The sequence below is a fragment of the Salvelinus namaycush genome, unplaced genomic scaffold (assembly GCF_016432855.1).
Source record: "Salvelinus namaycush isolate Seneca unplaced genomic scaffold, SaNama_1.0 Scaffold20, whole genome shotgun sequence".
NCBI lineage: Eukaryota > Metazoa > Chordata > Actinopteri > Salmoniformes > Salmonidae > Salvelinus > Salvelinus namaycush.
Genome location: NW_024058786.1, coordinates 258,600 through 330,688, shown reverse-complemented (window position 1 = coordinate 330,688; position 72,089 = coordinate 258,600). Strand labels below are relative to the sequence as shown.

General features: G+C 42.9%; 2 protein-coding genes across 3 annotated transcripts; one reads left to right on the top strand and one right to left on the bottom strand.

The window, feature by feature from the left end:
- Positions 1–12,979: 12,979 nt before the first annotated feature.
- wu:fb55g09 (coiled-coil domain-containing glutamate-rich protein 1) lies at positions 12,980–14,425 on the bottom strand. The gene has a single exon (XM_038983917.1). It carries the CDS (start codon positions 13,987–13,989, stop codon positions 13,291–13,293), a length of 699 nt encoding a protein of 232 aa, XP_038839845.1. The 5' UTR covers positions 13,990–14,425; the 3' UTR covers positions 12,980–13,290.
- A 1,842-nt stretch (positions 14,426–16,267) lies between these two features.
- On the top strand, positions 16,268–59,438 carry nisch (nischarin). Of its 2 annotated transcripts, XM_038983922.1 has the most exons (21): positions 16,268–16,463; positions 17,370–17,453; positions 17,641–17,823; positions 18,480–18,528; positions 22,876–23,039; positions 23,175–23,270; positions 24,830–24,925; positions 25,353–25,505; positions 25,652–25,720; positions 26,087–26,272; positions 26,550–26,678; positions 40,348–40,464; positions 43,106–43,229; positions 45,218–45,342; positions 47,188–47,270; positions 48,199–49,779; positions 50,347–50,530; positions 54,130–54,280; positions 54,857–54,985; positions 57,922–58,083; positions 58,293–59,438. In XM_038983922.1, exons 1-21 carry the CDS (start codon positions 16,383–16,385, stop codon positions 59,144–59,146), a joined length of 4,800 nt encoding a protein of 1,599 aa, XP_038839850.1. In that variant the 5' UTR covers positions 16,268–16,382; the 3' UTR covers positions 59,147–59,438. The 2 variants fall into 2 exon arrangements, with proteins under 2 accessions (XP_038839850.1, XP_038839851.1); XM_038983923.1 differs by lacking the exons at positions 43,106–43,229; positions 47,188–47,270; positions 48,199–49,779; ... (3 more) ...; positions 57,922–58,083; positions 58,293–59,438 and having other exon boundaries at positions 45,218–45,330.
- The last annotated feature ends 12,651 nt before the right edge of the window (positions 59,439–72,089 follow it).

Below are 72,089 nucleotides of genomic sequence, written 5' to 3'. Positions count from 1 at the left end.
AGCCCCGCCTTATCTCAGCTCACTGGTCACCATAGTAGCACCCACCCATAGCACGTGCTCCAGTAGGTATATTTCACTGGTCACCCCCAAAGCCAATTCCTCGTTTGGCCACCTTTCCTTCCAGTTCTCTGCTGCCAATGACTGGAACGAATTGCAAAAATCTCTGAAGCTGGAGACTTATATCTCCCTCACTAACTTTAAGCATCAGCTGTCAGAGCAGCTTACCGATCGCTGCATCTGTAAATAGCCCATCCAACTACCTCATCCCCATATTGTTATTTATTATTATGTATTTTTTTGCTCCTTTGCCCCCCAGTATCTCTACTTTTTGGTAACTCATTATAGGTTCAAGTATAGATTGGTAACTCATTATAGGCTAAGTATAGATCTGGTAACTCATTATAGGTTCGGAAAGTATAGATCTGGTAACTCATTATAGGTTCAAGTATAGATCTGGTAACTCATTATAGGTTCAAGTATAGATCTGGTAACTCATTATAGGTTCAAGTATAGATCTGGTAACTCATTATAGGCTTCAAGTATAGATCTGGTAACTCATTATAGGCTGAAGTATAGATCTGGTAACTCATTATAGGCTGAAGTATAGATCTGGTAACTCATTATAGGCTGAAGTATAGATCTGGTAACTCATTATAGGCTGAAGTATAGATCTGGTAACTCATTATAGGCTGAAGTATAGATCTGGTAACTCATTATAGGCTGAAGTATAGATCTGGTAACTCATTATAGGCTGAAGTATAGATCTGGTAACTCATTATAGGCTCAAGTATAGATCTGGTAACTCATTATAGGCTGAAGTATAGATCTGGTAACTCAGTATAGGCTGAAGTAAAGATCTGGTAACTCATTATAGGTTCAAGTATAGATCTGGTAACTCATTATAGGCTGAAGTATAGATCTGGTAACTCATTATAGGTTCAAGTATAGATCTGGTAACTCATTATAGGCTGAAGTATAGATCTGGTAACTCATTATAGGCTGAAGTATAGATCTGGTAACTCATTATAGGCTGAAGTATAGATCTGGTAACTCATTATAGGCTGAAGTATAGATCTGGTAACTCATTATAGCTGAAGTATAGATCTGGTAACTCATTATAGGCTGAAGTATAGATCTGGTAACTCATTATAGGCTGAAGTATAGATCTGGTAACTCATTATAGGCTCAAGTAAAGATCTGGTAACTCAGTATAGGCTCAAGTATAGATCTGGTAACTCATTATAGGCTGAAGTATAGATCTGGTAACTCATTATAGGCTGAAGTATAGATCTGGTAACTCAATATAGGCTCAAAGTATAGATCTGGTAACTCAGTATAGGCTGAAGTATAGATCTGGTAACTCATTATAGGCTGAAGTATAGATCTGGTAACTCATTATAGGCTGAAGTAAAGATCTGGTAACTCATTATAGGCTGAAGTATAGATCTGGTAACTCATTATAGGCTCAAGTAAAGATCTGGTAACTCATTATAGGCTGAAGTATAGATCTGGTAACTCATTATAGGCTGAAGTATAGATCTGGTAACTCATTATAGGCTGAAGTATAGATCTGGTAACTCATTATAGGTTCAAGTATAGATCTGGTAACTCATTATAGGTTCAAGTATAGATCTGGTAACTCATTATAGGTTCAAGTATAGATCTGGTAACTCATTATAGGTTCAAGTATAGATCTGGTAACTCATTATAGGTTCAAGTATAGATCTGGTAACTCATTATAGGCTGAAGTATAGATCTGGTAACTCATTATAGGCTGAAGTATAGATCTGGTAACTCATTATAGGCTGAAGTATAGATCTGGTAACTCATTATAGGCTGAAGTATAGATCTGGTAACTCATTATAGGCTGAAGTATAGATCTGGTAACTCATTATAGGCTGAAGTATAGATCTGGTAACTCATTATAGGCTGAAGTATAGACCTGGTAACTCATTATAGGCTGAAGTATAGATCTGGTAACTCATTATAGGCTCAAGTATAGATCTGGTAACTCATTATAGGCTCAAGTATAGATCTGGTAACTCAGTATAGGCTGAAGTATAGATCTGGTAACTCATTATAGGCTGAAGTATAGATCTGGTAACTCATTATAGGCTCAAGTATAGATCTGGTAACTCATTATAGGCTCAAGTATAGATCTGGTAACTCATTATAGGCTGAAGTATAGATCTGGTAACTCATTATAGGCTGAAGTATAGATCTGGTAACTCATTATAGGTTCAAGTATAGATCTGGTAACTCATTATAGGCTCAAGTATAGATCTGGTAACTCATTATAGGCTGAAGTATAGATCTGGTAACTCATTATAGGCTGAAGTATAGATCTGGTAACTCATTATAGGCTCAAGTAAAGATCTGGTAACTCATTATAGGCTGAAGTATAGATCTGGTAACTCATTATAGGCTGAAGTATAGATCTGGTAACTCATTATAGGCTCGAGTAAAGATCTGGTAACTCAGTATAGGCTCAAGTATAGATCTGGTAACTCATTATAGGCTGAAGTATAGATCTGGTAACTCAGTATAGGCTGAAGTAAAGATCTGGTAACTCATTATAGGCTGAAGTATAGATCTGGTAACTCATTATAGGCTCAAGTAAAGATCTGGTAACTCAGTATAGGCTCAAGTATAGATCTGGTAACTCATTATAGGCTGAAGTATAGATCTGGTAACTCATTATAGGCTGAAGTAAAGATCTGGTAACTCATTATAGGCTCAAGTAAAGATATGGTAACTCATTATAGGCTGAAGTATAGATCTGGTAACTCATTATAGGCTGAAGTATAGATCTGGTAACTCATTATAGGCTGAAGTAAACATCTGGTAACTCATTATAGGCTCAAGTAAAGATCTGGTAACTCATTATAGGCTCAAGTAAAGATCTGGTAACTCATTATAGGCTGAAGTAAAGATCTGGTAACTCAGTATAGGCTCAAGTATAGATCTGGTAACTCATTATAGGCTGAAGTATAGATCTGGTAACTCATTATAGGCTGAAGTATAGATCTGGTAACTCAGTATAGGCTCAAGTATAGATCTGGTAACTCAATATAGGCTGAAGTATAGATCTGGTAACTCATTATAGGCTGAAGTAAAGATCTGGTAACTCATTATAGGCTCAAGTAAAGATCTGGTAACTCATTATAGGCTGAAGTATAGATCTGGTAACTCATTATAGGCTGAAGTAAAGATCTGGTAACTCATTATAGGCTCAAGTAAAGATCTGGTAACTCATTATAGGCTCAAGTAAAGATCTGGTAACTCATTATAGGCTCAGGTAAAGATCTGGTAACTCATTATAGGCTGAAGTATAGATCTGGTAACTCATTATAGGCTGAAGTAAAGATCTGGTAACTCATTATAGGCTCAAGTAAAGATCTGGTAACTCATTATAGGCTCAAGTAAAGATCTGGTAACTCATTATAGGCTGAAGTATAGATCTGGTAACTCATTATAGGCTGAAGTATAGATCTGGTAACTCATTATAGGCTCAAGTAAAGATCTGGTAACTCAGTATAGGCTCAAGTATAGATCTGGTAACTCATTATAGGCTGAAGTATAGATCTGGTAACTCATTATGGGCTGAAGTATAGATCTGGTAACTCAGTATAGGCTCAAGTATAGATCTGGTAACTCATTATAGGCTGAAGTATAGATCTGGTAACTCATTATAGGCTGACGTATAGATCTGGTAACTCATTATAGGCTGAAGTATATATCTGGTAACTCATTATAGGCTCAAGTATAGATCTGGTAACTCATTATAGGCTGAAGTATAGATCTGGTAACTCATTATAGGCTGAAGTATAGATCTGGTAACTCAGTATAGGCTGAAGTAAAGATCTGGTAACTCATTATAGGCTGAAGTATAGATCTGGTAACTCATTATAGGCTCAAGTAAAGATCTGGTAACTCAGTATAGGCTCAAGTATAGATCTGGTAACTCATTATAGGCTGAAGTATAGATCTGGTAACTCATTATAGGCTGAAGTATAGATCTGGTAACTCAGTATAGGCTCAAGTATAGATCTGGTAACTCAGTATAGGCTCAAGTATAGATCTGGTAACTCATTATAGGCTGAAGTATAGATCTGGTAACTCATTATAGGCTGAAGTATAGATCTGGTAACTCAGTATAGGCTCAAGTATAGATCTGGTAACTCAATATAGGCTGAAGTATAGATCTGGTAACTCATTATAGGCTGAAGTAAAGATCTGGTAACTCATTATAGGCTCAAGTAAAGATCTGGTAACTCATTATAGGCTGAAGTATAGATCTGGTAACTCATTATAGGCTGAAGTAAAGATCTGGTAACTCATTATAGGCTCAAGTAAAGATCTGGTAACTCATTATAGGCTCAAGTAAAGATCTGGTAACTCATTATAGGCTCAAGTAAAGATCTGGTAACTCATTATAGGCTGAAGTATAGATCTGGTAACTCATTATAGGCTGAAGTATAGATCTGGTAACTCATTATAGGCTCAAGTAAAGATCTGGTAACTCATTATAGGCTGAAGTATAGATCTGGTAACTCATTATAGGCTCAAGTATAGATCTGGTAACTCAGTATAGGCTCAAGTATAGATCTGGTAACTCATTATAGGCTGAAGTATAGATCTGGTAACTCATTATAGGCTGAAGTATAGATCTGGTAACTCAGTATAGGCTCAAGTATAGATCTGGTAACTCATTATAGGCTGAAGTATAGATCTGGTAACTCATTATAGGCTGACGTATAGATCTGGTAACTCATTATAGGCTGAAGTATATATCTGGTAACTCATTATAGGCTCAAGTATAGATCTGGTAACTCATTATAGGCTGAAGTATAGATCTGGTAACTCATTATAGGCTGAAGTATAGATCTGGTAACTCAGTATAGGCTGAAGTAAAGATCTGGTAACTCATTATAGGCTGAAGTATAGATCTGGTAACTCATTATAGGCTCAAGTAAAGATCTGGTAACTCAGTATAGGCTCAAGTATAGATCTGGTAACTCATTATAGGCTGAAGTATAGATCTGGTAACTCATTATAGGCTGAAGTAAAGATCTGGTAACTCATTATAGGCTCAAGTAAAGATATGGTAACTCATTATAGGCTGAAGTATAGATCTGGTAACTCATTATAGGCTGAAGTATAGATCTGGTAACTCATTATAGGCTGAAGTAAAGATCTGGTAACTCATTATAGGCTCAAGTAAAGATCTGGTAACTCATTATAGGCTCAAGTAAAGATCTGGTAACTCATTATAGGCTGAAGTAAAGATCTGGTAACTCAGTATAGGCTCAAGTATAGATCTGGTAACTCATTATAGGCTGAAGTATAGATCTGGTAACTCATTATAGGCTGAAGTATAGATCTGGTAACTCAGTATAGGCTCAAGTATAGATCTGGTAACTCAATATAGGCTGAAGTATAGATCTGGTAACTCATTATAGGCTGAAGTAAAGATCTGGTAACTCATTATAGGCTCAAGTAAAGATCTGGTAACTCATTATAGGCTGAAGTATAGATCTGGTAACTCATTATAGGCTGAAGTAAAGATCTGGTAACTCATTATAGGCTCAAGTAAAGATCTGGTAACTCATTATAGGCTCAAGTAAAGATCTGGTAACTCATTATAGGCTGAAGTATAGATTTGGTAACTCATTATAGGTTCAAGTATAGATCTGGTAACTCATTATAGGCTGAAGTATAGATCTGGTAACTCATTATAGGTTCAAGTATAGATCTGGTAACTCATTATAGGTTCAAGTATAGATCTGGTAACTCATTATAGGTTCAAGTATAGATCTGGTAACTCATTATAGGTTCAAGTATAGATCTGGTAACTCATTATAGGTTCAAGTATAGATCTGGTAACTCATTATAGGCTGAAGTATAGATCTGGTAACTCATTATAGGCTGAAGTATAGATCTGGTAACTCATTATAGGCTGAAGTATAGATCTGGTAACTCATTATAGGCTGAAGTATAGATCTGGTAACTCATTATAGGCTGAAGTATAGATCTGGTAACTCATTATAGGCTGAAGTATAGATCTGGTAACTCATTATAGGCTGAAGTATAGATCTGGTAACTCATTATAGGCTCAAGTATAGATCTGGTAACTCATTATAGGCTGAAGTATAGATCTGGTAACTCAGTATAGGCTGAAGTAAAGATCTGGTAACTCATTATAGGCTGAAGTATAGATCTGGTAACTCATTATAGGCTGAAGTATAGATCTGGTAACTCATTATAGGCTGAAGTATAGATCTGGTAACTCATTATAGGCTGAAGTATAGATCTGGTAACTCATTATAGGCTCAAGTAAAGATCTGGTAACTCAGTATAGGCTCAAGTATAGATCTGGTAACTCATTATAGGCTGAAGTATAGATCTGGTAACTCATTATAGGCTGAAGTATAGATCTGGTAACTCAATATAGGCTCAAGTATAGATCTGGTAACTCAGTATAGGCTGAAGTATAGATCTGGTAACTCATTATAGGCTGAAGTATAGATCTGGTAACTCATTATAGGCTGAAGTAAAGATCTGGTAACTCATTATAGGCTGAAGTATAGATCTGGTAACTCATTATAGGCTCAAGTAAAGATCTGGTAACTCATTATAGGCTGAAGTATAGATCTGGTAACTCATTATAGGCTGAAGTATAGATCTGGTAACTCATTATAGGCTGAAGTATAGATCTGGTAACTCATTATAGGTTCAAGTATAGATCTGGTAACTCATTATAGGTTCAAGTATAGATCTGGTAACTCATTATAGGTTCAAGTATAGATCTGGTAACTCATTATAGGTTCAAGTATAGATCTGGTAACTCATTATAGGTTCAAGTATAGATCTGGTAACTCATTATAGGCTGAAGTATAGATCTGGTAACTCATTATAGGCTGAAGTATAGATCTGGTAACTCATTATAGGCTGAAGTATAGATCTGGTAACTCATTATAGGCTGAAGTATAGATCTGGTAACTCATTATAGGCTGAAGTATAGATCTGGTAACTCATTATAGGCTGAAGTATAGATCTGGTAACTCATTATAGGCTGAAGTATAGACCTGGTAACTCATTATAGGCTGAAGTATAGATCTGGTAACTCATTATAGGCTCAAGTATAGATCTGGTAACTCATTATAGGCTCAAGTATAGATCTGGTAACTCAGTATAGGCTGAAGTATAGATCTGGTAACTCATTATAGGCTGAAGTATAGATCTGGTAACTCATTATAGGCTCAAGTATAGATCTGGTAACTCATTATAGGCTCAAGTATAGATCTGGTAACTCATTATAGGCTGAAGTATAGATCTGGTAACTCATTATAGGCTGAAGTATAGATCTGGTAACTCATTATAGGTTCAAGTATAGATCTGGTAACTCATTATAGGCTCAAGTATAGATCTGGTAACTCATTATAGGCTGAAGTATAGATCTGGTAACTCATTATAGGCTGAAGTATAGATCTGGTAACTCATTATAGGCTGAAGTATAGATCTGGTAACTCATTATAGGCTGAAGTATAGATCTGGTAACTCATTATAGGCTGAAGTATAGATCTGGTAACTCATTATAGGCTCAAGTATAGATCTGGTAACTCATTATAGGCTGAAGTATAGATCTGGTAACTCATTATAGGCTGAAGTAAAGATCTGGTACTCCTTATAGGCTGAAGTATAGATCTGGTAACTCATTATAGGCTGAAGTATAGATCTGGTAACTTATTATAGGCTGAAGTATAGATCTGGTAACTCATTATAGGCTGAAGTAAAGTCAGTGATTGCATCTGAAATGGCATCCTATTCCCTATTTAGTTCACTACTTTTGAGAAGAGGCCTATAATGTCATTTTGGACGCAGTCAGTCTTGTTGACCCATCTCCCACTGTGCTATAGCTAGCTCCATGCCTCTCCTGTTCCCCTCCCTCCCTCCCTCCCTCCCTCCCTCCCTCCCTCCCTCCCTCCCTCCCTCCCTCCCTCCCTCCATGCCTCTTCCCTCTCCTGTTCCCCTGCCTCCCTCCCTCCCTCCCTCCCTCCCTCCCTCCCTCCCTCCCTCCCTCCCTCCCTACCTTCATGTTGCTGCTTGCCTCCATGTTATCACAAAGAGAAGTTAGTTAGCTAACATTAGTCATATTAAGGTAAAGTACATTCTTTAAGGAGAAGTTAGCTAGCTAGTCATATTAAGTTAAAGTACAGTCTTTAAGAAGTTAGTTAGCTAGCTAGTCATATTAAGATAAAGTACAGTCTTTAAGAAGTTAGCTAGCTAGTCATATTAAGGTAAAGTACACTCTTAAAGGAGAAGTTAGCTAGCTAGCGTTAGTCATATTAAGGTAATGTACACTCTTAAAGGAGAAGTTAGCTAGCTAGTCATATTAAGGTAATGTACACTCTTAAAGGAGAAGTTAGCTAGCTAGTCATATTAAGGTAATGTACACTCTTAAAGGAGAAGTTAGCTAGCTAGTCATATTAAGGTAAAGTACATGCTAAGGATAAGTTAGCTAGCTAGCGTTAGTCATATTAAGGTAATGTACACTCTTAAAGGAGAAGTTAGCTAGCTAGACATATTGAGGTAAAGTACACTCTTAAAGAAGTTAGCTAGCTAGTCATATTAAGGTAATGTACACTCTTAAAGGAGAAGTTAGCTAGCTAGTCATATTAAGGTAAAGTACAGTCTTAAAGGAGAAGTTAGCTAGCTAGTCATATTAAGGTAATGTACACTCTTAAAGGAGAAGTTAGCTAGCTAGTCATATTAAGATAATGTACACTCTTAAAGGAGAAGTTAGCTAGCTAGTCATATTAAGGTAATGTACACTCTTAAAGGAGAAGTTAGCTAGCTAGTCATATTAAGGTAAAGTACAGTCTTTATCTCTCCACACTGACGGACTTGTTGTGAGCCAAGTATTGTGTGCTGGCCAGCGGGACGAATAGTTGTAACTGTACAATATTTGTTACATTGTACTTGCAAGAATAGTTACAGTGTATTAAGAGTATACTCAAACAAAATAACACAACATTTCCCCATATACCCCATAGAAACTGTTATCAGTTTATCTCTTAGTGTCACATGACAATAGGCCATACAGGAACTCATATGGCAACTTGATCATCAGAGACTTTTGTGAGAAAAATCAATCAGGTCATTATGCAACAGACGGAGCCATTGAATTGGTGAGACTGAAATGCTGCTCTGGGGTTTTCATCCTGGATTGTCAAGATGGCTGCTTCTCTCTCTCTCTCTGTCTCTCTCTCTCCTCTCTCTCGCTCTCGCTCTCGCTCTCTGTCTCTCTCTCGCTTCCTCTCTCTGTCTCTCTCTCTCTCTCTCTCGCTCCTTCTCTCTCTCTCTCTCTGTCTCTGTCTTTCTCTCTCTCTCTCTCTCTCTCTCATTCTCTCTCTCTCTCTCTCTCTCTCTCTCTCTCTCTCTCTGCCAGGAAGAAACCTGTTTGTAGTTCTCCTGGAATTTGGCAGTGGATTGAAATGGAAAAGATATTCATTGAATTGATTTATAAGGTATGAGCTACACGTACAGCCAATAAAATGTTATGTCGCTAGTTGAACATGGAATATACTCTGAGCGGACAAAACATTAGGAACACCTGCTCTTTCCATGACATCGACTGACCAAGTGAAAGCTATGATCCCTTATTGATGTCACGTGTTAAATCCACAACAAACTCAATATTAGGAAGGTGTTCCTAATGTTTTGTACACTCAGTGTATTGTTTCACATGTACATCTTTCTGGTAAGATGGTCGACTTAAAAAGAAAAGCTATAGTCAACTGAATCCCCTGACCATGACGTCGAGTAAATGACTAAAATAAAAAGAAATGAACCAGTCTAATCATATCACTTGGAAAGCAATAGATTAAGACTTTTAGGGAATTAAGGATATCCTCATTGCAAACAAACATGAACGGAACGTGTCAACAACGTGTATTTAATTTTGAGACCGTGTGTGTGTGTGTGTGTGTGTGTGTGTGTGTGTGTGTGTGTGTGTGTGTGTGTGTGTGTGTGTGTGTGTAACAGTAGGTTATCAAGCTATGAAGCCAGTCACAGTAAAGTGAACCACCTCCCTGTGCAGATACAGATAAGCCTTCACTGCTCACATACTCCAGCTTTCAGCGTTGCTGTTGAGTTGTCGGGGCAGTGGGACTAGTCTGAGTCCCAAATTCCACCCTACACTCTATATAGTGCACTACTACCACAGAGCCCTGGTCAAAAGTAGTGACAAATAAAGGGAATAGGGTGCCATTTGGAACGCAACCCTATGATCACAATAAATCTTTCAGTTCAGTTGGCTACACCTGTAAACTCAGCCCTTCATGTGTCTAACAGCAACATTCTCCAGGCTGAGGATTGGAGTGAGCCCCCACTCCACGCCGTCCCCTCTACTCAATTCAAGGGCCTTTATTGGCATGCAAGTGAAGTAGATAATAAACAATAAAAATGAACAGTAAACATTACACTCACAAAAGTTCCAAAAGAATAAAGACATTTCAAATGTCATATTATGTCTATGTACGGTAGTGTAACGATGTGCAAAGAGTTAAAGTACAAAAGAGGAAATAAATAAACATTACTCTCCTCCTCCTCCCCCCTCTACTTCTCTCTACGTTCCTCTCCTCCTCCTCTCCTAGGCTCTTCTCTCACCTCCCCCTCCTCCTGCCCCCCCCTCTCTCTACTCATTCAATTCAAAGGCTTTATAGGCATGGGAAACATGTGTTTACATTGCCAAAGCAAGTGCAATAGGTCACAAAATCTTGCTGCTGTGATGGCACACTGGTATTTCATCCAATAAATATGGGAGTTTATCAAAATTGGATTTGTTTTTTTGAATTATTTGTAGGTATGTGTAATCTGAGGGAAATGTGTCTAATATGGTCATACATACTCTCAATCTCCTCCCCCCTCACCTCATTCTCCCACATACTCCTCCCTCCTTGTCTCTCCTCTTTCCTCCTCCCTCCTTCCTCCCCTCCCCTCCCCCTCTCTGTCCTAATACTCCAGGCCAGCTCCAGGGCCAGGCAGGGAGGCCAGTACAATGCTCCTTTCAGCTGTCTGTTTACTAAGTCTAGCCCACTGAGGGTCACTGGGCCTGAATACATTTATAACTTAGCTACAATAGTGAAGCCAGTGCCGTGTCTGTGTCACTGCAGTCACTTATCAAGGTGGAGTAGATAATAACTTTAACTCAGGAACGGGCATAGGTTACATTCCTGGCACACCTCACTCTAAAAACAGCTAGGCGGCTAACGTTAACTAGCTGGCTAACGTTAGCTAGGCGAGGGGTTAGGGCTCCCGAGTGGCGCAGCATTCTAAGGCACTGCATCTCAGTGCTAGAGGTGTCACTACAGACCCTGGTTTGATTCCAGGCTGTATCACAACCTGGCGGTGCACAATTGGCCCGGCGTCTTCCGGGCCAGGGTACGCCGTCATTTTAAATAAGAATTTGTTCTTAATATTCTTAACTGACTTGCCTAGTTAAATAAAGGTTAAATAAAATAAATCAAAAACTAAGGTTACGTTTAGGAGTTAGGTTAAAGGGTTAAGGTTAGGGGAAAGGTTAGCTAACATGCTAAGTTGTTGAAAAGTCACTAAAAAGTAGTAAGTAGTTGAAAAGTTGCTAATTAGCTCAAATACTAAGTTGTCCATGATGAGATTCAAACTCGCCCGAACCATGAAAAACAGCCCCAGACCATTATTCCTCCTCCACCAAACTTTACAGTTGGCACTATGCATTCAGGCAGGTAGCGTTCTCCTGGCATTCACCAAACCCAGATTCATCCATTGGACTGCCAGATGGTGAAGCGTGATTCATCACTCCAGAGAATGTGTTTCCACTGCTCCAGAGTCTAATGGCAGGGAGCTTTACACTACTCCAGCCGACGCTTGGCATTGCACATGGTGATCTTAGGCTTGTGTGAGGCTGCTCGGCCATGGAAACCCATTTCATGAAGCTCCCGATGAACAGTTCTTGTGCTGACGTTGCTTCCAGAGGCAGTTTGGAACTCGGTAGTGAGTGTTGCAACCAAGGACAGACGATTTTTACGCGCTTCAGCACTCGGCGGTCCTGTTCTGTGAGCTTGTGTTGTCTACCACTTTGCGGCTGAGCCGTTGTTGCTCCTAGACGTTTCCATTTAACAAAAACAGCACTTACAGTTGACCGGGGCAACTCTAGTAGGGCAGAAATCTTACGACCTGACTTGTTGGAAAGGTGGCATCTTATGTTGAAAGTCACTGAGCTATTCGGTATCGGCCATTCTACTGCCAATGTTTCCTATGGAGATTGCATGGCGGTGTGCTCGATTTAATACACCTGTCAGCAACGGGTGTGGCTGATATAGCCGAATTCACTAATTTGAAGGGGTGTCCACATACTTTTGGCCATGTAGTGTATTTACCAACCTCTGTGGTCCTCTTACTATGCGGTTAGTTCTACCAACACATAGACTTATATTTACCAACCTCTGTGGTTCTATTTGTTACAGTTTCTATCTTTCTCGAGTGCTTATTACACTGTACTGGATTTGAACAATGTAGTAGTCTCACACACACAAGAGAACCATGACAAACACATTAAATATAGTACTTAGCTATGATGATATACTTATGAGCGTGATCCTATTCCAGTATCATGTTGTTCTATACAGTCTATCGGAATAATCTGTCGTCTACATTTCAATGGCTTCCGCCCACCCACCTCCTTTGTTGCTGCATTTACATTCTACAACACATCAATCCAGTTTTATTTTATTTAGTGATTAAACAATACTACCATCCTAACAAAATGTTCAGTTCTAACCTAAAATGTAGCCTACTTACAACATACTGACATATATTCTTCTACTGGCAATAAATTGTAAGAAATATATTTCAAAATAAATATTATCCTAACGATACTGTTGCTTATTTGACTATACAACAGTGTAATTATCAAAACAAAAGTAGATTGAAACAGATTTTTAATAAGAAGCAGTTATTTATTGTTCGAAGCGTTTTTCAATAATGCAATGACAGCATCAAGCAATGGTGTAGAATAATCCAACGAGCACGGATGTGATTGGTTCGTAGGTCTCACTCCTACCCATTTAACCACTCCCCCAACACAGCATTGTCAATAACACCATAAACAGACAGTATCAGAAAACAATCATATATTGTAACAGTAACCAATATCTGTTGAATTGAGGTATGTTTTCTCTCCTACATCTAATGTAAACATACATTTAATGTAAACAGAAATACATTACATTTAGATACCAGGTTCTTTTACATGTCTATCGGTGGTTCGGTCCCACTGAATGTGTCACAAAAGTCATTGAAGTCTTTCTGCATGAAATCTTCACTCTGCATCACGTCGTTATCTGACGGGAAATACTGCATACTGTTACTCTCCTGCTCCTCTTGGTACAAATCCCCTAAATTGAAGAAGGGGAACTGCTGGCACTTGGCCAGTTGTCGGGGGAAGAACCGTGCTGGCGTTGTTGTGAGATCTGGACTGTCGAGGAGAGCGCCCCTTGCGTTCTCTAGCACGCCTAGATACGAGTCCATATCTGTGAAATCAGTTTCGCAGTCAGACCCACTGTCTGTGCCGATGGAGTCCGAACGCATATGCATCATCTGGTATTTTTCGTGCATCAGGAACTGGTTGGTGTTCCTCGGAGCTCTCATTCCTGGCGCTCTGTTGCCTTTGATGTTGACAGGACGCAGTGACGTCATCATACGAGGTGGTCGGTTCTGTTTGTAGAACTGGCTGGGGTGGTGAGGATGATGATGCCCATGCACCCTTCCTCTCTTCCCCCGATACCCTTGCTGCCTCCTCCCGTTCTTGGACCAACTAAGCTTGCTGTTGTCCCCTCTCCTTGCCTGCTGCCCATCCTTCTGTTGGTCTTTGCAAGCAGGTCGGTCACTGTAGACCCGCCACTGGCACATCATTGCCTTCCCATACATCTCTTGTTCGAAAAGCATCAGAAACGCAGTTTAAGTGCTTCCCTGAGCTTCACATTCTCTTTTCCGCTGCTGTCAGCGGCTAGGTAACAAAGAAATTGTAATTTCTCTGTATGGGGTTTCGTATACTTTCGTGGATCACCACACGAAAACCCCTAAAAGTCTACCTTTTTACAATCTTCTTCGTTTTTTTCTTGACCACTGGCTTTAGAGAGTACATAGCCTGGTAGCACGCCTCTGGTACAAGCAGCTTGACCTGCTCGGGGCTACAGCTGCGCTATCTAGCCTGTCACACCCCTTTTCTCTCGTCAAATAGTACAATTTAAAAAAAATACGACTATAGAAGATAGTCAAATAAGTTTCGAGTTTCAGGTGAATTTCTTGCTTATTTTTAATTGATAGCTAACTAGTGACCCTGTTGTTGTTGTGTATATCTTATCCAACTGAAGTGACAGTTGCAAATGGTACTGGAAAGTGGGCTCGAGCGTTTTATATAGAAATGGAACATTCGACTGTTGGCTGGATACGCGGGGGTGTTCCACGTTTCACTATCCAAAACATTAAATACATCTAACAAATAGATATCCAGAAACCTGTGTATTTATGATAATGTATTTATTTTATGTGCAAATAGAAAACAAATATTTCACAACAATCAAAACGACTGGCTAATCTAGCTGGAATTATGAAAACACCAAACCTTTCAGACAGTAATAGACTAGTCCAATTCTTTTTATGACGTTTAGGGTGCATCGTTACATTGGACTTAATCCCGTTGCACACGTACTGCACGAAAAAGTTTGGTGTTGACACCAATATTGCCAGTTTACAGAATAAAGAAACCCTCTCCATTGACTGTTACATTTTCTTCTGTCAAATGGACACTGATACAGTCTTATATGCTCGTAACTTGCTTAGTTAAAGGTTAAATAAAAAGACAATAAATAATAGCAGAGCAATTGTTCTGAAAACAACAGGCATGCCCACCAAACCACAAAAAGTGTCAACACACTAAATGTGAATTGTAGCCTATGTTTCTCAAATATTGTTGTTTACAATACCAATGTTGCTAGTGATATTCATAAAAACATTGACATAAAAACAATATTTGTTCCACTTTTTTATAGAGATATTTTCACGGACCCCGGATTCAATACCCCTGTAAACTATGGGGCTATGCCATAGAGAATGATACAGAAAGCATCTCTATATAGTTCCTATTATGGTGTCTGTGAGAGCATGGGCAGCGACATTGAGGCAATCTCCATTTTGAAGTAGTCAATTTTCTTCTTCACGATTGGCTGATCCCTCTTAAATGACCCGGTTGGACATGACTCCAACAAGGTCACCAGGAGGGATCAGCCAATGATGTTGGAAGTCCCACCCAGTTGCCCAAATTAAAATGGTGGAAGCCCTCAAAGGCGCTGCCCATGCTAATACAGCCTTTTGGCCACTAGAGGCCTCTATCATTCTCTATGGGCTATATAGCGTACACAAACAAACTGAAAACATACATCATAAGACAAGGCACCCCCCTTGTCACATGCGCGGAATACAACTGGTGTTGACTTTACCGTGAAATGCTTGGTTAAGTAAGCCCTTCCCTACAATGCAGTTTAAAAATAAAATAATAATTAGATAAGTAAAATAAAAAGTACACAAGAATGGAGCTATATACAGGGAGTACCAGTATCAGATCAATGTGGAGCTATATACAGGGAGTACCAGTATCAGATCAATGTGGAGCTATATACAGGGTGTACCAATACCATATCAATGTGCAGAGGTACGAGGTATTTGAGCTAGATATGTACATGAAGGCAGGGTAAAGTGACTAGGCATCGGTATAGATAATAATGAGAGTAAAATAAAGAAACCACATGGACAGACAGCTATTAATCAATTATCTCCGATTAATCAGAGATAATGTAGTGGTGCGCACAGACACATGTCAGCATTGTGTCATGCGGTGTCTATCATCAAGTTAAATTATTATATTAAACCCTTGTCCATTTTGGTGATTACTGTCACTGGTCGAGAGTCTCGACGATCCACAGACAGAGTTATTTTTAGATTCAGATAAACCTATTGCTGGAGAAGTAGGTTAATCTATTCTTTATGCAGCATTGGGCTGTCTACTAGATCATGCACTGATACCAAGACAGTCAGTCAGGTCAAATATTTAGAACTAGGCTATTGGGGAAAGGACAACGCCTCTAGATCTGTTTAGCAAACGGTCACTCCTTTGGCTGTGAATCGTTTTCCGGGATTTAACCAGACCGCAGCTGTCTGTCACAACAAAGATGGAGGAGAAAGCTAGCTAGCTAGCACTGTACATCACCGAGGACCTTAAGCTAAAAACAAAATTGACCAGTTTCTCTACTTATTGTATTTTTGATATCGAGATTTTCAAGATGGATACTGCCGTATTTCCCGAGGATGTCGTTGTAAAAAAGGTTTCCATCGTTGGATCGGAGCTCGTGGAGAATTACACTGTACGTTCACGTAGCTAGCTATTAGCAATCTAGTTAATTAGCGTTATCAATCTAGTTAGCTAGCGTTAGCAATCTAGTTAGCTAGCTAGTAAGTACGTATAGTTTCCTGTTTTAATGTAACGTAGAAGCAATCATATAACGCAAGCAATCACAGTAACGCAGCTAGATAAATTAATCCCAAGCTTTTATAACTGCATGCGTGCTACAGTTTAAAATCCTGATGCTAATTGACATGTATGTGTACATATGAAAATTAAATGACAAATCGTTTTCAATCGTGACGTCTCTCGAAGGTAGCTAGCTAGCTAGCTATAGCTACCAAGCTAATTTAGGTTTTATCGTGAAACACAGCAATATTTTCATACAGACAGTCAACTAGCTAACTACTAAATGTTCTTAGTAAGCTCTTAGAAGCTAGCTAGTTAACTGTGCTGTCATGATGGATCCTGAGATGTGCGTAAAATTATTTAGCTATTTCGCTAGGTACCACAAAGCTCACGCTAGCTAGCTACACTGTCAGTCAATCAGGACAACTGACTGTCACTGATACAGTTCTCTCAGTTTACTGTGCTAGTTTCTGGGGCCTATAGTGTGTGTATATGTGTATGTATATATATATATATATATATTAGTATCGTGTTAAAGAAAGCTCAATCAATTCTTAATGATTCATGCTGTGTTTAACTGATGACAGGTCCCGTTCATTGATATCCACATCACAAGTTAGCTAATAATAGTCGTTATTGTTTACCTCTCAGTAATTTGTGGGGTAATATTCAATACACAGAGAAAACATAAAGCACTGTGATTGACCCTGTGTCTAACATGATCTGAGTTTAATTTTCACGTCTCGTCTAGGAAAAGAGCATGACCATATTCTGTTATTAATATTCATTTATTTTCCAGGTGTACGTCATTGAGGTGACAGTCAGGGATCACAGATGGACCATCAAGCATCGCTACAGTGATTTCCATGATTTGCATGAGAAAGTGAGTGACTTGAAAAATGCGTAATGTTGTGAACCATGACACATTGTAAAATGTAGATACTATATGACACTGACTGCCATGTAACAGATATGTAATAACTGTCATATTCTGCTAGTTCAGTTTACACAACCGATACTATTTATTGTGACATTTTATTGTGAGATTCATACAATTATTTTCACCCAAGCTGACAGCTGAGAAGAAGATAGAGAAACATTTACTGCCGCCTAAGAAGATGATTGGTAAAAACTCCAAAAGCCTGGTAGAGAAACGTCAGAAGGAGCTGGAAGTCTACCTACAAACACTGCTTGTCAGATTCCCTACAGCTGCCCCTAAAGTCCTCTCCTACTTTCTGCACTTCCACCAATATGTAAGGACACACCCACACATATGTTGGTCTTGTAAAATGTCAGATTTGTTTTTCACTTGTGTGGGTGCACTTTGGTCCACCGTGCACAGGTCAGGTCAGGCGTGTGTAATCTCATGAGGTATTCATATCTGTAGTGGTGGTTAAATATTATCAAGGGTTGTTTTGAATCTTGTCACAGCAGAACATCAGGCAGGAAATAGCTTAGCTGTTGTCACAGTTTAATGATCATATCCTGAATTGATAAAGCAATTTAAGTAGGCTATTTAGTTCTGCAGCTGTTTTGCAGGTCAGTGAGTTAGTGTTCATGTCTTGGTGCTATCCATCATTGATCATCTGTTTTTAACTATCATTATTACAACAACAAAACAACAAATCATTTCAGATCACATGATGACAGGACACTTCTGTCATGGCTATCAAATTGACAAGTACCACAAGTCTTGTGGTAGTAACAAATGAAATCAGCATTTGTTACTACCACAAGTCTTGTGATACTTGTCAATTTGATAGCCATGACAGACGTGACCAGAATGAATGACAATAACATGGAGACTTCTCTTCTAGTTTTTCTTATTCTAGTCTTTCTTCTTCTAGTCTTTCTTCTTCGCTGAGGAATGTCTCATTTGTAATGTTTGTCTTTTCGTCCATGTCTTCAGGAAATGAATGGAATCACAGCCGCTCTGGCAGAGGAGCTGTTCCATAAGGGTTTGTTCATTTGTTCATCAGCTACCAACAGACTCATTATGTACAAAATAATATTAATAGTACAATTTACACATACAGTAATAGAAAACAACGGAATAAATGTATTATTTTCAGATGTGGCTTTCAGACAAGACCGTTGTACAATAGACACAAGCAGTAGTAACAATGTTGATATTATAATGTGTTTATAATGTGTTGTTGGTCTATTGTTTTGTATTCTACTGACTGCACTACCCTGACTTACTGACTACACTACCCTGACTGACTGGCTGCACTACCCTGACTGACTGGCTGCACTACCCTGACTGACTGGCTGCACTACCCTGACTGACTGGCTGCACTACCCTGACTTACTGACTACACTACCCTGACTGACTGGCTGCACTACCCTGACTGACTGGCTACACTACCCTGACTGACTGGTTGCACTACCCTGACTGACTGGCTGCACTACCCTGACTTACTGACTACACTACCCTGACTGACTGGCTGCACTACCCTGACTGACTGGCTGCACTACCCTGACTGACTGGCTGCACTACCCTGACTTACTGACTACACTACCCTGACTGACTGGCTGCACTACCCTGACTGACTGGCTACACTACCCTGACTGACTGGCTACACTACCCTGACTGACTGGCTGCACTACCCTGACTGACTGGCTACACTACCCTGACTGACTGGCTGCACTACCCTGACTGACTGGCTGCACTACCCTGACTTACTGACTACACTACCCTGACTGACTGGCTGCACTACCCTGACTGACTGGCTGCACTACCCTGACTGACTGGCTGCACTACCCTGACTTACTGACTACACTACCCTGACTGACTGGCTGCACTACCCTGACTGACTGGCTACACTACCCTGACTGACTGGCTGCACTACCCTGACTGACTGGCTGCACTACCCTGACTGACTGACTGACTGCACTACCCTGACTGACTGGCTGCACTACCCTGACTGACTGGCTGCACTACCCTGACTGACTGACTGACTGCACTACCCTGACTGACTGACTGACTGCACTACCCTGACTGACTGACTGACTGCACTACCCTGACTGACTGGCTGCACTACCCTGACTTACTGACTACACTACCCTGACTTACTGACTACACTACCCTGACTGACTGGCTGCACTATCCTGACTGACTGGCTGCACTACCCTGACTGACTGGCTGCACTACCCTGACTTACTGGCTGCACTACCCTGACTGACTGGCTGCACTACCCTGACTGACTGGCTGCACTACCCTGACTGACTGGCTGCACTACCCTGACTTACTGACTACACTACCCTGACTGACTGGCTGCACTACCCTGACTGACTGGCTACACTACCCTGACTGACTGGCTGCACTACCCTGACTGACTGGCTGCACTACCCTGACTGACTGGCTGCACTACCCTGACTGACTGACTGACTGCACTACCCTGACTGACTGGCTGCACTACCCTGACTGACTGGCTGCACTACCCTGACTGACTGGCTGCACTACCCTGACTGACTGGCTGCACTACCCTGACTGACTGACTGGCTGCACTACCCTGACTGACTGGCTGCACTACCCTGACTGACTGACTGACTGCACTACCCTGACTGACTGGCTGCACTACCCTGACTGACTGACTGACTGCACTACCCTGACTGACTGGCTGCACTACCCTGACTGACTGGCTGCACTACCCTGACTGACTGGCTGCACTACCCTGACTGACTGGCTGCACTACCCTGACTGACTGACTGACTGCACTACCCTGACTGACTGACTGCACTACCCTGACTGACTGGCTGCACTACCCTGACTGACTGGCTGCACTACCCTGACTGACTGGCTGCACTACCCTGACTGACTGGCTGCACTACCCTGACTGACTGGCTGCACTACCCTGACTGACTGGCTGCACTACCCTGACTGACTGGCTGCACTACCCTGACTGACTGGCTGCACTACCCTGACTGACTGGCTGCACTACCCTGACTGACTGGCTGCACTACCCTGACTGACTGACTACACTACCCTGACTGACTGACTACACTACCCTGACTGACTGACTACACTACCCTGACTGACTGACTACACTACCCTGACTGCTGCACTACCCTGACTGGCTGCACTACCCTGACTGGCTGCACTACCCTGACTGGCTGCACTACCCTGACTGACTGGCTGCACTACCCTGACTGACTGGCTGCACTATCCTGACTGACTGGCTGCACTACCCTGACTGACTGGCTGCACTACCCTGACTGACTGGCTGCACTACCCTGACTGACTGGCTGCACTACCCTGACTGACTGGCTGCACTACCCTGACTGACTGGCTGCACTACCCTGACTGACTGGCTGCACTACCCTGACTGACTGGCTGCACTACCCTGACTGACTGGCTGCACTACCCTGACTGACTGGCTGCACTACCCTGACTGACTGGCTGCACTACCCTGACTGACTGGCTGCACTACCCTGACTGACTGACTGACTGCACTACCCTGACTGACTGACTGACTGCACTACCCTGACTGACTGGCTGCACTACCCTGACTTACTGACTACACTACCCTGACTTACTGACTACACTACCCTGACTGACTGGCTGCACTATCCTGACTGACTGGCTGCACTACCCTGACTGACTGGCTGCACTACCCTGACTTACTGGCTGCACTACCCTGACTGACTGGCTGCACTACCCTGACTGACTGGCTGCACTACCCTGACTGACTGGCTGCACTACCCTGACTTACTGACTACACTACCCTGACTGACTGGCTGCACTACCCTGACTGACTGGCTGCACTACCCTGACTGACTGGCTACACTACCCTGACTGACTGGCTGCACTACCCTGACTGACTGGCTGCACTACCCTGACTGACTGACTGACTGCACTACCCTGACTGACTGGCTGCACTACCCTGACTGACTGGCTGCACTACCCTGACTGACTGGCTGCACTACCCTGACTGACTGGCTGCACTACCCTGACTGACTGGCTGCACTCCCCTGACTGACTGGCTGCACTACCCTGACTGACTGGCTGCACTACCCTGACTGACTGACTACACTACCCTGACTGACTGGCTGCACTACCCTGACTGACTGGCTGCACTACCCTGACTGACTGGCTGCACTACCCTGACTGACTGGCTGCACTACCCTGACTGACTGACTACACTACCCTGACTGACTGACTACACTACCCTGACTGACTGACTACACTACCCTGACTGACTGACTACACTACCCTGACTGACTGACTACACTACCCTGACTGACTGACTACACTACCCTGACTGGCTGCACTACCCTGACTGGCTGCACTACCCTGACTGACTGGCTGCACTACCCTGACTGACTGGCTGCACTATCCTGACTGACTGGCTGCACTACCCTGACTGACTGGCTGCACTACCCTGACTGACTGGCTGCACTACCCTGACTGACTGGCTGCACTACCCTGACTGACTGGCTGCACTACCCTGACTGACTGGCTGCACTACCCTGACTGACTGACTACACTACCCTGACTGACTGGCTGCACTACCCTGACTGACTGGCTGCACTACCCTGACTGACTGGCTGCACTACCCTGACTGACTGGCTGCACTACCCTGACTGACTGGCTGCACTACCCTGACTGACTGGCTGCACTACCCTGACTGACTGGCTGCACTACCCTGACTGACTGGCTGCACTACCCTGACTGACTGGCTGCACTACCCTGACTGACTGGCTGCACTACCCTGACTGACTGGCTGCACTACCCTGACTGACTGGCTGCACTACCCTGACTGACTGGCTGCACTACCCTGACTGACTGGCTGCACTACCCTGACTGACTGACTGCACTACCCTGACTGACTGACTGCACTACCCTGACTGACTGACTGCACTACCCTGACTGACTGACTGCACTACCCTGACTGACTGACTGCACTACCCTGACTGACTGGCTGCACTACCCTGACTGACTGGCTGCACTACCCTGACTGACTGGCTGCACTACCCTGACTGACTGGCTACACTACCCTGACTGACTGGCTGCACTACCCTGACTGACTGGCTGCACTACCCTGACTGACTGGCTGCGCTACCCTGACTGACTGGCTGCGCTACCCTGACTGACTGGCTGCGCTACCCTGACTGACTGGCTGCGCTACCCTGACTGACTGGCTGCGCTACCCTGACTGACTGGCTGCGCTACCCTGACTGACTGGCTGCGCTACCCTGACTGACTGGCTGCGCTACCCTGACTGACTGGCTGCGCTACCCTGACTGACTGGCTGTACTACAAATGTCCGAACAGGAACAATAAAGAATTTGATTGATTGCAGGAGAGCAGTTGCTGGTGGCTGGTGAGGTGTTCACATTGTGTCCCCTCCAACTGTATGCCATCACTCAGCAGCTGAAGCTGGCCAAACCTACCTGCTCTAATGGTGACGCCAAGGCAGACCTGGGACACATTCTGGACTTCACCTGCAGACTCAAATACCTCAAGGTGAACTCTCTCTCTTTCTCTCTCTCTCTCGACATCTCTGAATCTGTAGCTAATATGATTTGATCTATGCACATGCGCCCTTAAAAAACCACTAGGGTTTAGCCATGTCTTGTTTGGTCTCTACTGTTCTCCCAGATCACAGGCACCAGAGGAGAGGTGGGGACCAGTAACATCCAGGAAGACAGCCTCACGTTTGACCTTTCAGTCTTTAAAGCTCTCCTACAGATAGAGGTATGTACTAGCAATAGGTTACAGTCCAAGGGCCAATAGGTTACAGTCCAAGGGCCAATAGGTTACAGTCCAAGGGCCAATAGGTTACAGTCCAAGGGCCAATAGGTTACAGTCCAAGGGCCAATAGGTTACGGTCCAAGGGCCAATAGGTTACGGTCCAAGGGCCAATAGGTTACGGTCCAAGGGCCAATAGGTTACGGTCCAAGGGCCAATAGGTTACGGTCCAAGGGCCAATAGGTGACGGTCCAAGGGCCAATAGGTGACGGTCCAAGGGCCAATGGGTGACGGTCCAAGGGCCAATGGGTGACGGTCCAAGGGCCAATGGGTGACGGTCCAAGGGCCAATGGGTGACGGTCCAAGGGCCAATGGGTGACGGTCCAAGGGCCAATGGGTGACGGTCCAAGGGCCAATGGGTGACGGTCCAAGGGCCAGTGGGTGACGGTCCAAGGGCCAGTGGGTGACGGTCCAAGGGCCAGTGGGTGACGGTCCAAGGGCCAGTGGGTGACGGTCCAAGGGCCCGTGGGTGACGGTCCAAGGGCCCGTGGGTGACGGTCCAAGGTTCCATGACCCAGAAAACAAAACTGCAACATTTCAACAACATTATGTAGATAATGTAATGAAAAATAACATAGTTATGCTATATAGCATCGAGTCTTAACCATGTGCAGTTGTTTTGTCAGTTAATAGAAGACGTTTTGGCAGTTGTATTTCATCTACAGGGCCATTATTACTTGTGCCTGCTAGCCAAGCTAAAGACAGAACAATGTCTGCTAGCTGACACAGCTCTCAAAACATTCAAGGTCCCGACAGATACATAAAGCTCTGTTCTGGCATCTGAGAAAAGAAGCTGTTGAAACGTTCAAAATGAATTTAACTCGTATTATTTCAGTATTCCTTCGGTTCGGTACATACGTTGCTTTCTATGCAATGATTTAAAAATCATACCTTTTTTGATTTATAATATTTAATTAATGTGCAACTTTTACAAGTTGTATATCACACATTCTTCCACTTAATAACATTATCTACAAAATGATGTCAACAATTTGCATTTCCTTTTCCTGGGTCATGAAACAGCATTTCTGAAGCCTTTTTTTTTGGTGGGTGGCCCTTGGACTATAATGGTTAGCCTGATCTCAGATCTGTGCTTCCTATTGTCATTATTAGCAAGACGGTACCAACAGATCTGGGACCAGGCTAGGTAGTTAAGATAGTACGTTATTAATCCCCAAGAGGAGACATTTGATTGGACCAGCCAATACATCCGTTACCCTTAAATAGACCATGAGACACAAGGACACACAGACACTAAAAGTAGCAAACCATCAGCTGATATAGAACTAAATTATTGGTGATAAAAAATCTTCAGTATATGGTAAAAAGGATCTGCGGAAATATTCTGTTTTGGACCTGGGTAATACTTATAAACAGTTAATTAATACTTAGTAATGAACATTATTCTAAAGTGTTACCGTTTAGTCATGTTAGCATAGAAAGTCCTATTGATAATTAAACCGTCACTTGTTCTCTGTTTCATTTTTAAAATCATTTTCTTCCAGATAAGTGAGTGCAACTCGGCCCAGATCATGGGACTGCCTTCTCTAAAACCCTGTCTGGTCACGCTGAGTGTCCACCACACTGCAGCATCCATGATGGTAACACGTCCATCTTTACTCACAGTTGATTAGTGTCTGTGTGTCTGTCTGTCTGTACGTGCTTGTGTGTGTGGGTGGTAGGTCAATCTGTATTGACCCGGGCCTCCCGGGTGGCGCAGTGGTCTAGGGCACTGCATCGCAGTGCTAGCTGCGCCACCAGAGTCTCTGGGTTCGCGCCCAGGCTGGGCTGGGTTCGCGCCCAGGCTCTGTCGCAGCCGGCCGCAACCAGGAGGTCCGTGGGGCGACGCACAATTGGCATAGTGTCGTCCGGGTTAGGGAGGGTTTGGCCAGTAGGGATATCCTTGTCTCAGTATGTAAAATGTAATAAAATGTATGCACTCTACTGTAAGTCGCTCTGGATAAGAGCGTCTGCTAAATGACTAAAATGTAAAATGTAAATGTATTGATTTCTACCTTTGTTGTGTAGGATGTGCTGGTTCCGGAGGCGTGTGAGTCCCCTCAGTGGGTAGCAGAGGGAGCGCTTTCAGACTGTCCCGTCACCACCATCATCCCTACCTGGAAGACTCTCACCACTCTGGACATGAGCCACAACCACATAGGCTGCATAGACAACTCAGTGGTGAGAGACCCTACACTCATATCAATAATAATAATGATTGTGTTATTCATGGTTTTTGTGTTATTCATTACGTCTAAGTTTGGCCATAATACAATTGACTATATGTGTAATTCTGTAAACCATTTTTATTTTGTCCTATTTTTCAGAAATTGATACCAAAAGTAGAATTCTTAGATCTTAGTTCCAATGAGCTCTCTACGGTGGAAAACCTTCAGGTATGTACAGACTAGAGACGTACATAGAGAATGTAGGCCTCTGGTACAGAGATGTTTACAATAGATATGACGTATTGTCAAAACAACATTCTAAAACAATAGAGCCCCATATCTTGGTGGTTGTGTGGCTTCATTTAATGTAAATATTTTAATGTTCCCCTAATAAAACACGTAACATGTTATTACTGTGTTTGTTGAAGTAGCTAATCATGTTACAGGATTAACCTGTCACTCCCAACACTGTATTTGACTTGATGATGTTTTGGCTAGTTGAGGCCATTTCTAGAGAAAAGTAAAAAGAGCACCCGAGACAATAACAGGACGTCCATTTTGTCTTCATGTTGTTGTTTTCTGCTTGTGTTTCAGCACCTGTACAACCTGATCCACCTGGACCTTTCTTACAACATTTTGACAGTGTTAGAGGGGGCCCACACCAAACTGGGTAACATCAAGACCCTCAACTTGGCAGGCAACCAGCTAGACAGTCTCGCAGGCCTCACTAAACTATACTCTCTGGTCAACCTGGACCTCAGCTCCAACAAGCTAGGACAGGTAGGGTAATCACTCTGCAGCATCCAATCAATCAATCAGGCCTCACTAAACTATGCTCTCTGGTCAACCTGGACCTCAGCTTCAACAAACTGTGGTAGCTAGTATTCTGATTGTTCAAAATTTATTTTTTACATCAGCACTTGTCACAAAGCTATTTAACAGTAGCTGGTCTAAAACTGCTTTTACTACAGTGAAGTTACTAGCTACAGGAACTGCAGTGGTATTTAACATAACATGTACAGTTGAGTAAACTGCTGAATTTCCTCTGTCCTCTCAGCTGGAGGAGATCAGGTACATAGGAACGCTGCCCTGCCTGGAGAAGCTGATCCTGTCTAACAACCCCATGTGTATCATCCCGGACTACAGAACCAAGGTGCTGGCTCAGTTCTGGGACCGCGCCTCAGAGGTATGGACACACGCACGCACGCACACACGCACGCACACACACACACACACACACACACACACACACACACACACACACACACACACACACACACACACACACAGAGTGTAAGACAGACTGACTTCTTAGTGGGGGAGGCTACCATGTAGTAGTATTAGTCGTATTAGTCGTAGTAGTATTAGTCATAGTAGTAGTATTATTAGCCATAGTAGTAGTATTAGCCATAGTAGTAGTAGTAGTATTAGCCATAGTAGTATTAGCCATAGTAGTAGTAGTATTAGCCATAGTAGTATTAGCCATAGTAGTAGTAGTAAATCAAATCAAAGTTTATTTGTCATGTGCGCCAAATACAACAGGTGTAGTAGACCTTACAGTGAAATGCTGAATACAACAGGTGTAGGTAGACCTTACAGTGAAATGCTGAATACAACAGGTGTAGTAGACCTTACAGTGAAATGCTTACTTACAGGCTCTAACCAATAGTGCAAAAAAGGTATTAGGTGAACAATAGGTAAGTAAATAAATAAAACAACAGTGAAAAGACAGGGTATATACAGTAGCGAGGCTATATACAGTAGCGAGGCTACATACAGACACCGGATAGTCAGGCTGATTGAGGTAGTATGTACATGTAGATATGGTTAAAGTGACTATGCATATATGATGAACAGAGAGTAGCAGTAGCGTAAAAGAGGGGTTGGCGGGTGGCGGGACACAATGCAGAGAGCCCGGTTAGTCAATGTGCGGGAGCACTGGTTGGTCGGCCCAGTTGAGGTAGTATGTGCATGAATGTATAGTTAAAGTGACTATGCATATATGATAAACAGAGAGTAGCAGCAGCGTAAAAAGAGGGGTTGGGGGCACACAATGCAAATAGTCCGGGTAGCCATTTGATTACCTGTTCAGGAGTCTTATGGCTTGGGGGTAAAAACTGTTGAGAAGCCTTTTTGTCCTAGACTTGGCACTCCGGTACCTCTTGCCATGCGGTAGTAGAGAGAACAGTCTGTGGCTGGGGTCTTTGACAATTTCTAGGGCCTTCCTCTGACACCGCCTGGTATAGAGGTCCTGGATGGCAGGCAGCTTAGCCCCAGTGATATACTGGGCCGTACACACTACCCTCTGTAGTGCTTTGCGGTCAGAGGCAGAGCAGTTGCCATACCAGGCAGTGATGCAACCAGTCAGGATGCTCTCGATGCTGCAGGTTTAGAACCTTTTGAGGATCTCAGGACCCATGCCAAATCTTTTTAGTTTCCTGAGGGGGAATAGGTTTTGTCATGCCCTCTTCACGACCGTCTTGGTGTGTTTGGACCATTCTAGTTTGTTGGTGATGTGGAAACCAAGGAACTTGAAGCTCTCAACCTGCTCCACTACAGCCCAGTCGATGAGAATGGGGGCGTGCTCGGTCCTCCTTTTCCTGTAGTCCACAATCATCTCCTTAGTCTTGGTTACGTTGAGGGAGAGGTTGTTGTCCTGGCACCACCCGGCCAGGCCTCTGACCTCCTCCCTATAGGCTGTCTCGTCGTTGTCGGTGATCAGGCCTCCCACTGTTGTGTCGTCAGCACACTTAATGATGGTGTTGGAGTCGTGCCTGGCCATGCAGTCGTGGGTGAACAGGGAGTACAGGAAGGGACTGAGCACGCACCCTTGAGGAGCTCCAGTGTTGAGGATCAGCGTGGCAGATGTGTTGTTACCTACCCTCACCACCTGGGGGCGACCGGTCAGGAAGTCCAGGATCCAGTTGCAGAGGGAGGTGTTTAGTCCCAGGGTCCTTAGCTTAGTGATGAGCTTTGAGGGTACTATGGTGTTGAACGCTGAGCTGTAGTCAATGAATAGCATTCTCACGTAAGTGTTCCTTTTGTCCAGGTGGGAAAGGGCAGTGTGGAGTGCAATAGAGATTGCATCATCTGTGGATCTGTTTTGTCGGTATGCAAATTGGAGTGGGTCTAGGTTTTCTGGGATAATGGTGTTGATGTGAGCCATTACCAACCTTTCAAAGCACTTCATGGCTACAGACGTGAGTGCTACGGGTATACAGTCATTTAGGGAGGTTGCCTTTGTGTTCTTGGGCACAGGGACTATGGGGGTCTGCTTGAAACATATTGGTATTACAGACTCAATCAGTATTAGTATTAGCCATAGTAGTAGTAGTATTATCCATAGTAGCAGTAGTAGTATTACCCATAGCAGCAGTAGTAGTCGTAGTATTAGCCATAGCAGCAGTAGTAGTCGTAGTATTAGCCATAGCAGCAGTAGTAGTATTAGACATAGCATCAGTAGTAGTAGTAGCAGCAGTAGTATTAGCCATAGTAGCAGCATCAGTAGTATTTTAGCCGTAGTAGGAGCAGCAACAGTAGTAGAAGTAGTATTAGCCGCAGTATTAGCCATACTAGCAGTAGTAGTATTAGCCATACTAGCAGCAGTAATAGTATTATTAGCCATACTAGCAGTAGTAGTATTAGCCATACTAGCAGCAGTAGTAGTAGTATTAGCCATACTAGCAGCAGTAGTAGTAGTATTAGCCATACTAGCAGCAGTAGTAGTAGTAGTATTAGCCATACTAGCAGTAGTAGTATTAGCCATACTAGCAGTAGTAGTAGTATTAGCCATACTAGCAGTAGTAGTAGTATTAGCCATACTAGCAGTAGTAGTAGTATTAGCCATACTAGCAGTAGTATTAGCCATACTAGCAGCAGCAGTAGTAGTAGTATTAGCCATAGTAGCAGCAGCAGCAGTAGTATTCATTTTAGCCGTAGTAGGAGCAGCAACAGTAGTAGAAGTAGTATTAGCCGCAGTATTAGCCATACTAGCAGTAGTAGTATTAGCCATACTAGCAGCAGCAGTAGTAGTATTAGCCTTTGATAAGAGAATTATGTTCTCCAGGTTCATAACCCAATTTAATTATATTACTCAGTCTGCAAACCAGAATTTGTAAGATCCTGGTTGAATGAAACAGACGGAGGCCCAGCTAACATAGTCAAAAAGGTTTATTCACGGGAACGTTCTGAAGTCAAGAATACAAAACAATTCATTTTATACTGACTTCCCACGCGCACACATACACACAAACAGACGCACACACATACACACAAACAGACGCGCACACATACACACAAACAGACGCGCACACATACACACAAACAGACGCACACACATACACACAAACAGACGCGCACACATACACACAAACAGACGCGCACACATACACACAAACAGACGCACACACATACACACAAACAGACGCACACACATACACACAAACAGACGCACACACATACACACAAACAGACGCACACACATACACACAAACAGACGCGCACACATACACACAAACAGACGCACACACATACACACAAACAGACGCACACACATACACACAAACAGACGCACACACATACACACAACCAGACGCACACACATTCACACAAACAGACGCACACACATACACACAAACAGACGCACACAATGTCCTGCTACGCACACACTGTCTCACTACCCAGCCGACAGAGATTATTGAGACCTTGTCCTTCAGACGTACTCCCCGTTCTCTCCCAAATCTCTAGTCAGGTCGGCACCGAGCTCAGACAGTCTGTGTTTAAAATAACATAAAGACATATTGTCTTTACCCTAATTCTGACTAGACTACACATTTATTGATTATGATTTTATACATTCTAATCAATTCCATACAATTATATGTTTCAGGGCGGAATATTCTAATCATTCAATTAACAGATAATTCTCAACTATCAGCCATACTAGCAGAAGCAGCAGTAGTAGTAGTGATAGTAGCAGCAACAGCAGTAGCAGCAGCAGTAGTAGTAGCAGCAACAGTAGTAGTAGTAGCAGCAACAGTAGTAGTAGTAGCAGCAACAGTAGTAGTAGCAGCAACATCAGTAGTTGTAGCAGTGGTAGTAGTAGGTTGTAACTGTAGTCGTAGGTTGTAACTGTAGTTGTAACTGTAGTCGTAGTAGGTTGTAACTGTAGTAGTAGGTTGTAACTGTAGTTGTAACTGTAGTAGTAGGTTGTAACTGTAGTTGTAACTGTAGTAGTAGGTTGTAACTGTAGTAGTAGGTTGTAACTGTAGTAGTAGGTTGTAACTGTAGTTGTAACTGTAGTCGTAGGTTGTAACTGTAGTAGTAGTAGGTTGTAACTGTAGTCGTAGGTTGTAACTGTAGTTGTAACTGTAGTAGTAGGTTGTAACTAGTAGTAGTAGTAGGTTGTAACTGTAGTAGTAGTAGTAGGTTGTAACTGTAGTAGTAGTAGTAGGTTGTAACTGTAGTAGTAGTAGTAGGTTGTAACTGTAGTAGTAGTAGTAGGTTGTAACTGTAGTAGTAGTAGGTTGTAACTGTAGTAGGTTGTAACTGTTGTAACTGTAGTTGTAACTGTAGTAGTAGGTTGTAACTGTAGTAGTAGTAGGTTGTAACTGTAGTAGTAGTAGGTTGTAACTGTAGTAGTAGTAGTAGGTTGTAACTGTAGTAGTAGTAGTAGGTTGTAACTGTAGTAGTAGTAGTAGGTTGTAACTGTAGTAGTAGTAGTAGGTTGTAACTGTAGTAGTAGTAGTAGGTTGTAACTGTAGTAGTAGTAGTAGGTTGTAACTGTAGTAGTAGTAGTAGGTTGTAACTGTAGTAGTAGTAGTAGGTTGTAACTGTAGTAGTAGTAGTAGGTTGTAACTGTAGTAGTAGTAGTAGGTTGTAACTGTAGTAGTAGGTTGTAACTGTAGTAGTAGGTTGTAACTGTAGTAGTAGGTTGTAACTGTAGTAGTAGGTTGTAACTGTAGTAGTAGGTTGTAACTGTAGTAGTAGGTTGTAACTGTAGTAGTAGGTTGTAACTGTAGTAGTAGGTTGTAACTGTAGTAGTAGGTTGTAACTGTAGTAGTAGGTTGTAACTGTAGTAGTAGTAGTAGTAGGTTGTAACTGTAGTAGTAGTAGTAGTAGGTTGTAACTGTAGTAGTAGTAGTAGTAGGTTGTAACTGTAGTAGTAGTAGTAGTAGGTTGTAACTGTAGTAGTAGTAGTAGTAGGTTGTAACTGTAGTAGTAGTAGTAGTAGGTTGTAACTGTAGTAGTAGTAGTAGTAGGTTGTAACTGTAGTAGTAGTAGTAGTAGGTTGTAACTGTAGTAGTAGTAGTAGTAGGTTGTAACTGTAGTAGTAGTAGTAGTAGGTTGTAACTGTAGTAGTAGTAGTAGTAGGTTGTAACTGTAGTAGTAGTAGTAGTAGGTTGTAACTGTAGTAGTAGTAGTAGTAGGTTGTAACTGTAGTAGTAGTAGTAGTAGGTTGTAACTGTAGTAGTAGTAGTAGTAGGTTGTAACTGTAGTAGTAGTAGTAGTAGGTTGTAACTGTAGTAGTAGTAGTAGGTTGTAACTGTAGTAGTAGTAGTAGTAGTAGGTTGTAACTGTAGTAGTAGTAGTAGTAGTAGGTTGTAACTGTAGTAGTAGTAGTAGTAGTAGGTTGTAACTGTAGTAGTAGTAGTAGTAGTAGGTTGTAACTGTAGTAGTAGTAGTAGTAGGTTGTAACTGTAGTAGTAGTAGTAGTAGGTTGTAACTGTAGTAGTAGTAGTAGTAGGTTGTAACTGTAGTAGTAGTAGTAGTAGGTTGTAACTGTAGTAGTAGTAGTAGTAGGTTGTAACTGTAGTAGTAGTAGTAGTAGGTTATAACTGTAGTAGTAGTAGTAGTAGGTTGTAACTGTAGTAGTAGTAGTAGTAGGTTGTAACTGTAGTAGTAGTAGTAGTAGGTTGTAACTGTAGTAGTAGTAGTAGGTTGTAACTGTAGTAGTAGTAGTAGGTTGTAACTGTAGTTGTAACTGTAGTAGTAGGTTGTAACTGTAGTTGTAACTGTAGTAGTAGGTTGTAACTGTAGTAGTAGTAGTAGGTTGTAACTGTAGTAGTAGTAGTAGGTTGTAACTGTAGTAGTAGTAGTAGGTTGTAACTGTAGTAGTAGTAGTAGGTTGTAACTGTAGTTGTAACTGTAGTAGTAGGTTGTAACTGTAGTTGTAACTGTAGTAGTAGGTTGTAACTGTAGTAGTAGTAGTAGGTTGTAACTGTAGTAGTAGTAGTAGGTTGTAACTGTAGTAGTAGTAGTAGGTTGTAACTGTAGTAGTAGTAGTAGGTTGTAACTGTAGTTGTAACTGTAGTAGTAGTAGTAGTAGGTTGTAACTGTAGTAGTAGTAGTAGTAGGTTGTAACTGTAGTAGTAGTAGTAGTAGTAGGTTGTAACTGTAGTAGTAGTAGTAGTAGTAGGTTGTAACTGTAGTAGTAGTAGTAGTAGTAGGTTGTAACTGTAGTAGTAGTAGTAGTAGGTTGTAACTGTAGTAGTAGTAGTAGTAGTAGGTTGTAACTGTAGTAGTAGTAGTAGTAGGTTGTAACTGTAGTAGTAGTAGTAGTAGGTTGTAACTGTAGTAGTAGTAGTAGTAGGTTGTAACTGTAGTAGTAGTAGTAGTAGGTTGTAACTGTAGTAGTAGTAGTAGTAGGTTGTAACTGTAGTAGTAGTAGTAGTAGGTTGTAACTGTAGTAGTAGTAGTAGTAGGTTGTAACTGTAGTTGTAACTGTAGTAGTAGGTTGTAACTGTAGTTGTAACTGTAGTAGTAGGTTGTAACTGTAGTTGTAACTGTAGTAGTAGGTTGTAACTGTAGTAGTAGTAGTAGGTTGTAACTGTAGTAGTAGTAGTAGGTTGTAACTGTAGTAGTAGTAGTAGGTTGTAACTGTAGTAGTAGTAGTAGGTTGTAACTGTAGTTGTAACTGTAGTAGTAGGTTGTAACTGTAGTAGTAGGTTGTAACTGTAGTAGTAGTAGTAGGTTGTAACTGTAGTAGTAGTAGTAGGTTGTAACTGTAGTAGTAGTAGTAGGTTGTAACTGTAGTAGTAGTAGTAGGTTGTAACTGTAGTAGTAGGTTGTAACTGTAGTAGTAGTAGTAGGTTGTAACTGTAGTAGTAGTAGTAGGTTGTAACTGTAGTAGTAGTAGTAGGTTGTAACTGTAGTAGTAGTAGTAGGTTGTAACTGTAGTAGTAGTAGTAGTAGGTTGTAACTGTAGTAGTAGTAGTAGTAGGTTGTAACTGTAGTAGTAGTAGTAGTAGGTTGTAACTGTAGTAGTAGTAGTAGTAGGTTGTAACTGTAGTAGTAGTAGTAGTAGGTTGTAACTGTAGTAGTAGTAGTAGTAGGTTGTAACTGTAGTAGTAGTAGTAGGTTGTAACTGTAGTTGTAACTGTAGTAGTAGTAGGTTGTAACTGTAGTTGTAACTGTAGTAGTAGGTTGTAACTGTAGTTGTAACTGTAGTAGTAGGTTGTAACTGTAGTAGTAGTAGTAGGTTGTAACTGTAGTAGTAGTAGTAGTAGGTTGTAACTGTAGTAGTAGTAGTAGTAGGTTGTAACTGTAGTAGTAGTAGTAGGTTGTAACTGTAGTTGTAACTGTAGTAGTAGGTTGTAACTGTAGTTGTAACTGTAGTAGTAGGTTGTAACTGTAGTTGTAACTGTAGTAGTAGGTTGTAACTGTAGTAGTAGTAGTAGGTTGTAACTGTAGTAGGTTGTAACTGTAGTAGGTTGTAACTGTAGTAGTAGGTTGTAACTGTAGTTGGTTGTAACTGTAGTAGTAGGTTGTAACTGTAGTTGGTTGTAACTGTAGTAGTAGGTTGTAACTGTAGTTGTAACTGTAGTAGTAGGTTGTAACTGTAGTTGTAACTGTAGTAGTAGGTTGTAACTGTAGTAGTAGGTTGTAACTGTAGTAGTAGGTTGTAACTGTAGTAGTAGGTTGTAACTGTAGTAGTAGGTTGTAACTGTAGTAGTAGTAGTAGGTTGTAACTGTAGTAGTAGTAGGTTGTAACTGTAGTAGTAGTAGTAGTAGGTTGTAACTGTAGTAGTAGTAGTAGTAGGTTGTAACTGTAGTAGTAGTAGTAGTAGGTTGTAACTGTAGTAGTAGTAGTAGTAGGTTGTAACTGTAGTAGTAGTAGTAGGTTGTAACTGTAGTAGTAGTAGTAGGTTGTAACTGTAGTTGTAACTGTAGTAGTAGGTTGTAACTGTAGTTGTAACTGTAGTAGTAGGTTGTAACTGTAGTTGTAACTGTAGTAGTAGGTTGTAACTGTAGTTGTAACTGTAGTAGTAGGTTGTAACTGTAGTAGTAGTAGTAGGTTGTAACTGTAGTAGTAGTAGTAGTAGGTTGTAACTGTAGTAGTAGTAGTAGGTTGTAACTGTAGTTGTAACTGTAGTAGTAGGTTGTAACTGTAGTTGTAACTGTAGTAGTAGGTTGTAACTGTAGTAGTAGTAGTAGGTTGTAACTGTAGTAGGTTGTAACTGTAGTAGTAGGTTGTAACTGTAGTTGGTTGTAACTGTAGTAGTAGGTTGTAACTGTAGTTGTAACTGTAGTAGTAGGTTGTAACTGTAGTTGTAACTGTAGTAGTAGGTTGTAACTGTAGTAGTAGGTTGTAACTGTAGTAGTAGGTTGTAACTGTAGTAGTAGGTTGTAACTGTAGTAGTAGGTTGTAACTGTAGTAGTAGTAGTAGGTTGTAACTGTAGTAGTAGGTTGTAACTGTAGTAGTAGTAGTAGGTTGTAACTGTAGTAGTAGTAGTAGGTTGTAACTGTAGTAGTAGTAGTAGGTTGTAACTGTAGTAGTAGTAGTAGGTTGTAACTGTAGTAGTAGGTTGTAACTGTAGTAGTAGTAGGTTGTAACTGTAGTAGTAGTAGTAGTAGGTTGTAACTGTAGTAGTAGGTTGTAACTGTAGTAGTAGGTTGTAACTGTAGTAGTAGTAGGTTGTAACTGTAGTAGTAGTAGGTTGTAACTGTAGTAGGTTGTAACTGTAGTAGGTTGTAACTGTAGTAGGTTGTAACTGTAGTAGGTTGTAACTGTAGTAGGTTGTAACTGTAGTAGGTTGTAACTGTAGTAGTAGTAGTAGGTTGTAACTGTAGTAGTAGTAGTAGGTTGTAACTAGTAGTAGTAGGTTGTAACTGTAGTAGGTTGTAACTGTAGTAGGTTGTAACTGTAGTAGGTTGTAACTGTAGTAGTAGTAGTAGGTTGTAACTGTAGTAGTAGTAGTAGGTTGTAACTGTAGTAGTAGTAGGTTGTAACTGTAGTAGTAGTAGTAGGTTGTAACTGTAGTAGTAGTAGTAGGTTGTAACTGTAGTAGTAGTAGTAGGTTGTAACTGTAGTAGTAGTAGTAGGTTGTAACTGTAGTAGTAGTAGTAGGTTGTAACTGTAGTAGTAGTAGTAGGTTGTAACTGTAGTAGTAGGTTGTAACTGTAGTAGTAGGTTGTAACTGTAGTAGTAGGTTGTAACTGTAGTAGTAGGTTGTAACTGTAGTAGTAGGTTGTAACTGTAGTAGTAGGTTGTAACTGTAGTAGTAGGTTGTAACTGTAGTAGTAGGTTGTAACTGTAGTAGTAGGTTGTAACTGTAGTAGTAGGTTGTAACTGTAGTAGTAGGTTGTAACTGTAGTAGTAGGTTGTAACTGTAGTAGTAGGTTGTAACTGTAGTAGTAGGTTGTAACTGTAGTAGTAGGTTGTAACTGTAGTAGTAGTAGTAGTAGGTTGTAACTGTAGTAGTAGTAGTAGTAGGTTGTAACTGTAGTAGTAGTAGTAGTAGGTTGTAACTGTAGTAGTAGTAGTAGTAGGTTGTAACTGTAGTAGTAGTAGTAGTAGGTTGTAACTGTAGTAGTAGTAGTAGTAGGTTGTAACTGTAGTAGTAGTAGTAGGTTGTAACTGTAGTAGTAGTAGTAGGTTGTAACTGTAGTAGTAGTAGTAGGTTGTAACTGTAGTAGTAGTAGTAGGTTGTAACTGTAGTAGTAGTAGTAGTTGTAACTGTAGTAGTAGGTTGTAACTGTAGTAGTAGTAGTAGGTTGTAACTGTAGTAGTAGTAGTAGGTTGTAACTGTAGTAGTAGTAGTAGGTTGTAACTGTAGTAGTAGTAGTAGGTTGTAACTGTAGTAGGTTGTAACTGTAGTAGTAGTAGGTTGTAACTGTAGTAGGTTGTAACTGTAGTAGTAGTAGGTTGTAACTGTAGTAGGTTGTAACTGTAGTAGTAGGTTGTAACTGTAGTTGTAACTGTAGTAGTAGGTTGTAACTGTAGTTGTAACTGTAGTAGTAGGTTGTAACTGTAGTTGTAACTGTAGTAGTAGGTTGTAACTGTAGTAGTAGGTTGTAACTGTAGTAGTAGGTTGTAACTGTAGTAGTAGGTTGTAACTGTAGTAGTAGGTTGTAACTGTAGTAGTAGGTTGTAACTGTAGTAGTAGGTTGTAACTGTAGTAGTAGGTTGTAACTGTAGTAGTAGGTTGTAACTGTAGTAGTAGTAGTAGGTTGTAACTGTAGTAGTAGTAGTAGGTTGTAACTGTAGTAGTAGTAGTAGTAGGTTGTAACTGTAGTAGTAGTAGTAGGTTGTAACTGTAGTAGTAGTAGTAGGTTGTAACTGTAGTAGTAGGTTGTAACTGTAGTAGTAGTAGTAGTAGGTTGTAACTGTAGTAGTAGTAGTAGTAGGTTGTAACTGTAGTAGTAGGTTGTAACTGTAGTAGTAGGTTGTAACTGTAGTAGTAGTAGGTTGTAACTGTAGTAGTAGTAGGTTGTAACTGTAGTAGGTTGTAACTGTAGTAGGTTGTAACTGTAGTAGTAGTAGTAGGTTGTAACTGTAGTAGTAGTAGTAGGTTGTAACTGTAGTAGTAGTAGGTTGTAACTGTAGTAGTAGTAGGTTGTAACTGTAGTAGGTTGTAACTGTAGTAGTAGTAGTAGGTTGTAACTGTAGTAGTAGTAGTAGGTTGTAACTGTAGTAGTAGTAGTAGGTTGTAGTAGTAGTAGTAGTAGGTTGTAACTGTAGTAGTAGTAGTAGGTTGTAACTGTAGTAGTAGTAGTAGTAGGTTGTAACTGTAGTAGTAGGTTGTAACTGTAGTAGTAGGTTGTAACTGTAGTAGTAGTAGGTTGTAACTGTAGTAGTAGTAGGTTGTAACTGTAGTAGTAGTAGGTTGTAACTGTAGTAGTAGTAGGTTGTAACTGTAGTAGTAGTAGGTTGTAACTGTAGTAGTAGTAGGTTGTAACTGTAGTAGTAGTAGTAGTAGTAGTAGTAGTAGGTTGTAACTGTAGTAGTAGTAGTAGTAGTAGTAGTAGTAGTAGTAGGTTGTAACTGTAGTAGTAGTAGTAGTAGTAGTAGGTTGTAACTGTAGTAGTAGTAGTAGTAGTAGGTTGTAACTGTAGTCGTAGTAGTAGTAGTAGGTTGTAACTGTAGTCGTAGTAGTAGTAGTAGGTTGTAACTGTAGTCGTAGTAGTAGGTTGTAACTGTAGTAGTAGTAGTAGGTTGTAACTGTAGTAGTAGTAGGTTGTAACTGTAGTAGTAGTAGTAGTAGGTTGTAACTGTAGTAGTAGTAGTAGTAGGTTGTAACTGTAGTAGTAGTAGTAGTAGGTTGTAACTGTAGTAGTAGTAGTAGTAGTAGTAGTAGTAGTAGGTTGTAACTGTAGTAGTAGTAGTAGTAGGTTGTAACTAGTAGTAGTAGTAGGTTGTAACTGTAGTAGTAGTAGGTTGTAACTGTAGTAGTAGTAGGTTGTAACTGTAGTAGTAGTAGGTTGTAACTGTAGTAGTAGTAGGTTGTAACTGTAGTAGTAGTAGGTTGTAACTGTAGTAGTAGTAGGTTGTAACTGTAGTAGTAGTAGGTTGTAACTGTAGTAGTAGTAGGTTGTAACTGTAGTAGTAGTAGGTTGTAACTGTAGTAGTAGTAGGTTGTAACTGTAGTAGTAGTAGTAGTAGGTTGTAACTGTAGTAGTAGTAGTAGGTTGTAACTGTAGTAGTAGTAGTAGGTTGTAACTGTAGTCGTAGTAGTAGTTGTAGGTTGTAACTGTAGTCGTAGTAGTAGTTGTAGGTTGTAACTGTAGTCGTAGTAGTAGTTGTAGGTTGTAACTGTAGTCGTAGTAGGTTGTAACTGTAGTAGTAGTAGGTTGTAACTGTAGTAGTAGGTTGTAACTGTAGTAGTAGGTTGTAACTGTAGTAGTAGTAGTAGTAGGTTGTAACTGTAGTCGTAGTAGTAGTTGTAGGTTGTAACTGTAGTCGTAGTAGTAGTTGTAGGTTGTAACTGTAGTCGTAGTAGTAGGTTGTAACTGTAGTCGTAGTAGTAGTAGTAGGTTGTAACTGTAGTCGTAGTAGGTTGTAACTGTAGTAGTAGTAGGTTGTAACTGTAGTAGTAGTAGGTTGTAACTGTAGTAGTAGTAGGTTGTAACTGTAGTAGTAGGTTGTAACTGTAGTAGTAGGTTGTAACTGTAGTAGTAGTAGGTTGTAACTGTAGTAGTAGTAGTAGGTTGTAACTGTAGTAGTAGTAGTAGGTTGTAACTGTAGTAGTAGTAGTTGGTTGTAACTGTAGTAGTAGTAGGTTGTAACTGTCGTAGTAGTAGTAGGTTGTAACTGTCGTAGTAGTAGGTTGTAACTGTCGTAGTAGTTGTAGGTTGTAACTGTCGTAGTAGTAGTAGGTTGTAACTGTAGTAGTAGTAGTAGTAGGTTGTAACTGTAGTAGTAGTAGTAGTAGGTTGTAACTGTAGTAGTAGTAGTAGGTTGTAACTGTAGTAGTAGTAGGTTGTAACTGTAGTAGTAGTAGTAGGTTGTAACTGTAGTAGTAGTTGTAGGTTGTAACTGTAGTAGTAGTTGTAGGTTGTAACTGTAGTAGTAGTTGTAGGTTGTAACTGTAGTAGTAGTTGTAGGTTGTAACTGTAGTAGTAGTTGTAGGTTGTAACTGTAGTAGTAGTTGTAGGTTGTAACTGTAGTAGTAGTTGTAGGTTGTAACTGTAGTAGTAGTTGTAGGTTGTAACTGTAGTAGTAGTAGTAGTAGGTTGTAACTGTAGTAGTAGTAGTAGTAGTAGGTTGTAACTGTAGTAGTAGTAGGTTGTAACTGTAGTAGTAGTAGTAGGTTGTAACTGTCGTAGTAGTAGTAGTAGGTTGTAACTGTCGTAGTAGTAGTAGTAGGTTGTAACTGTCGTAGTAGTAGTAGTAGGTTGTAACTGTCGTAGTAGTAGGTTGTAACTGTCGTAGTAGTAGGTTGTAACTGTCGTAGTAGTAGGTTGTAACTGTCGTAGTAGTAGGTTGTAACTGTCGTAGTAGTAGGTTGTAACTGTCGTAGTAGTAGTAGTAGGTTGTAACTGTCGTAGTAGTAGTAGTAGGTTGTAACTGTCGTAGTAGTAGTAGTAGGTTGTAACTGTCGTAGTAGTAGTAGTAGGTTGTAACTGTCGTAGTAGTAGTAGTAGGTTGTAACTGTCGTAGTAGTAGTAGGTTGTAACTGTAGTAGTAGTAGTAGGTTGTAACTGTAGTAGTAGTAGTAGTAGGTTGTAACTGTAGTAGTAGTAGGTTGTAACTGTAGTAGTAGTAGGTTGTAACTGTAGTAGTAGTAGGTTGTAACTGTAGTAGTAGTAGTAGGTTGTAACTGTAGTAGTAGTAGTAGGTTGTAACTGTAGTAGTAGTAGTAGGTTGTAACTGTAGTAGTAGTAGTAGGTTGTAACTGTAGTAGTAGTAGTAGGTTGTAACTGTAGTAGTAGTTGTAGGTTGTAACTGTAGTAGTAGTTGTAGGTTGTAACTGTAGTAGTAGTAGTAGTAGGTTGTAACTGTAGTAGTAGTAGGTTGTAACTGTAGTAGTAGTAGGTTGTAACTGTAGTAGTAGGTTGTAACTGTAGTAGTAGTAGTAGGTTGTAACTGTACTATATTCCCTACCCACTGATTGTTGATGTCCTTGTCTAACAGGTATGCTTGGACAGCACTGCGCCGACAGAGAAAGAGCTGGACACTGTGGAGGTGTTGAAAGCTATTCAGAAAGCCAAAGAATCTAAAGACCGAATGGCCAACAACAACGAGAAGAAGGTAAGGTGCCATAACCAATGGCAGAATAATGATTTGTGGTAAATTTGTCTAATGTTCTGAGCCTGTTGATCTCTGTGAACAGGAGCATCTTACAACTGGTTATTACAGTATTACTGATGTCTTTGGGGGGGATACTTCAAGTATTGCTGATATTTATGGGGGGGTTATTACACCTACTGACATCTTTGGGGGGGGGGGGGGGGGGTTATTACACCTACTGACATCTTTGGGGGGGGGGTTATTACACCTACTGATATCTTTGGGGGGGTTATTACACCTACTGATATCTTTGGGGGGGGGTGGTTATTACACCTACTGATATCTTTGGGGGGGTTATTACACCTACTGATATCTTTGGGGGGGGGTTATTACAGTATTACTGATATCTTTGGGGGGGGGGGGTTATTACAGTATTACTGATATCTTTGGGGGGGTTATTACAGTATTACTGATATCTTTGGGGGGGGGGGGGGAGTTATTACAGTATTACTGATATCTTTGGGGGGGGGGGGGGGGTTATTACAGTATTACTGATATCTTTGGGGGGGGGGGTTATTACAGTATTACTGATATCTGGGGGGTTATTACAGTATTACTGATATCTTTGGGGGGGTTATTACAGTATTACTGATATCTTGGGGGGGTTATTACAGTATTACTGATATATTTTGGGGGGGGGTTATTACAGTATTACTGATATCTGGGGGGTTATTACAGTATTACTGATATCTTTTGGGGGGTTATTACAGTATTACTGATATCTTTGGGGGGGTTATTACAGTATTACTGATATCTTTGGGGGGGTTATTACAGTATTACTGATATCTTTGGGGGGGTTATTACAGTATTACTGATATCTTTGGGGGGGTTATTACAGTATTACTGATATCTGGGGGGTTATTACAGTATTACTGATATCTGGGGGGTTATTACAGTATTACTGATATCTGGGGGGTTATTACAGTATTACTGATATCTTTGGGGGGGTTATTACAGTATTACTGATATCTTTGGGGGGGTTATTACAGTATTACTGATATCTTTGGGGGGGTTATTACAGCATTACTGATATCTTTGGGGGGTTATTACAGCATTACTGATATCTTTGGGGGGGTTATTACAGTATTAATGATATCTTTGGGGGGGTTATTACAGTATTAATGATATCTTTGGGGGGGTTATTACAGTATTACTGATATCCTTGGGGAGGGGGGTATTACACTATTACTGATATCCTTGGGGAGGGGGGTATTACACTATTACTGATATCTTTGGGGGGGTTATTACACCTACTGATATCCTTGGGGGGGTTATTACAGTATTACTGATATCTTTGGGGGGGGGGGGGTATTACACTATTACTGATATCTTGGGGGGGTGTATTACACTATTACTGATATCTTTGGGGGGGTTATTACACCTACTGATATCCTTGGGGGGGTTATTACAGTATTACTGATATCTTTGGGGGGGGGGGGGTATTACACTATTACTGATATCTTGGGGGGGTGTATTACACTATTACTGATATCTTTGGGGGGGTTATTACACCTACTGATATCCTTGGGGGGGTTATTACAGTGTTACTGATATCTTTGGGGGGGTTATTACAGTATTACTGATATCTTTGGGGGGGTTATTACAGTATTACTGATATCTGGGGGGTTATTACAGTATTACTGATATATTGGGGGGAGTTATTACAGTATTACTGATATCTTTGGGGGGGGGGTATTACAGTATTACTGATATCTTTGGGGGGGGGGGGGGTATTACAGTATTACTGATATCTTTGGGGGGGGGGGGGTATTACAGTATTACTGATATCTTTGGGGGGTTATTACAGTATTACTGATATCTTTGGGGGGGTTATTACAGTATTACTGATATCTTTGGGGGGGGAGTTATTACAGTATTACTGATATCTTTGGGGGGGGGTTATTACAGTATTACTGATATCTTTGGGGGGGTTATTACAGTATTACTGATATCTTTGGGGGGTTATTACTGATATCTGGGGGGTTATTACAGTATTACTGATATCTTTGGGGGGGTTATTACAGTATTACTGATATCTTTGGGGGGGGTTATTACAGTGTTACTGATATCTTTGGGGGGGTTATTACAGTATTACTGATATCTGGGGGGTTATTACAGTATTACTGATATATTGGGGGGAGTTATTACAGTATTACTGATATCTTTGGGGGGGGGGGTATTACAGTATTACTGATATCTTTGGGGGGGGGGGGGTATTACAGTATTACTGATATCTTTGGGGGGAGGGGGGGTATTACAGTATTACTGATATCTTTGGGGGGTTATTACAGTATTACTGATATCTTTGGGGGTGTTATTACAGTATTACTGATATCTTTGGGGGGGGTTCTTTCCCCAAAAAAGAAATGCTAATATCCTTTTCCTTGCTAACTTAAAAAGGTCTATCGAAAATGAACCATTTACTATCGTATTGAATGCAGCAAGCCTGAGTCCCAGATCTGTTTGTGCTGTCTTGCCTGTAACAATGGTATAGGAGTTGGCAAAACAGCACATTGACACCTCTGGTATAGAGGTTGATTATATAGAATATTCCTCTATATTATATGTTGACTAAAGCGAAGCCTGCTGGTGTGTTTGTCAGATCAGTGAGGACTCCAGGCTGTCTGGTGGTGGATCTTCCATCTCCTCCTCTGTCGCTGCCGCCTCTTCCTCCTCCTCTTCCTCTCTCCTCTCCTCAGCCTTAGCCCCAGCCTGCTCCAGCCAAGGTAATCATGTATGTATCAGGCTGCTGGGTGGGGCCTGCTCTGCTCTATATGCTCTAGCTCTCTCAACACTACTCTCTCTCTCTCTCGCTCTCTCTCGCCCTCTCTCTCTCGCCCTCTCTCTCTCTCGCTCTCTCTCTCGCTCGCTCTCTCTCTCTCTCTCTCTCTCTCTCAGCAGCTCTATACCAGTCACTGTGTTAAAGGTAGACTCAGCGAAATGACGTTATCACGAGCAGCACTGCAGATATTGCGATGAGCGAGATGCACGACTTCGCTCTCACACAGTCACACGTAGTATCTTCGCATGTGCACAGGTTTGGTTCATGCTGTTACAGCGTGGTAGCAACAGGACCAAAACAGTGGAGAAGTTGAGCCTCGTGCTTCAACGCTCTTAAACCGAGTGTACACTACACGATTTTGGCCCCGATTTTTAGCTTTCTCAGACAAGTTTTTGAGATCGGAGACAAAAGCCCCATGTCCTTGCCTACTCAGGGCGCGCGGTCGTCACTGAGGCTCGTTTAACGTGGGCTGGTCAGTGACGCAATCTTAGGGCTAACGATCTCGTCTTTGAGCAGTCCCAGACGTCACCCCCTGAGACACACAGCTCCTACTAATACATCACTAATCCCTCCCCCTGAGACACACAGCTCCTACTAATACATCACTAATCCCCCTGAGACACACAGCTCCTACTAATACATCACTAATCCCCCTGGGACACACAGCTCCTACTAATACATCACTAATCCCCCTGAGACACACAGCTCCTACTAATACATCACTAATCCCCCTGAGACACACAGCTCCTACTAATACGTCACTAATCCCCCTGAGACACACAGCTCCTACTAATACGTCACTAATCCCCCTGAGACACACAGCTCCTACTAATACATCACTAATCCCCCTGAGACACACAGCTCCTACTAATACGTCACTAATCCCCCTGAGACACACAGCTCCTACTAATACGTCACTAATCCCTCCCCCTGAGACACACAGCTCCTACTAATACATCACGAATCCCTCCCCCTGAGAGACACAGCTCCTACTAATACATCACGAATCCCTCCCCCTGAGACACACAGGTCCTACTAATACATCACTAATCCCCCTGAGACACACAGGTCCTACTAATACATCACTAATCCCCCTGAGACACACAGCTCCTACGAATACATCACTAATCCCTCCCCCTGAGACACACAGCTCCTACTAATACATCACTAATCCCTCCCCCTGAGACACACAGCTCCTACTAATACATCACTAATCCCTCCCCCTGAGACACACAGCTCCTACTAATACATCACTAATCCCTCCCCCTGAGACACACAGCTCCTACTAATACATCACTAATCCCCCTGAGACACACAGCTCCTACTAATACATCACTAGTCCCCCTGAGACACACAGCTCCTACTAATACATCACTACTCCCCCTGAGACACACAGCTCCTACTAATACATCACTACTCCCCCTGAGACACACAGCTCCTACTAATACATCACTACTCCTCCTGAGACACACAGCTCCTACTAATACATCACTACTCCTCCTGAGACACACAGCTCCTACTAATACATCACTAATCCCCCTGAGACACACAGCTCCTACTAATACATCACTAATCCCTCCCCCTGAGACACACAGCCCCTACTAATACATCACTAATCCCTCCCCCTGAGACACACAGCCCCTACTAATACATCACTAATCCCCCTGAGACACACAGCCCCTACTAATACATCACGAATCCCTCCCCCTGAGACACACAGCTCCTACTAATACATCACTAATCCCTCCCCCTGAGACACACAGCTCCTACTAATACATCACGAATCCCCCTGAGACACACAGCTCTTACCACTGTAACTCTTACCACTGTGATATACACTGTGCTTTAACCGTGACGTATGCTCACACTAAACACACGTTGAAGCGTAGCAGTATACATTTCAGATGACTATTTACATTTGTTTTGTTCCAGAAGTGATATGTAAAGAAGAAGCCTTTGTTACCCCTACAATATTGACTCCTGTGGATTTTATTGCACTTGATACCCAGCGATGCTATGATGATGTAAACACTCTGCCTTGTGAGGAACAACTACAGGTGAGTCTTTCATCTGATTACACAAAAAAAATACAAAAATATTATGACATTTTCACAATTTCTTTTGTAATATGGAATCTGCCGCAAGAAAAATAACGTTTAGTTTCTTTGTGAACTTTACCGTTAAAAAAAATTATAATAGTGATTCTTAAAACGTAAAATACAAATCGTTACATACTGTATGTAAAATTGTCAAAAAAAACAACCTGAACTCAGGGGTAGACGTAACATAGTAAACGAAAATCTGGAGTACTGAAATTAGTATGATTGGGTATGGTATGTATGTGTACATATGTGGATGTCCATTAACCATTTTGTATGATATGTTACCAATTACAATTCATATGATGTAACAAAGGATCATTAGTATGATATGTTACGAATTGCAATTCGTGCAATAAGTTACGAATTTACAATGCGTATATTTGACAAATTCCAATTTAACTAGGTTGCTAGTTGGCTAACGTTAGCTAGCTGGCTAATGTTAGCTAGCCAAGGAATTAAGGTTAACGTTATGGGAAGGGTTAGCTAACATGCTAAGTAGTTGGAAAGTAGCTAGAAATTTGTAAGTAGTTGCAAAGTTACTAAAATGCTAAAGTTGTCCATGATGAGATTCATAACACGCAACCTTACGGTTGCTTGGCGTTCGCGTTATACGCCTACATATCCACCCCGACCATCCACCCTCCTTTAGTTTTTGCCTTAAGTAAACTTCGGCCCACAATTTAAAAGTTGTGACATACCACGGTATAGCGTGCGGTATGCCGTGGTGTGGAATGGTACTTTTACAGTTCTTGCTTTTAATGCTCGTTTTAACCACCAGAGGCCACCATTAAACACATTTACAAAATGTATTGATCTGGGCTTTTGAAGCCGAGCATGCAATTGTGAATGCACTTTATGATTCAAATGTAATTATATATTTCATTGTAGGCCTATAGGAAGGAGATCAGTCAAGCCGAGTCCCAATATGGGCAGAATATTGTATGAAATATTTGGATGTTTAAAGGCCAGCATTTGGTCGAATATCAGATTTTGGGAATTGTTCAAGTTTAAAATCGGAAAGTATTCAGACCCCTTCCCTTTTTCCACATTTTGTTACGTTACAGCCTTATTCTAAAATGGATTAAAAAAGAAAAAAAATCCTCATAAATCTACATACAATACCCCATAATGACAAACTGAAAGCAGGTTTTTAGAAATTTTGCTAATTTATACAAAATCTAAAAACTGAAATACCTTATTTACATAAGTATTCAGACCCTTTGCTATGAGACTCCAAATTGAGCTCAGGTGCATCCTGTTTCTATTGACCATCCTTGAGATGGTTCTACAACTTGATTGGCGTCCACCTGTGGTTAGGGCTGTTGCGGTGAACGTATTACCCCCACACCGGCAGTCACGAGTCATAAAGCCAGTCAAATGCCACATGACTGTTTAGTCACAGTAATTAGGCCTCTCCAAGCTCTGATGCTGCTGCTGATCATTAGTAGCCTACCAAACTTGCTACCTGCCTGGTACTCAGCACTCTATTGTCCCTCTAATCACTCTGACATCAATGCAAATGTATCGAAAATCTAATCAAACACTTCATGAGAGCCCATGAGCTCATGTTGCAAAACATTTCTATAGGCTATGCAATTGCGGGGGAAAACAGAGTGATGGCCTCTAATAAAAAGAGGAGGATCCCATCAGCTTTCTATAGACTTGGCCTACTATATTTATTTCTCAACTTTCCTAATATTAAACACTTGACCCAGACACTCTTCACGATATTAAATTGTCTTTGTGGGTTTCATGTTCAGTGGAGCAACATCTTAAATGTTTTGTTTGTTATTGTTCCAGGTTACCAGCCACCAGCCTGATGATGATTCTAGTTCTTTTGAACGCTCCAGTACCCAACAGAACCAGATCCATGGGAACAGTAGGTACGTTGTGAAGCACGCAGCTTGTAAACATAATTTACACTTTTGACACGGAAATAAACCATTTCATTCGTTCACCCACCCACCCATTCATTCATTTATTTATTCATTCATTCAAGATGTGTTGTTTCTGTACTGTTTGTCTCCATGTCTTCACTAATGTGACATGTTGTTAAAATGGAGGCCGGTGACATGTTAAAATGGAGGCGGGTGACATGTAGTTAAAATGGAGGCGGGTGACATGTAGTTAAAATGGAGGCGGGTGACATGTAGTTAAAATGGAGGCGGGTGACATGTAGTTAAAATGGAGGCGGGTGACATGTAGTTAAAATGGAGGCCGGTGACATGTAGAAGAAAAAAAATACCTCCATTTTAACAACATGTCACCGGCCTCCATTTTAACTACATGTCACCCGCCTCCATTTTAACTACATGTCACCGGCCTCCATTTTAACTACATGTCACCCGCCTCCATTTTAACTACATGTCACCCGCCTCCATTTTAACTACATGTCACCCGCCTCCATTTTAACTACATGTCACCCGCCTCCATTTTAACTACATGTCACCCGCCTCCATTTTAAAATGGAGGCCGGTTGACATGTAGTTAAAATGGAGGCCAGTTTTATACACTAACCTGTCAGAAGGAGGCGCTAGATCCCTCCAGAAATATCGGTAGAGAGTTGAGGAACGTCAACCCTGTGACATGGGGTATCCACCACAGTCATATTACTGTGTCAGTGCTGTTTTTAGTGGAAATTAATCACTTTACTTTTTTTTTTTTTTATACACAGCATTCCAGTCTAAACCAAATATATTCCCCTCTTTTACTTTCTGCTGCTATTGTTGTTCTACTACTGTTTTATCATGACTTATTCTGGATGATGATGATGATGAAGATCTAACCAGGTGTGTGTTTCCTGTGTCCCAGCTGCTGCTGCTGCTGCTGTGTGGAGGACAGAGAGGAGAGATACACGTGGAGCAGCACTAACCTGAGGACTCCTGTGCTCCCCCTCCACCTCCCCTCCTCCACCTCCTCCTGTCCGTCCTTCACCTCCCTGCTGTCTGCCCGCATCACCAGAGCCCTGGCAGAGGAGGACAGGAGGCCCAGCAGACTCAGAGATCTTCCCAGCCAGGAAGAGACTGATCTGGGCAGCCCCAGCCCCAGTCCCAGCCCTTCCTCTGGAGATGGATACTTTGAGATGGGTCTGGGGGAGGGAAAGGAGAGGGAGGGAGAGGAGGGGTCCCTGACTGACCAGGTAGAGGGAGAGAACCAGGCCCCAGAGACAGAGGTGTTACGTGTGATTAAAGTCATGTGGTGTCACTGCATCAGGGTTGATGATGTGGTGGAGCAGAGGTCGGTGTGTGTGGTGCTAACAAACAGTCTACTGGGGCTGTTCCACTGTCCTAGTCACCCCTCCACAGCTCCAACCCATCAACCCCAGAGCCAACCTCACGACCTTGGCTCAGTCACAGTCCAGACCCAGTGCCTAACCCTACAGACCCTAGTAGATAACCTGGAGCCAGACTTCGTCCTTCCCTACGACCAGCTAGACTCTCTCCTCTTCTACATCCCAGACACTTGCCTTTCCCTGAGGGTGAGGTCCTCTGACGTCCGCTGGTACCTCTTCTCAGACCCCCGGGGTTTAAAGGAGACCCACTCCCTGCTCTGCTCCCTGGCCCAGCTCCCGTCCTCCCCGTCAGGAGGACCCTCCACCCCGCAGCAGCTCCTCCACCTGCTCTTCACCTCCTGGGAGTTTGAAGAGAACCAGGGCTGTGTGAAAGGAGGTTATGCAGCACATCTAGTGGAGACTGCCATGTTGGCGTCCCAGACCAGCCAGCAGACAACCACCTCAACAAACCCAACTGTCACTCCTATGAAGACCTCTACTAACCCCAACACCTTCAACCTCCAAACTCTAGCCAATCCCCTTCTCTCTGACATCCTATCCCACGTAGTTCCAGGAGGGGACAGAGACTCCTCCTGCTGTGTCCCCTGTGTCCTGTTTTTGACCCAGCGGCATCTCTGTGTGCTGAAGGTGGACTTCAAAGCTCTGGCCCGGGGAACCACCAGAGATGAACAACCGTCAGACAACCTCAACCAGAGGCTCCGCTCCTGCTCCAGGCTCACCCGCATCCCCCTGGCCTCCGTGCTGCCCCACCCCAGGCCGAGTGCCCTGTATGGGGCTGGGTCTAGGTCGGGGTCTATCCCTGCCTACTCTCCCAGCTGCCCCCTGCCCTGGCACCACCGCTCCCCCAGAGACAGCCGTGTCATGGAGCTCCTAGTGGGACAGGAGAGGGTCACGGCGGTGTTCCCCTTGCCTCACGACAGGCTCCGCTTCCAGAGACAGTTCACCCTGCTGCGCTCCAGCCTCAGGGACATCAAGACTGTGGCTTTCCTGCAGGGTGGGAACGAACATAGCCACAGTGACGGGGACAGTCCCAGGACGATAAACATATACACGTCCACTCCCAATGAGACCAAGAGCACAGACAGGCTGCAGGTTAACAGGTAGATACGCATGGACACATTACTGAAGGACACACTGTCTCATTACTGAAGGACACACTGTCTCATTACTGAAGGACACACTGTCTCATTACTGAAGGACACACTGTCTCATTACTGAAGGACAGACTGTCCGATTTACTGAAGGACAGACTGTCCGATTTACTCAAGGACAGACTGTCCCATTTACTCAAGGACAGGCTGTCCCATTTACTCAAGGACAGGCTGTCCCATTTACTCAAGGACAGGCTGTCCCATTTACTCAAGGACAGGCTGTCCCATTTACTCAAGGACAGGCTGTCCCATTTACTCAAGGACAGGCTGTCCCATTTACTCAAGGACAGGCTGTCCCATTTACTCAAGGACAGGCTGTCCCATTTACTCAAGGACAGGCTGTCCCATTTACTCAAGGACAGGCTGTCCGATTTTTTGTAAAATAGAAATGTAGCTAAATTGAAATGTTTAGTGAATATAAAAATGTATTCTATAGCTAACAGTTAGCTATCAAGATCGAGGTTATTCCATTTTTCATGACATATTGTTTCTCTCTCTCTCTCTCTCTCCATCTAGCCCTCGAGGTGCTCAGCGCCCTCGGCCATCCCTGTCCCTCTCCTACCCAACAGACATCCTGGTGGAGAAGCTGACCGGAGACAACCAGGTCCCATCCCACCTGTCCCTGTCCCCAGCCCTGTCCCTCGTCTCTGGGCTTCGGGGACACCAGCTGCTGGGGTTCTTCCACACAAACATTGCAGAGGTAGAGGGAGAGAGATAACACACACACACACACACACACACAGATGTATGCACGCAACACACACACACACGCAGGCGCAAAAATTGGTCGCCGGAGAATGTGACTGGTAAGATTTAAATTGACCAGACGTTTTAGATATGTACCGGACCCATATGCATTTGGTGCATAACCCATAACGGTGTCCACCCACGGTGCTCAGAATGACAGAAATCACATTTAGATTAGCTATGGTAATTCATATTAACAGAAAAGGATTTAGCCTGTAAAGCTCTTATACCAACATGACCTGTTTTATTGAAAAGCAAAACATTGTCCGTTGTCTTCATCTCTACTACAAATAATCAATTTATATCATTTTTTTTTTTTTTTTTACTCAACATTCAGGCTAGAAGAACAAGTCTCCCTACACAGTAATAACTTCAAAATATAGTATTTTAATTGTCTAATTTGGAAACGACCTCTCCTATTGGCTATTTGTATGAGCTGTGCACGAAAGAGGTGTGTCTATGTGTGCCAAAGCGCGCATCTGTAGCGAGTGACCGTTAACGAGCCTTGCTGACTGTGCTTTGTGTGATGGGTCGTAAAATCATCAACTCTGCTGTCCTCAGAACTGGATATTTATTAAAGGGCTGTCACTTTTCATTCTGTCACTTTTCAACCTCATCTCCAGCACCAAACCAGTGTCTCCATGCAGTGCATTCGGACAGTATTTAGACCCCTTGACTTTTTCCACATTTTGTTACGTTACAGCCTTATTCTAAAATGGATTAAATTGAAACATTTTCTTCATCAATCTATACCCAATAATGACGAAGCGAAAACTTTTTATTTTTTGCAAATGTATAAAAAATAACAAACAGAAATACCTTATTTACATAAGTATTCAGACCCTTTGCTATGAGACTCGAAATTGAGCTCAGCTGCATCCTGTTTCCATTGATCATCCTTGAGATGTTTCTACAACTTGATTGGAGTCCACCTGTGTTAAATTCAATTGATTGGACATGATTTGGAAAGGCACAAACCTGTCTATATAGGGTCCCACAGTTGACAGTGCATGTCAGAGCAAAAACCAAGGCTTGAGGTCGAAGGAATTGTCCGTAGAGCTCCATGACAGGATTGTGTTGGGGCACAGATCTGGGGAAGGGTACCAAAAAATGTCTGCAGCATTGAAGGTCCCCAAGAACACAGTGGCCTCCATCATTCTAAAATGTAAGATGTTTGGAACCACCAAGACTTCCTGGAGCTGGCCGCCCGGCCAAACTGAGCAACCGGGGGAGAAGGGCCTTGGTCAAGGAGGTGACCAAGAAACCAATGATCACTCTGACAGAGCTCCAGAGTTCCTCTGTGGAGATGAGAGAACCTTCCAGAAGGACAACCATCTCTGCAGCACCTCACTAATAAGGCATTGGTGGAGTGCTGCAGTTCAATCTAATGAAACCAAGATTGAACTCTTAGGCCTGAATGCCAAGTATCACATCTGGAGGAAACCTGGCACCATCTCTACGGTGAAGCATGGTGGTGGCAGCATCATGCTGTGGTGATGTTTTTCAGCTGCAGGGACTGGAAGACTAGTCAGGATCGAGGGAAAGATAAACAGAGCAAAGTACAGATAGATCCTTCATGAAAACCTGCTCAGAACCTCAGACTGGGGCGAAGGTTCACCTTCCAAAAGGACAATGACACAAAGCACACAGCCAAGACAACGCAGGAGTGGCTTCTAGACAAGTCTCTGAATGTCCTTGAGTGGCCCAACCAGAACCCGGACTTGATTCCGATCGAACATCTCTGGAGAGACCTGAAAATAGCTGTGCAGCAACGCTCCCCATCCAACCTGATAGAGATTGAGAGGAATACATATACAGGCGTGCCAAGCTTGTAGCATCATACCCAAGAAGACTCAAGGCTGTAATCGCTGCCAAAGGTGCTTCAAGAAAGTACTGAGTAAAGAGTCTGAATATTTTTTTAACATTTTTAATACATTTGAAAAAAAATCGAAACTGTTTTTGCTTTGTCATTATGGGGTATTGCTTTGTCATTATGGGGTATTGTGATGTCATTATGTGGTATTGTGATGTCATTATGGGGTATTGTGTGTAGATTGATGATGAGAAAAAAAAAATTGCATCCATTTTAGAATAAGTCTGTAACATAACAAAATGTGGAGAAAGTTGAGAGGTCGGAATACTTTCTGAATGTACTGTATGTGAAAACAGTTTCTATGATCTGGTTAAAAAGAGAAGAAATGTCCTAAAAATGCTTCTCTGTGACATCACAGGGTACGATTTGAAGTAAAAAAAAACAAAAAAACATTGACTTTCAAAACCTGCAACGAGTTTCTAGCCCAAAGGAGGACGTTTTCTTGCTCCCCACTTCTCTGCGAATTTCATAGTGTTTTAAAATCACAGTTTTTAAAATGTTTTACCTTTTTGATGATGTCATCTGGTAGAACTTTAATGGGTTTTTCTTTCTTCTTTTCTACAAAACTTTTTTCACATATGTTGACACTGGTATTGTGCTGGAGATCATGAACATGAGGTTAAAAAATGGTGGAGTTGCCCTTTAAATGATTGACATTTGTGCCTCATCCTCTCCTATTAGGCTACTATATGCGTTGGAGGTCAGTTGTACGTTGGTACTAGGTCAACTTTATGCAGGGTTTCTTTCATAAGCTTTTCTCAGCTGTAAGTTTTTTTCTTTTTGAGTTCTCATTTGATTTTTCTACCTTGGTATTGTTTGCACAATTTCACTTCTTGTGGCCTGAAATATTTGTCATTGAAAATAAAGCTGTGATTTGAGAACAGCCAAGCCATACACTGTGACTTTTCATAATTATTTTATTCCCCTTTTTTTTAAAGCTGCAACTTTAGGACATCAAACATGTTATAATATTTTGGATATACTCTCTATAACTTTAACTAATTTGAATCCTTTTATAATATTTCAATTAGGATTAGTCTAGGCTTTTGTCCATTATTGGTTTGCAGTGGTAAGGAGGGATTTTTCCTTTTTCTGTGTGAGTTAGAATAGAAACACACCTGTCCAATCAGAGGATGTAGGAAGTATATGTTCCTTTGAAGATGGAACATATACAAAATAATGGTTTTTATTAATTGATGCGTATCGGCCGGTATTTCCATCAATTAAAATGTAATGTAAATGTAATTAATAAAAACCATTATTTTGCCATGTGATTTTTTTCTTTTCTTTTCTTTTTCTCCCGGACAATTTGGCAGGCAACAATTTTTTTATTTATCAGCTTTTCATATCATTTATTTTTTTGCAGCTAAAAACTGTTAATTTCCAGCTAACTGAAACCTTGACATACACATTCATCAATAACAATGACTTCTTACCGCCTGTGATGTTTAAAGGGGATGGTTTGTTTCTGTGATGTGTATGAGATGTTTAAAGGGGATGGCTAGTGTCTGTGATGTGTATGAGATGTTTAAAGGGGATGGCTAGTGTCTGTGATGTGTATGAGATGTTTAAAGGGGATGGCTAGTGTCTGTGATGTGTATGAGATGTTTAAAGGGGATGGCGTGTGCCTGTGATGTCTGAGATGTTTAAAGGGGATGGTCTGTGTGTGTGTTGACCAGGAAGAGAAGGAGGAGCTGCATCACATCCTGTGGTCATCGGTGGTTTTTTATAAGTCACCTGACGTCGAGGCCACTTCCTGTATCATGCTCTCTACTAAAGCCCTCTACTTCCTGCTGGATGACTCCGCCTCCACGCTCAACGACCAATCACGTAAGATACACACACACACACCGCACGGCAGCTACTCTCAGTGGCGTAAGAAAAAAATCAATCACAAGATCTAGTTGAAAAGAGCGTCTGTCAGTCAGAGTGTGAGTATGTTTACATGCACACCAGTAACTCTAAATATAACTGATTATGGTAGTAGGCAGAGTGGCATTAGTCATTATCCTAATCGAAGTAAGCATGAGCCAATTAAAAGACCTACAATTAAAATTGTAGTAATGTGTGTTGTCTTTATCCTTTAGTACTGTGGGTCTGTAGTAATGTGTGCTGTCTTTATACTGTGGGTCTGTAGTAATGTGTGCTGTCTTTATACTGTGGGTCTGTAGTAATGTATGTTGTGTTTATACTGTGGGACTGTAGTAATGTGTACTGTGGGTCTGTAGTAATGTGTGTTGTCTTTATACTTTGGGTCTGTAGTAATGTGTGCTGTCTTTATCCTTCAGTACTGTGGGTCTGTATTAATGTGTGTTGTCTGTATCCTTCAGTACTGTGGGTCAGTAGTAATGTGTGCTGTCTTTATACTGTGGGACTGTAGTAATGTGTGCTGTCTATATCCTTCAGTACTGTGGGACTGGAGCCACTGTGACCATCAGGACCCAGAGCTGATCATGTCTTACTGTCTCACCATCGACCTCCACGACCTCCACTCTGTCAACGTGGGCCTGTTCGACCAGTACTTCAGGGTGGTGGGTGAGTAGGGAGAATGAATGGATGACTACGGTGTCACAGAGAGGACTAGGATCAGGATGTTAAAGACAGTTAAACATACTGCGAAGTGTTATCTGAATTCATAGAACTCCCAATCCCAGAATTCATAGAACTCCCAATCCCAGAATTCATAGAACTCCCAATCCCAGAATTCATAGAACTCCCAATCCCAGAATTCATAGAACTCCCAATCCCAGAATTCATAGAAATCCCAATCCCAGAATTCATGGAACTCCCTATCCCAGATAATTTCACCTGATAATAAATACTGAACAAACATATCAACGCAACAACTTCAAAGATTTTAATGAGTTAAAGCTCATATAAGAAAATCAGTCAATTTAAATAAATTCATTAGACCCTAATATATCGATTTCACATGACTGGGAATACAGATATGCATCTGATGGTCACAGATACCTTTAAAAAAAATATGTAGGGGTGTGGATCAGAAAACCAGTCAGTATCTGGTGTGACCACCATTTAGCCTCATGCAGCGCAACACATCTCCTTCACATAGAGTTGACCAGGCTGTTGATTGTGGTCTGTGGAATTGCTGAATATTGGTGGGAACTGGAACACGCTGCTGTACACGTCGATCCAGAGCATCCCAAACATGCTCAATGGGTGACATGTTTGGTGAGTATGCAGGCCATGGAAGAACTGGGACATTTTCAGTTTCCAGGAATTGTGTACAGATCCTTGCGACATGGGGTGATGGTGGCATGAGGTGATGGTGGCGGATGAATAGCACGATAATGAACCTCAGGATCTCGTCTCTGTGCATTCAAATTGCCATTGATAAAATGCAATTGTATTCGTTGTGTTATGCCTGCCCAAGCCCATCGCCACCATGGGGCACTCTGTTTACAACGTTGACATCCGCAAAGCGCTCGCCCACACGACGCCATACATGTGGTCTGCGGTTGCGAGGCCGGTTGGACGTACTGCTAAATTCCTTAAAACAAAGTTGGACGCAGATTATGGAAGATAAATGAACATTCAATTCTCTGGCAACAGCTCTGGTGGACATTCCTTCAGTCAGCATTCCAATTTCACGCTCCCTCAACTTGACATCTGTGGCATTGTTTTATTGTCCCCAGCACAAGGTGCACCTGTGTAATGGCTATGCTGTTTAATCAGCTTCTTGATATGCCACACTTGTCAGGTGGCTGGATTATCTTGACATTTGAGAGATATGTTTTTTGTGCGTATGGAACATTTCTGGGATCTTTTATTTCAGGTCATGAAACATGGGACCAACACTTTATATGTTGCGTTTATATTTTTGTTCAGTGTAGTATGTTACTTGTGTTGTCTGGGCTGGCTGGTGGCTGGACTGGCTTCTGGGGACTGGGCTGGCTGCTGGGGACTGGGCTGGCTTCTGGGGACTGGGCTGGCTGCTGGGGACTGGGCTGGCTGGTGGCTGGACTGGGATGGCTGCTGGGCTGGATGCTGGGCTGGCTGGTGGCTGGACTGGGATGGCTGCTGGGGACTGGGCTGGCTGCTGGGTACTGGGCTGGCTGCTGAGGACTGGGCTGGCTGCTGGGTACTGGGCTGGCTGCTGGGTACTGGGCTGGCTGCTGGGGACTGGGCTGGCGGCTGGGGACTGGGCTGGCGGCTGGGGACTGGGCTGGCTGCTGGGGACTGGGCTGGCGGCTGGCGACTGGGCTGGCTGCTGGGGACTGGGCTGGCTGCTGGGGACTGGGCTGGCTGCTGGCTACAGGGGGCTGGACTGGCTGCTGGGCTGGCTGCTGGGGTCTGGCCTGGCTGCTGGCTACAGGGGGCTGGGCTGGCTGCTGGGGACTGGGCTGGCTGCTGGGGACTGGGCTGGCTGCTGGCTACAGGGGGCTGGACTGGCTGCTGGGCTGGCTGCTGGGGTCTGGGCTGGCTGCTGGCTACAGGGGGCTGGACTGGCTGCTGGGGACTAGGCTGGCTGCTGGGGACTGGGCTGGCTACAGGGGGCTGGACTGGCTGCTGGGCTGGCTGCTGGGGACTGGGCTGGCTGCTGGGGGACTGGGCTGGCTGCTGGGGACTGGGCTGACTGCTGGGGACTGGGCTGGCTGCTGGGGACTGGGCTGACTGCTGGGGACTGGGCTGGCTGCTGGGGACTGGGCTGGCTGCTGGGGACTGGGCTGCTGGACTGGGCTGGGGACTGGGCTGGCTGCTGAGGACTAGGCTGGCTGCTGGGGACTAGGCTGGCTGCTGGGGACTGGGCTGGCTGCTGGGGACTGGGCTGCTGGACTGGGCTGGCTGCTGGGGACTGGGCTGGCTGCTGGGGACTGGGCTGGCTGCTGGGGACTGGGCTGGCTACAGGGGGCTGGACTGGCTGCTGGGCTGGCTGCTGGGGTCTGGGCTGGCTGCTGGCTACAGGGGGCTGGACTGGCTGCTGGGGACTAGGCTGGCTGCTGGGGACTGGGCTGGCTACAGGGGGCTGGACTGGCTGCTGGGCTGGCTGCTGGGGACTGGGCTGGCTACAGGGGGCTGGACTGGCTGCTGGGGACTGGGCTGGCTGCTGGGGGACTGGGCTGACTGCTGGGGACTGGGCTGGCTGCTGGGGACTGGGCTGGCTGCTGGGGACTGGGCTGGGGACTAGGCTGGCTGCTGGGGACTAGGCTGGCTGCTGGGGACTAGGCTGGCTGCTGGGGACTGGGCTGACTGCTGGGGACTGGGCTGGCTGCTGGGGACTGGGCTGGGGACTGGGCTGGCTGCTGGGGACTAGGCTGGCTGCTGGGGACTAGGCTGGCTGCTGGGGACTGGGCTGGCTGCTGGGGACTGGGCTGGCTGCTGGGGACTGGGCTGGGGACTGGGCTGGCTGCTGGGGACTGGGCTGGCTGCTGGGGACTGGGCTGCTGGGAACTGGGCTGGCTGCTGGGGACTGGGCTGGCTGTAACCTGTGTTGTGTGTTATGTCTCCAGGGCCGTCAGCGAACCACATCATCTGTTGTCTGACGAGGGACAGTTACGGGACACATCGCTTCCTGCAGCAGCTGATGACAGTCCTCTCTCTACAGGACAAACTACCCTCTCCTGAACCCTCCGAACAAGACTTCTACTCACAGTTTGGAAATAAATCCACAGGTATTCATAACATTTATATTTGTACGTTTTCATCAGTAAAATGCCCCTTTGCGGACAATTAACTCACATCTCCACAATCTCCACAATAACATGGGTAGAATCTAGGGGTTCTATTTGGGATTAAGAATAAATGAGTCCTTTTTGTTCTACTGTGTTGATGTACCAAACTAAATGAGTCCTGTCTTTCCCAATCTGTTGTCTACTCCCAGGTAAGATGGAGAACTATGAACTGGTCCACTCTAGCAGGGTAAAGTTCATCTACCCCAGTGAAGAAGAGATTGGAGACCTGACCTTTATCGTAGCCGAGAGGAAAGGTTCTTCTGGGGCGTCCTCCTGCAATATCCTGCTCTACGTACTGGTCTTTCAGGTGCAGACCCAGGGGCTAGGTTTCTCACAGGGCCTCAATGTGCTCCCACAGACCCAGGTCCCAGCTGCAGACAGACAGACTTCCACCGGGGGTCTGCAGGGGGATAGAAAGTCTCACCTCCACCCCCAGAGCCCGGTCTCTGCTAGCCAGCCTCGTCTTCACCCCTACCCTCAGGCTCCAGGCCCAGCGCCCTCCATCAGGCCCCATATCCTCCAACAGAGCCTGCCTCCCCAGGCTCCCTCCACCCCCAGGCCTGTCCTCCATCCTAAGACTCTGATCCTGACCAGTACAGACGTTTTCCTGCTGGATGAGGATTATATCAGCTACCCGCTGCCGGACTTTGCCAAGGAGCCCCCTCCCCGAGATAAGTACCAACTGACCGACGCTCGACGAATAAGAGACCTGGATAGAGTCCTCATGGGTTACCAGACGTACCCGCAGGCCCTGACGTTAGTCTTCGACGATGTCCCTGGGCCAGACCTCCTCTGTCAGCTTACCATGGACCACTTTGGAGAAGAGGAGAGGGGAGGAGGGGAGAAGGGGAGGAGGAGGAGGAGATGTGGGGGAACAGAGAACGAGGTACTGTGGTGTATCTATGTCCCCGGAGCAGACAGCAGGGAGAGGCTGATATGTCTGTTAGCGAGACAGTGGGAAGTGCTGTGTAGTAGGGAGCTGCCTGTAGAACTCACTGGCTGACTGGTTCTTCTGCCTGTAGAACTCGCTGACTGACTGGTTATTCTGCCTGTAGAACTCACTGGCTGACTGGTTCTTCTGCCTGTAGAACTATCTGGCTGACTGGTTATTCTGCCTGTAGAACTAACTGGTTGACTGGCTGGTTCTTCTGCCTGTAGAACTAACTGGCGGACTGGTTCTTCTGCCTGTAGAAGTCACTGGTTGGCTGACTGGTTCTTCTGCCGGTGTGACTGACTGGTTCTTCTGCCGGTAGAACTCCCTAGCTGACTGACTGGTTCTTCTGCCGGTAGAACTCACTGGCTGACTGACTGGTTCTTCTGTCTGTAGAACTCCCTGACTGACTGACTGGTTCTTCTGCCGGTAGAACTCCCTAGCTGACTGACTGGTTCTTCTGTCTGTAGAACTCCCTGGCTGACTGACTGGTTCTTCTGCCGGTAGAACTCCCTAGCTGACTGACTGGTTCTTCTGTCTGTAGAACTCCCTGGCTGACTGACTGGTTCTTCTTCCAGGAGGTTTTAAAGCACGTCTCTACGCTGACTCTTTTTTTACAAGGACCATGTGTGCACCTGTTGAAAAATGTTGGCGGCACACAAAGAAATGTAGGAGCACAATGAAAAATATTTGAGATATTAAAGCTAGAATCACACAGCTAAATATTTAGACACATATACGAGTAAAATGGTGGCACTGTTGAGCCCTGCGGTTTTCAAACCAACGTTCACAGGCTGGTGGATGGACTACGTTACCATAACCCGCCTTCACAGGCTGGAGGATGGACTACGTTACCATAACCGCCTTCAGACTGACGGATGGACTACGTTACCATAACCGCGTTCACAGGCTGGAGGATGGACTACGTTACCATAACCGCCTTCAGACTGACGGATGGACTACGTTACCATAACCGCGTTCACAGGCTGGAGGATGGACTACGTTACCATAACAGCCTTCACAGACTGACGGATGGACTACGTTACCATAACCGCCTTCACAGGCTGGAGGATGGACTACGTTACCATAACCGCCTTCACAGGCTGGAGGATGGACTACGTTACCATAACCCGCCTTCACAGGCTGGAGGATGGACTACGTTACCATAACCGCCTTCACAGGCTGACGGATGGACTACGTTACCATAACCCGCCTTCACAGGCTGGAGGATGGACTACGTTACCATAACCGCGTTCACAGGCTGGAGGATGGACTACGTTACCATAACCGCCTTCACAGGCTGGAGGATGGACTACGTTACCATAACCGCCTTCACAGACTGACGGTTGGACTACGTTACCATAACCCGCCTTCACAGGCTGGAGGATGGACTACGTTACCATAACCCGCCTTCACAGGCTGGAGGATGGACTACGTTACCATAACCCGCCTTCACAGGCTGGAGGATGGACTACGTTACCATAACCGCCTTCACAGACTGGAGGATGGACTACGTTACCATAACCCGCCTTCACAGGCTGGAGGATGGACTACGTTACCATAACCCGCCTTCACAGGCTGGAGGATGGACTAACCAAACAAGACACAAGGGACAAACAGGGAATCAAACCCCCCAAAGATTCCTCTTCTTCTCCTCCTTCCCCTCTTCCTCCCCTGTTCCTCCTCCTCCTCAAAGGAAGTTCTGTGATGTTTCTTATCGTTTATAATCCAAATGCATCCTGGGAATTTGTATAGTCCACACAAGTGTGATATTTATTTGTTATCTTTGTACATAGCCCCTCCCCCTACCCATAGCTCCACCCCCAACCCATAGTCGCTGAAGCACATTTATTATGGAATGATACCAATCTTAAATATTATTTAGTATTTATCAAAAATAATATAATCATTTTTTTTGTTTTTAAATATGAAAGTCTTATTATTGCTGGTCATTTGTTTGTCTTCAGTTTCCCTTTCCTCCCCCATGGCACCGTAACGCCTATACACTGAGTGGACAAAACATTAGGAACACCTTGCTCTCAGAACAGCCTCAATTGGTCAGGGCATGGACTCTACAAGGTGTCGAAAGCGTTCCACAGGGACGCTGGTCCATGTTGACTCCATGTTGACTAAGTTTTTAGAAATGTTATCAAATTAAATAAATATGAAATACAGAAATATCTCATTTACATAAGTATTCACACCCCTGAGTTAATACATGTTAGAATCACCTTTGGCAGCGATTACAGCGGTGAGTCTTTCTGGGTAAGTCTAAGAGCTGTGAGTCTTTCTGGGTAAGTCTAAGAGCTGTGAGTCTTTCTGGGTAAGTCTAAGAGCTTTCCACACCTGAATTGTGCAACATTTGTCCATTTAATCTTTTCAAATTGGTTGTTGATCATTGCTAGACAACCATTTTCAGGTCTTGCCATAGATTTTCAAGTAGATTTAAGTCAAAACTGTAACTCGGCTTCTCGGGAACATTCTATTTCGTCATGGTAAGCAACTCCAGTGTAGACGTGGCTTTGTGTTTTAGGTTATTGTCCTTTTGAAAGGGGAATTCATCTCCCAGTGTCTGGTGGAAAGCAGACTGAACCTGGTTTTCCTCTAGGATTTATCCTGTCCTTAGCTCCATTTCATGTATTTTTTATCCTGAAAAACTTACCAGTCCTTAACGATTACAAGCATACCCATAACATGATGCAGTGGTACTCAGTAATGTGTTGTATTTGTCCCAAACATAACACTTTGTATTCAGGACAAAAAGTGAATTGCTCTGCCACATTTGTTTCAGTATTACTTTAGTTCCTTGTTGCAAACAGGATGCTTGTTTTGGAATATTGTTTATTCTGTACCGGCTTCCTCCTTTTCACTCTGTCATTTTTGTTTGTATTGTGGAGTAACTACAATGTTGTTGATCCTTCCTCAGTTTCTATCCTATCACAGCCATTAAACTCTGTAACTGTTTTAAAGTCATGATTGGCCTCATGGTGAAATCACTAACTTCACCATGCTCAAAGGGATCTTCAATGTCTGCTTTATTCATTATTGTTACCCATCTACCAATAGGTGCCCTTCTTTGCGAGGTATTGGAAAACCTCCCTGGTCTTTGTGGTTGAATCTGTGTTTGAAATTCACTGCTCAACTGAGGGACCTTACAGATAATTGTATGTGTTGGGTACAGAGATGAGGTAGTCATTCAAATATCATGTTAAACACTATTATTACACAGAGTGAGTCCATGAAACTTATTATGTGACTTGTTAAGCACATGTTTACTCCTGAACGTATTTAGGCATCGCCATGACAAAGTGGTTGAATAATTATTCACTCAAGACATTTCAGCATTTCATTTTTAATGAATTTGTAAACATTTCTAAAAACATTATGGGGTATTGTGTGTGTAGGCCAGTGACCCCCCCCAAAAAATCTAAATTTAATCCATTTTTAAATTTGGGTTGTAACAAAACAAAATGTGGGAAAAGTCAAGGTGTGAATACTTTCTGAAACCACTGTAAATATTTTGTCTTGTATTTTGTCACCTTCTGAACGGCACACAAACACAATCCATGTCTCAGTTGTCTCAAGGCTTAAAAGTCCTTCTTTAACCTGTCTCCTCCCCTTCATCTACACTGATTTGAATTGGATTTAACAGGTGACATCAATAAGGGATCACCTGGATTCACCGATGTCATGGAAAAAGCAGGTGTTCCTAATGTTTTGTACACTCAGTGTAGTGCACTACTTTTGACCAGGGGGAAAGTAGTGCACTATACATGGATCTATTTGGGATGCATATTTGTTTTAGTTGATCTAAGGTTCATTAGGAAGGTTATACCAATAGGAAACCAAACCACTCTTTCACGTTTTCTGTTATGTATCCTCATTATGTTCAGGCTACGTCCCACAAGGCACCCTGCTCCTTTTGACCAGAGCCCTATCAGAGACACCATACTTCCTATATAGTGCACTACTTCTGACCAGTGCTGACTCCCAAATGGCACCCTATTCCCTAGAGCAATAGGGCCCTGGTCAAAAGTAGTGCACTATAAAAGGGAATAGGGAGCCATTTGGGATAGTGCAGCCTCAGTCGTCAGGAAGGAACGTCCACTTGATTCTGCCCGGAACAAGAACCATCGTCAGTAGAACACGTTGAAACACACAGGGTTCTCGGGCTGCTGAATGTCCTTGTCTGCTGAACCCTTTGTTCTGGTCTCTCTCTCTCTGGTCTCGCTCTCTCTCTGGTCTCGCTCTCTCTCTGGTCTCACTCTCTCTCTGGTCTCACTCTCTCTCTGGTCTCTCTCTCTCTCTCTCTGGTCTCTCTCTCTCTGGTCTCTCTCTCTCTGGTCTCGCTCTCTCTCTCTGCTCTCTCTCTCTCTGGTCTCTCTCTCTCTGGTCTCGCTCTCTCTCTGGTCTCGCTCTCTCTCTCTGGTCTCGCTCTCTCTCTCTGGTCTCTCTCTCTGGTCTCTCTCTCTGGTCTCTCTCTCTGGTCTCTCTCTCTGGTCTCTCTCTCTCTGGTCTCGCTCTCTCTGGTCTCGCTCTCTCTCTGGTCTCGCTCTCTCTCTGGTCTCGCTCTCTCTCTGGTCTCTCTCTCTCTCTGGTCTCTCTCTCTCTCTGGTCTCTCTCTCTCTCTGGTCTCTCTCTGGTCTCTCTCTCTCTGGTCTCTCTCTCTCTCTGGTCTCTCTCTCTCTCTGGTCTCGCTCTCTCTCTGGTCTCGCTCTCTCTCTGGTCTCACTCTCTCTCTGGTCTCGCTCTCTCTCTATGAGTTTATTGGCAGTAGGTAAACAAATTGCCAGCTGGAGTATGAGATCTGAACAGGTTGGATTTTGAGTAAAGTTATGCTTTAAAGCCAAGGTTGGTGATTTACTCCCACCTGCAGGTATGTCATGTTTGCTCAGGAGTGTAATTCATTATAATTCAACCCATAGGAAGTCCCAGCCAGTTGACTACTTCAAAATTATCGATGTTGCTGGCCATGCTAAAACAACAGGTATTTTGTCAAGGCCTCTATCCAACTCTATGGTGTCTGTGATAGGGGATTTAAAAGGGATTGCCATTTTATCCTTGTGCATAATTATGTTTTCACGGCTTCTGGTGTGCACACACACACAGAGTACCAGTCAAAAGTTAGGACACACCTACTCATTCCAGGGTTTTTCTTTAATTTTACTATTTTCTACATTGTAGAATAATAGTGAAGACATCAAAACTATGAAATAACACATATGGAATCATGTAGTCACCAGAAAAGTGGTAAATAAATCAAAATATATTTTATATTTGAGATTCTTCAAATTAGCAAACTTTTGCCTTGATGAAAGCTTTGCACACTTTTGGCACTCTCAACCAGCTTCATGAGGTAGTCACCTGGAATGCATTTCAATTAACAGGTGTGCCTTGTTAAAAGTTAATTAGTGGAGACAATCATTGTGCTGTTGTGACAAGGTAGGGGTGGGATACAGAAGATTGCAGCCCAAATAAATGCTTCACAGAGTTCAAGTAACAGACACATCTCAACATCAACTGTTCAGAGGAGAAGATATATGGAATTGTTTTAATAAGGTCATACCAAGGATCATTTACCTATTTGATCTTGAAGTATAAAAAAATAAATATATTTGATGAAACATTTGGCTTTACTGCTATTAGCCAATAGAAACACATTTTTTATTTTATTTTATTTCACCTTTATTTAACCAGGTAGGCAAGTTGAGAACAAGTTCTCATTTACAACTGTGACCTGGCCAAGATAAAGCAAAGCAGTTCGACACAAACAACAACACAGAGTTACACTGGAGTAAAACAAACATACAGTCAATAATACAGTAGAAAAATAAGTCTATATACAATGTGAGCAAATGAGGTTAGATAAGGGAGGTAAAGGCAAAAAAAGGCCATGGTGGTGAAGTAAATACAATATAGCAAGTAAAACACTGGAATGGTAGATTTGCAGTGGAAGAATGTGCAAAGTAAATATAGAAATAATGGGGTGCAAATGAGCAAAATAAATAAATACAGTAGGGGGAGAGGTAGTTGTTTGGGCTAAATTATAGATGGGCTATGTACAGGTGCAGTAATCTGTGAGCTGCTCTGACAGCTGGTGCTTAAAGCTAGTGAGGGAGATGTGTTTCCAGTTTCAGAGATTTTTGTAGTTCGTTCCAGTCATTGGCAGTAGAGAACTGGAAGGAGAGGCGGCCAAAGGAAGAATTGGTTTTGGGGGTGACCAGAGAGATATACCTGCTGGAGCGCGTGCTACAGGTGAGTGCTGCTATGGTGACCAGCGAGCTGAGATAAGGGGGGACTTTACCTGGCAGGGTCTTGTAGATGACCTGGAGCCAGTGGGTTTGGCGACGAGTATGAAGCGAGGGCCAGCCAACGAGAGCGTACAGGTCGCAGTGGTGGGCAGTATATGGGGCTTTGGTGACAAAACGGATGGCACTGTGATAGACTGCATCCAATTTATTGAGTAGGGTATTGGAGGCTATTGTGTAAATGACATCGCCGAAGTCGAGGATCGGTAGGATGGTCAGTTTTACAAGGGTATGTTTGGCAGCATGAGTGAAGGATGCTTTGTTGCGAAATAGGAAGCCAATTCTAGATTTAACTTTGGATTGGAGATGTTTGATGTGAGTCTGGAAGGAGAGCTTACAGTCTAACCAGACACCTAGGTATTTGTAGTTGTCCACATATTCTAAGTCAGAACCGTTCAGAGTAGTGATGTTGGACGGGCGGGCAGGTGCAGGCAGCGATCGGTTGAAGAGCATGCATTTAGTTTTACTTGTATTTAAGAGCAATTGGAGGCCACGGAAGGAGAGTTGTATGGCATTGAAGCTCGTCTGGAGGTTAGTTAACACAGTGTCCAAAGAAGGGCCAGAATGGTGTCATCTGCGTAGAGGTGGATCAGAGACTCACCAGCAGCAAGAGCGACATCATTGATGTATACAGAGAAGAGAGTCGGTCCAAGAATTGAACCCTGTGGCACCCCCATAGAGACTGCCAGAGGCCCGGACAACAGACCCTCCGATTTGACACACTGAACTCTGTCTGAGAAATAGTTGGTGAACCAGGCGAGGCAATCATTTGAGAAACCAAGGCTATCGAGTCTGTCGATGAGGATGTGGTGATTGACAGCGTCGAAAGCCTTGGCCAGGTCAATGAATACGGCTGGCTGCACAGTATTGTTTCTTATCGATGGCGGTTAGGATATCGTTTAGGACCTTGAGCGTGGCGAAGGTGCACCCATGACCAGTTCTGAAACCAGATTGCATAGCGGAGAAGGTATGGTGGGATTCGAAATGGTCGGTAATCTGTTTGTTGACTTGTCTTTCGAAGACCTTAGAAAGGCAGGGTAGGATAGATATAGTTCTGTAGCAGTTTGGGTCAAGAGTGTCCCCCCCTTTGAGGAGGGGGATGACCGCGGCAGCTTTCCAATCTTTGGGAATCTCAGACGACACGAAAGAGAGGTTGAACAGGCTAGAAATAGGGGTTGCAACAATTTCGGCAGATAATTTTAGAAAGAAAGGGTCCAGATTGTCTAGCCCGGCTGATTTGTAGGGGTCCAGATTTTGCAGCTATTTCAGAACATCAGCTGACTGGATTTGGGAGAAGGAGGGGCAATCAGTTCACATATGGTGTCCAGAGCACAGCTGGGGGCAGAGGGTGGTCTATAACAGGCGGCAACGGTGAGAGACTTGTTTTTGGAAAGATGGATTTTTAAAAGTAGAAGTTCAAATTGCTTGGGTAAAGACCTGGATAGTAGGACAGAACTCTGCAGGTTACCTCTGCAGTAGATTGCAACACCGCCCCCTTTGGCCGTTCTATCTGGTTTGAAAATGTTGTAGTTAGGAATGGAGATTTCAGAATTTTTGGTGGTCTTCCTAAGCCAGGATTCAGACACGGCTAAAACATCTGGGTTGGCAGAGTGTGCTAAAGCAGTGAACAAAACAAACTTAGGGAGGAGGCTTCTAATGTTAACATGCATGAAACCAAGGCTATTACGGTTACAGAAATCATCAAAAGAGAGCGCCTGGGCAATAGGAGTGTAGCTAGGCACTGCAGGGCCTGGATTTACCTCTACATCACCAGAGGAACAGAGGAGGAGTAGGATAAGGGTACGGCTAAAAGCTATGAGAATTGGTCGTGTAGAACGTCCGGAACAGAGAGTAAAAGGAGCAGGGTTCTGGGGGCGATAAAATAGCTTCAAGGAATAATGTACAGACAAAGGTATGGTAGGATGTGAATACAGTGGAGGTAAACCTAGGTATTGAGTGATGATGAGAGAGATATTGTCTCTAGAAACATCATTGAAACCAGGTGATGTCATCGCATGTGTGGGTGATGGAACTGAAAGGTTGGATAAGGTATAATGAGCAGGGCCAGAGGCTCTACAGTGAAATAAGCCAATAAACACTAACCAGAACAGCAGATAGTCCTTACTGCTATTAGCCAATAGAAACACATTGAATAACATAGGCCTTACTGCTATTAGCCAATAGAACCACATTGAATAACAGACAGTCCTTACTGCTATTAGCCAATAGAAACACATGGAACAACAGATAGTCCTTACTGCTATTAGCCAATAGAAACACATTGAATAACAGATAGTCCTTACTGCTATTAGCCAATAGAAACACATTGAATAACAGATAGTCCTTCCTGCTATTAGCCAATAGAAACACACTGAATAACAGATAGTCCTTACTGCTATTAGCCAATAGAAACACATTGAATAACAGATTGTCCTTCCTGCTATTAGCCAATAGAAACACATTGAATAACAGATAGTCCTTACTGCTATTAGCCAATAGAAACACATTGAATAACAGTCCTTACTGCTATTAGCCAATAGAAACACATTGAATAACAGATAGTCCTTACTGCTATTAGCCAATAGAAACACATTGAATAACAGATAGTCCTTACTGCTATTAGCCAATAGAAACACATTGAACAACAGATAGTCCTTACTGCTATTAGCCAATAGAAACACATAGAACAACAGATAGTCCTTACTGCTATTAGCCAATAGAAACACATAGAACAACAGATAGTCCTTACTGCTATTAGCCAATAGAAACACATAGAACAACAGATAGTCCCCCAAAAAACGAAAGGAAGTTTGTTCTGAAGTGTCTGGGCTATATCTGAGAGATAGAAGAACGATTAGGATTCTTTTTTTAAAACAGGTATTTAACTTATTTTTTGGCACTAAACAATCTCCATATATACTTACATTTTTTTCAACTGGTACCAGGGGACCTTCAGAGGAGTCTTGTGGGCATCCTAGAGCAAAACAACAAGAGTCTCACCTTTCCACAGAGGGGTCATATTAGTGTGTAGGACGCTACAGACGTTTTTGTAAGAAAGCTGATTTTTGGGATGTCTCATGGTCTGACAAACACCGCTCTCTCTCTCTCTGTCACTTTTCATCGCAAATGCGGATGTGCGACATCAGTGGATTGAGACCAGAGTATGTGAGCAGAGCTGGAGAGAGGAGCAAAATGTGGCCAATTAGACTGGAGCATTGAGCGAGATTCCCAGTCGGCCTTCTCACTCACTCCAATTTCTCTCCAGTAGCGCTCACTTCAGGAGCTCAGGGCATTGCCCGGTCCAGCGGTCACTTCAGGAGCTCAGGGTATTGCCGGCCCAGCGGTCACTTCAGGAGCTCAGGGCATTGCCCGTCCAGCGGTCACTTCAGGAGCTCAGGGCATTGCCCGTCCAGCGGTCACTTCAGGAGCTCAGGGCATTGCCCGTCCAGCGGTCACTTCAGGAGCTCAGGGCATTGCCCGTCCAGCGGTCACTTCAGGAGCTCAGGGCATTGCCCGGTCCAGCGGTCACTTCAGGAGCTCAGGGTATTGCCGGCCCAGCGGTCACTTCAGGAGCTCAGGGCATTGCCCGTCCAGCGGTCACTTCAGGAGCTCAGGGCATTGCCCGTCCAGCGGTCACTTCAGGAGCTCAGGGCATTGCCCGTCCAGCGGTCACTTCAGGAGCTCAGGGCATTGCCGGCCCAGCGGTACCTTCAGGAGCTCAGGGCATTGCCGGCCCAGCGGTCACTTCAGGAGCTCAGGGCATTGCCGGCCCAGCATGCATTTGTATTCTAGTTGTCAAATCAAATCAAATTTTATTAGTCACATACACATGGATAGCAGATGTTATTGCGAGTGTAGCGAAATGCTTGTGCTTCTAGTTCCGACAGTGCAGTAATATCCAACAAGTAATCTAACAATTCCACAACAACTACCTAATACACACATCTAAAGGAATGGAATAAGAATATATACATATAAATATATGGATGAGCGATGACAGAGCGGCATAGGCAAGATGCAATAGATGGTATAAAATACAGTTCTAGTCATTATAGTCCTGGTTCATCCTATATAACTACTGCTGTCCACTTCATACTGTATTCTAGTCCTGGTTCATCCTATATAACTACTGCTGTCCACTTCATATGTATTATACCATTCAAACATCTGGGGTCACTTAGATATTTCCTTGTTTTTGAAAGAAAAGCAAAAAAAATTGTCCATTAAAATAACATCACATTGATCAGAAATACAGTGTAGACATTGTTGATGTTGTAAATTACTATTGTAGCTGGAAATGGCAGATTTTGAATGGAATATCTACATAGGCGTACAGAGGCCCATTATCAGCAACCATCACTCCTGTGTTCCAATGGCACGCTGTGTTCGCTCATTTTAAAAGGCTAATTTAAAGGCTAATTGATCATTAGAAAACCCTTTTGCAATTATGTTAGCACAGCTGAAAACTGTTGTTCTGATTTAAAGAAGCAATAAAACTGGCCTTCTTTAGACTAGTTGAGTATCTGGAGCATCAACATTTGTGGGTTTGATTACAGGCTCAAAATGGCCAGAAACAAATAACTTTCTTCTGAAACTCATCATTCTTGTTCTGAGAAATGAATGCTATTCCATGTGAGAAATTGCCAAGAAACTGAAGATCTTGTACAACGCTGTGTACTACTCCCTTCACAGAACAGCACAAACTGGCTCTAACCAGAATAGAAAGAGATATGAGCTTGGAGGGTACTTTGGTGTTGAATGCTGAGCTATAGCCAATGAACAGCATTCTTACATAGGTATTCCTCTTGTCCAGATGGGTTAGGGCAGTGTGATGGCGAATGCATCGTCTGTGGACCTATTGGGGCGGTAAGCAAATTGGAGTGGGTCTAGGGTGTCAGGTAGGGTGGAGGTGATTACTATGTGATTACTATGATTACTATGCTTTGTAATGAGTGGAGAACAGGAGGGCTTCTTAAAGAAAAACTAACAGGTCTGTGAGAGCCGGAATTCTTACTGGTTGGTAGGTGATCAAATACTTATGTCATGCAATAAAATGCAAATTAATTACTTAAAAATCATACAATGTGATTTTCTGGATTTTTGTTTTAGATTCCGTCTCTCACAGTTGAAGTGTACCTATGATATAAATTACAGACCTCTACGTGCTTTGTAAGTAGGAAAACCTGCAAAATCGGCAGTGTCTCAAATACTTCTTCTCCCCACTGTACATACACACATAATATACAGAAATACACGTACAGTACCATTCAAGGGGTTTTCTTTGTTTTTACTATTTTCTACATTGTAAAATAATAGTGAAGACATCAAAACTATGAATTAACACCTACGGAATCATTTAGTAACCAAAAAAAAGTGTTAAACAAATCTGAATATATTTGAGGTTCTACAAAGTAGCCACTCTTTGCCTTGATGTTTCTTCGAGTTCAGTCGCTAAAACCATCAAGTGCTATGATGAAACTGGCTCTCATGAGGACCGCCACAGGAACAGAAGACCCAGAGTTACCTCTGCTGCAGAGGATAAGTTCATTAGAGTTAACTGCACCTCAGATTGCAGCCCAAATTAAAGTAACAGACACATCTCAACATCAACTGTTCTTTTTTTTTCAATTTAAAGTTTTATTAAGTTTTCAATCAACCAACCAAACACATTCCACATTCACAGATGTGACTTAAAAAAATAAATAATAATAATACAAATTTGTTTTATATATATATATATATATATATATATACATACATACATACACATACATATATACATATACACACACACACAAATAATAATTATAACAAAATTTAAATTATAGAACTTGCAGCAGCACTATCAAGGTTCTTATTAGCTATTTCCAGCCTTAGCTGAGATGACGAGCCAATAATTAGTTTTTAGATTTTACAGCACCTTACACAACACGCATCTGCTCATCTCCCTGATTCCCCCATTCACTCTGTCCAATTTGAAATATAGTTGAGTAGTGGAGACCAGAGTCTATCAAACTTGGGCTGTCTCTTGTGGAGGTCATAAGTGAGCTTTTCAAGAGGGAGAAAGTCAACAATCTGGTCAATCCACATTTTAAATGTAGGAGAAGTATTAGAGGCCCACAATAGAAGAATACATTTCTTAGCAAAGTATGTAATGGTCATGAGCAAATTTTCTCTGTCAGGATCAAGAACAAAGTCCTGCTGGGCATTAAGAAGATAGAGACACGGGGTCATATCAAACTGTACATCTAGTATTTTCTGTGCAGCAGTATGTATAGATTGCCAAAATCTGGCAATCTCTCTACAGCTCCAAAATACATGCATATAGGTTCCACTTTCAGAGGTACATCTTTTACAGTTAGGAGAAATGTCTGTTTTCATTTTATGGAGTCTCAGGGGAGTGTAATAAAATTTGTACAAAAATTTGTAATTAGATTCTTTCATTTTTACATTAGTAGAGGAGCAGTATACCCTGTCGCAAACCTCCGCCCATAACTCATCACTGATAGTCAGACCAAGGTCCTTTTCCCATATTATTTTCAAAGGAGTAAAGGAGGATCCTCATTTCTCAGAAAGGAGTCTATAGATATAGGATATTTTGCCTTTAATGGATTGTGCTGTGACAAGAAGGGTTTCAACTTCATTCAACTGAGTTCTAAACCTCCTCTTGGAAGTAAATGAGGAGATGACATGTCTAATTTGAAGAT

Coding starts and splice junctions, on each gene's coding strand:
- wu:fb55g09 (XM_038983917.1), bottom strand. CDS start 13,989: ATGCTTTTCGAACAAGAGATGTATGGGAAGGCAATGATGTGCCAGTGG.
- nisch (XM_038983922.1), top strand. CDS start 16,383: ATGGATACTGCCGTATTTCCCGAGGATGTCGTTGTAAAAAAGGTTTCC. Junction 17,824..18,479: donor TTCTGCACTTCCACCAATAT/GTAAGGACACAC, acceptor CCATGTCTTCAG/GAAATGAATGGAATCACAGC. Junction 25,721..26,086: donor CTACGGTGGAAAACCTTCAG/GTATGTACAGAC, acceptor CTTGTGTTTCAG/CACCTGTACAACCTGATCCA.